The 72,089-nt window shown below is 41.1% G+C and overlaps 3 protein-coding genes and 1 pseudogene across 7 annotated transcripts; 3 read left to right on the top strand and 1 right to left on the bottom strand.

Annotated features, from left to right (window-relative positions):
• The first annotated feature begins 31,715 nt into the window (after positions 1 to 31,715).
• Positions 31,716 to 35,514, top strand: LOC133891653 (uncharacterized). 4 transcript variants are annotated; one of them, XM_062332386.1, is made up of 4 exons: positions 31,716 to 31,880; positions 32,028 to 32,162; positions 33,623 to 33,948; positions 34,443 to 35,514. In XM_062332386.1, exons 3-4 carry the CDS (start codon positions 33,643 to 33,645, stop codon positions 35,205 to 35,207), a joined length of 1,071 nt encoding a protein of 356 aa, XP_062188370.1. In that variant the 5' UTR covers positions 31,716 to 31,880; positions 32,028 to 32,162; positions 33,623 to 33,642; the 3' UTR covers positions 35,208 to 35,514. The 4 variants fall into 4 exon arrangements, with proteins under 4 accessions (XP_062188370.1, XP_062188371.1, XP_062188369.1 ...); XM_062332387.1 differs by having other exon boundaries at positions 33,620 to 33,948; XM_062332385.1 differs by lacking the exon at positions 32,028 to 32,162.
• Positions 35,515 to 39,363: 3,849 nt separating this feature from the next.
• On the top strand, positions 39,364 to 41,481 carry LOC133891350 (phosphopantetheine adenylyltransferase 1-like). The gene is made up of 6 exons (XM_062332065.1): positions 39,364 to 39,590; positions 39,694 to 39,765; positions 39,882 to 39,941; positions 40,440 to 40,534; positions 40,806 to 40,875; positions 40,973 to 41,481. The coding sequence occupies exons 1-6, from the start codon at positions 39,444 to 39,446 to the stop codon at positions 41,129 to 41,131; spliced, it is 603 nt and encodes a 200-aa protein (XP_062188049.1). The 5' UTR covers positions 39,364 to 39,443; the 3' UTR covers positions 41,132 to 41,481.
• A 139-nt stretch (positions 41,482 to 41,620) lies between these two features.
• LOC133891349 (2-methyl-6-phytyl-1,4-hydroquinone methyltransferase 1, chloroplastic-like) lies at positions 41,621 to 44,258 on the top strand (annotated as a pseudogene).
• Positions 44,259 to 53,362: 9,104 nt separating this feature from the next.
• On the bottom strand, positions 53,363 to 58,939 carry LOC133890678 (peptidyl-prolyl cis-trans isomerase CYP63-like). Of its 2 annotated transcripts, none has more exons than XM_062331169.1 (14): positions 58,752 to 58,939; positions 58,216 to 58,316; positions 58,038 to 58,092; positions 57,730 to 57,818; positions 57,490 to 57,514; positions 57,363 to 57,401; positions 57,132 to 57,249; positions 56,715 to 56,878; positions 56,298 to 56,631; positions 56,104 to 56,207; positions 55,271 to 55,442; positions 54,772 to 55,116; positions 54,620 to 54,700; positions 53,363 to 53,929 (listed from the first exon to the last, which is right to left on the bottom strand). In XM_062331169.1, exons 2-14 carry the CDS (start codon positions 58,291 to 58,293, stop codon positions 53,572 to 53,574), a joined length of 1,962 nt encoding a protein of 653 aa, XP_062187153.1. In that variant the 5' UTR covers positions 58,294 to 58,316; positions 58,752 to 58,939; the 3' UTR covers positions 53,363 to 53,571. The 2 variants fall into 2 exon arrangements, with proteins under 2 accessions (XP_062187153.1, XP_062187154.1); XM_062331170.1 differs by having other exon boundaries at positions 55,271 to 55,439; positions 58,752 to 58,934.
• Between the last annotated feature and the right edge of the window lie 13,150 nt (positions 58,940 to 72,089).

Raw genomic sequence — 72,089 nt, 5'->3', positions numbered from 1 at the left:
GGCCATGTCATTGTGAACTAGCTACAATGTCCATCAAATGCAAGCTAGATGAAGAGTCTCTATTGTGTAACTTGTGCTCTTTTTATTGAAAATGAGTTACCTTGGTTGGTTGGATATGATGATGGAAAGATAAAGAAAAATAAAAGAGAAATACTGTACTACTGCGTACTGTGTTACGAACTATATATGAGGATTCAATGTCATATCAAATAATTTCTGTCAGTAGATACAGTCAGCCATTACTGATTACAATGAGTATGTTGAACATGGGCATATGCAAAAGCAAAGCATTAATGATACTTTGCTAACTAGCTTATTCAGTTAATTATACATAATAACATTATATAGCCTTGCCAAATAACATTGATACCTTGATACATCATAAGACACCTTAGTGCTTATTCTTATTATTGATTAACTAGACCATCAATCAGTAGCTAGGCAGGTAGCAAGTCTTCTCCCCAAATTTCTTTCCCACATGTATAACAAGGGGAACCCATGGAAATGACGCAAACTTGTTAAAAATTTATTGATTCCAACAATTTTTTTTTGTACGAAGACATTTAACTCATTCGTTTACATCTGTCCAGGAAAATTTGGAAGCAACCATAACATAAACGTGAGGGTGCATTGCATTGAATATATACCAGTATACCATTCTGAACTGATATACCAATGGTGTAGCTGAAACTGGAAAATGCTTCTGGAACCCGCCAAACAGCCAAACATAGGTTCAAGTATTATTGATAATACCGTGTGTCTGGTCAGATTTCCATAATATTTAATTAACTAAAGAGATTTGTAGTCCAGTTTTCCTTGTAAAACAACATTTCAAAACTGTTACTTTTGGCAGCTGGCAGATTTGTAACTGCTATTTGTGACATTATCTTGCTGAATCAAAGAAAATTATGAGGCAGTTATATCGTTCCATCTTAGAGTATTTTTTGCGGATTGATTTGTGCATGCATGTATACGTGGCATGGAGAATGCTGTTTGAAGAATAGGACTATCTGCGCATATATAGCTGTATCCGTGTGGCTATTATGATGTAGATCTCTCTCTCTCTCTCTCTCTTTTGCGAGTATAATATGAACATGCTCGATAAACGTCTGGAAAGTTTCAAATATAGTTTCTACATATAACGACCGTGAATAGGCCTGAGTAGGGTATATATGTGACCTATAATAATTGTATTTTGAGATACATTTCAATACTGGGACGTCTGTGAGGAACGATGATGTCCTAAGAGAGCTGAATTAGGACACTTAGAAACCTAAAATAAAATAACTCTAAAAACTTTCACAAGAGGATTGCAACATACTCTAATAAGGTAAATTATAAGTATGTAAATGTGAAAACGTAAATAAGGTAGAGAGACAAACTTGACATAAGAGATTTTTATCCTGTAGTATCGATGGTATGAATATCACCTCTAATCCACGTTGGAGCTCTACAAAAGATATGCTCCCGGTTGCTTAGTCTCTTTCGTTCACAGCTCTTATGGTACCAAGTCACCAAGATAAGGTCTCAAGCACTATGAGCAAGGTCTCACCACTAGCCTTTCTTCCGGTCACTTGCCGCCGTGATCACTTCGGAGCTTGAGCCACCAAGGCAAGGGTCTCCGCGTCCTCGTATATGTGTCTTGCCGCCGCTCCACACAAAGTTGGAGCGTCAATAAGCTTGAGCCATCAAATTCCAAGATGCCGACGAGTCACCAAGACTACAAGGCGGTGATATACCACTCAGTACAAGCTAGGATCACTCCTTGATCATTTCTTCAAACTGCAGCACCTAGCTACAACTCACTCTAGGCCTATAAGCACTAAACACTCTCTAATCTTGTGCTTAATTGCATTGGATAATCACTTTAAGCACTTTGATGGCTAGGATGTCTTCTTAAGTGTGTATGAGCTTCCTCTAGACTCCAGCAGCATGCCACCCGTTAAATGACTGAGTGAAGGGGTATTTATAACCTCAAACCCGCCAACTAGCTATTTTCCCAACGACTCGGAAAAGCTGTTAACACCGAATGCTCATACGAGAATAGTAGTACTAACACCATATCATTCGGTAAGTATAAAATCAGAAACTAGCCGTTGGAACTCCACTCAAAGCCTCTGTGGACACCAGACATTTTGATGTGCCTTCAAATCCATCACTGTACATTCCGGTGAGTTATCTTGAGCTAGACATCGCCACTTCTTTTCTGTGAGAAATGCTCCGGTGCATTGATCTTCAAAGCACCGGACCTTTCGGTGGGTTGTTTTTCATTCTTCAACACTTACAATCGCCTCTGCAAGAAATGCTTCGGTACTATACTCCTGTGTGCACAAACCAAGCACTGAACCTTCTGGTGGGTTGATCTTCAGTCTTTGCACTTGCATCATTCTCTGCAAGAAATGCTCCGGTGCTATCCAGTGCAGATCACCGGACTATCCAGTGAGGTCTTCGACCTTCTCCCCTTTATTATAAATACTCCGGTGAGTTCAAAACACAGAGTACTGGACTATCTGGTGAGGCTATCAGCCTCTATGCACAATACTCTGGTGAGTGTAAACTATTCTCCTAGGACTTCTTCAATTCAATTAAACTTTATCTCGGCTGCGGTGGATTCTTGATGTATTGCATCCATGAGACCTACTAATATATATTATTGACAAATATGTTAGTCCCAATATCTATGTTGTCATTAATCATCAAAATCACAATCATAGCTTAATAGAGTCATTTTCGCTACAATATCCCCTTTTTGATGATTGATGACAACACAACCAAAACAAGTGATAAATAATAAATATACCAATCGTAAAGAGCACAAAGCCATAAATAATAAATATACCAATCGTAAAGAGCACAAAGCCTTACCATATTGCTTGAATACATGTTCTTACCATTTAGTCTTCCTTTGTTGTGGCTCCCCTTTTCTCTATTGCCACTATCTCTCTTGATCGACTTATACAAGTGTTTTTCCCTCTTTGTCAACCTAGGTGCCTCATGATGCTTCTTGTATTTTCTTATTCTCCCCTTTGTCAACTTCAGTATTTCTAGACATCTTGTATCTCGCTTCTTGCTTTGGTCATGAAACTTCTGCCCATTTGTTAACAATCTAAAAAAAAAGGGTTACAAACATATGTAGAACTTGAGGAAGAGCGTTAGAGCACATGGGATATAACTTCATAAATTATGATCCAATGAAATGATACCAATTGAAAAGATATACCAATTGTAAGGTTATAATTCATGATACCAATTGTAAGGATAAGAGACATTGATATCAAATAAAAAACAGAACAAACAAGGAGCATAATTCATGAAACTCATATGATATAATCTAAACCTTTCTTTATGTGTGTATACATGTAATAAGACTCACTTGTGAATACTACTTGTAGGAATGTATCAATATATGCACATTTACATCTAGACAATAAGTAGAGATAGCAAGTTTAAGTCATATCATGCATGGAGGTCGCTTAAATGTAGAAATACATTGAAAATGATATCAATTGAAACTTTTAAGCATTGTATACCTTCAGAGACGTGTTGATTTCTCTACAAGGCTACAAAAGATATGTCTAACAACACATGTTAGTCTCAAAATTATAACCCATAGGATATATTCTCCCTAAATATGTGTATACAAGTTTTGAATACTTGCGAGACATATGCACTTGTTATTGAATGTACGTGATGTCGCCTAGAGGGGGGAGGGGTGAATAGGCATTTTCTAAACATTAAAACTTTACAGTGGATTAAACAGTTCGGATATTCCGGGTCAAATCGGATACTCTGGGGTCCGGAGGTTCCGGGCTCAACCCAGATAGTCCGGGTAAAAATAGGAAATCGAAAGCTATGAAATCTTAAGCAATTCTAATTCATTCCAAGTGTTACCATAGGTTCCTAAGGTTGTATGTAAGCCTTTTGACAGTTCACCTACAGCTAGAAACACATAATCACGTAGATCGGAGCAAATCGCTAAAAATCAACTAAAATAACAATGAAAGCAAAGAAGGCACGAATTTATTTCCCGAAGTTCGGATCCAATGATCCTACGTCTATGTTGAGGTGCTCACAAAGAGTCAGGTCTCTCTCAACCCATATCCTTATCGAGTGACCATGGAGATCAAGCTTGGGGCTTACTCAACTTTCCTATTTCCTTGCGGAGGCGAGGATGACTTTCACAAACTTCCCGTGACACTCAACAAGCTTAAGTGCTCTTCGGGTGATGCCTAGCCATCTAGGGCTCAGAGGTCAAAGAGTAAAGAACACGAATTGACAGCTTGATGACGAACTCAAATGCTCAAAGATAGATTTATGCACACAAGCACTCGATCTCACTTTCCCAACCCAACTCTCAAATTCTTGCAAGACTTAATTCACTAGAGGAGTGGGAGGGCTCTAAAGAGGCATTGAATGCTTTTGTCTCGAGTTGGTTCAGTAGCAAATGGAGGAGGGGGTGAGGGGGTATTTAAACCCATCCCTAAAAAACTAGCCATTACAATACTTTTTGTATTGACCTGGAGTATCCGGGTCAACCCGGAGACTCCAAGTTGACACTAAAATGCTCACCCTAGGGCCCTGTTCGGGACCCAACCCAGAGGGTCCAGATAGACAATAAAACCCGGAGTATCCGGGTCAACCCTGAGACTCCGGGTGAAACACTTTGACTCAAGCTAAGCACTTCTGCTAGAGCAGCATTTGGAGACTCTGGCCACTCGGAGTATTCGGGCTAACCCGGATACTTTAGGTTGGACTCCAACACCAAACCGAGCACCCCCTGCCAGAGCTAAAGTTGGAGACTCCGGGTAACCCGGAGTATCCGAGTCAACCCAGAGACTTCGGGTTCAGACAAAGACTAAGAACTACCCAGTGTTCGTGGGGTGATTTGTGACTCCCATCTTTGGTCTAAAAGAGTCATTTGAGTACTGAGACATCTTCAAGTCAATCTAAATGCATCCCTCTTTATAGAACGGCGCACCTATACTCCAATTCAAAAATAAAATAAAATAAAATCTATTAAGTGACTACGTGCTGCTTCTCTTTTCTTTTTGAGGGACGCCAATGTCATTTAACTTTTTTAATGGGGCTAAAACCTATCCATAACCTCAATAAACTCATTAGTCCCTTAATCATTTGTCATCAATTATCCAAAACCCACATAGGGGCCTAGATGCACTTTTAATCTCCCCCTTTTTGGTGATTGATGACAACACGATTAAAGCTTACAAAAGATATTTGAAATAAAGATTTTGAATTCTAAGATATATGTGAGCTCCCTCTAAATATGTGCATTAGACAAATTTGAATTTGAGATCAAATACACATATTTAAAAGAATTTTTGTGAGAGCTCCCCCTATATCTTAGCATCCGTGGGGTGCAAAGAGTGTGAATGAATGTGATAATACGTGATGCGTATGTCATGGTATATCACATAATAAAAGAAATAGAGAAACAAACATTATACCAAACATCTCATAGCATCACACTAATATACTTAAGTTCTTACAAATTGAAGTTCAACGACAAGCACACCACATGGTTCATCACATATATTACAATAGACTTACATGTCCAACAAAAACGATAAAGAGTTTGAACAGATAAATGAGACAGGACATTGCCAAACCCAGAGACTCCGTGTCAACCCGGAGACTCCGGGTTGGCGCAGAACAGAACAGATAACTAACACAGGATTTCTCTTCCCCTTTGGCATCAAGCACCAAAAAGGAAAGAGAATGAAAGATAGAGATCTACTTGCTATCCTCTTCATAGTACTCACCTCCATCTCCATCTCTGTTGCCATCATCATCTTCCAGAGAGCTTTCTTCGACGCCACCCAAGTCTCCTTCCTCTTCTTGAGCATGAGAGGTTTCAGCACCCTTGCAGCAGTTTGGGCCTCATCATACCAAGCCCATAGGTTGTCAAAAGCTTTGAGCTCGCTTACTTCTTCTTCGGAGGCAATTGGAGAGCAAGGAGGCTCAATCCTTAAATTAGCATAAATAGCCTTTTGCCTCTCCTCAATCTTCCTTAACCTCAAATTGATCTTGTCTTTATATTCCTTTATCTTCACAGTATTATGAGTGCAAACATTGAAAATTGCTTTGAGAGCGTTCTTGATAAAGGATGATGAGCTATGAGAGGAAGATGCAAGCCTCGGTGCTACCCTTTGTGCTACACTAGGGGCTGACCTTGGAGGAGAAGGTGGCTAAGATGAAGATGATTTTGAGCCAACCAATCTCACTCTATATTGCTCATGCTTCACTTCTTTGAAGAAGTTCTTCTTTTTTACTTTCTCGATCATGTACATGATGTAGGGGGCATAGGCACAACTCCTGCTAGATGTGAGTGATGTAGTATGAATCTCTTCCCAAATATAATCCGCCACACTAAAGGTATCACTCTCATTGGACATTCTAGCAAGCAGATTTCTTGTTATCCCTTGAATAATAGTGGCATTGCCACTTTTAGGAGTGAGAGTAGCACGGAATAAGAAATTGAGGCATTTGTAGAATGGCCTCATGCCTTTGGTTGTGCCATTAGTCACTTCTCCTTGATTTTCATACATGAAATCCATTTCTTCAGACAAGAGTTGCTGCTCAACATGGATTTTGGTCTTACTAGTGTCACAGACATCAAATCCAAACAAGAAACCAAAGTTTCTATACTTAATCTGATATCTTTCTCCTTCTATCATCCAATGTATTGTTTGGTTCTCGTCATGATCATAGTAGAGTGTGGCATAAAATTGGGCTATGACCTCAACACTCCAATCATACTTCAAACTCATGATTATTTTGATCCTTTTGTCCTCACAAGCTGCTATGATCTCATTGAAGGTAGGATCATCCTTACTTGCCATGTAGTCCCTGTTAATCCATTGCATTAAGGTGACTGGCTTCTTCTTTTTGAGAATCACACTTTCATAGAAATCTGCCTGAAAGTCATTCCAAAAGTGATGATCCATCATACTCTTCTCATAATCAAAGAAATCTTCATGTCTTTCTTTCTTGACCCTACCAGCCCTTTTCATGTAATCCACCATCCTTCTGGGCATTTAAGATAAAGTGGTTGTCTTGTAGGGTCGATGAAGCTTTAAAGGTTGCACACTTGTCCTTTCTTCTTGCTGCTCATCACTTTGTTCATCATGATCTCTTTATCCTGATGCCATAGCCTTGCCTTTCCCTCTGCCTATCCCTATAGCACCCTTTCCTTCCCTAGGTGGCAAAGCACCACCACGAGGCACATTGGTGGTTTGGCCAGCCTCACCAATACGAATACCAGCTGATGAGGCCAGCACCTTTTGAACAGCCTTGCAGATGCGACCTTGTCCACCACCACTATCGCTGCCACTGCTATATCCACCAGACTCAGCCGGCTGCGGAGGAACATCACTTTGAGGTTGCGGATCAAACCTAGCCTTTGTTCTCCTTTGATAGGTTTGAGAATTAAACTTATCATGGTCCATCTTGATCTTCCCTGAGATAGACATGGATAACATGCTTGAGATACAAGAAAGATTGTGCAAGACTTTAATTGAGGAATAGAGAACAGATTGAAAAAAATGCTAGACAACCCGAAGTATCCGGGTCAGCCCGGAGACTCCGGGTTGCCTGACCCTAGGGCAAAAGCTTAGGGTTTGAGAGATTAAACTAAGCAAATTGCATGCCCTTAAGATATGTGATACTAGGAAGGATAAGGACTATCTTCACCAAAGGGATTCGACTCTAAAGCATGGCATTGAGAGATCGAGTGAATTGGTCTTGAGATGTACCTTTATGTCAAACGAAGCACCGGAATTCGATCCGGAGGGAGGGCCAGAGAATCCAACCAAGAGATGAGGTCACTGGATGAAAAACATGGAAATCCCACAGTGGAACCTTGAAATCGCCAGAGGGGAGGTTGCCACGGTGGGAGGAAGAGAGAGAGGAGGTGAAAGAGATAGAGTGAAAGGGTAACTCCTCGGGTTGGGGTTAAAGACTGAGTTACCTGCAGTATCTTGGTGGACCCGGAGTCTCCGAGCTGGGAAATAAAAGCAACCCGAGAGGGGTCACCTGGAGGGAAGGTCGGAACCTCCGGGTTGAGTGACAGAATTTGGAGTATTCGAGTGAACCCGGAGTATCTTGGTTCTATCAACTCGACAAAGATGGTTGTAATGCTGAGGACTTCTAGAATCTGAATACTCCAGTCTAGTCGAGACTATCCGAGTTCTGGAGCTGACAGAACAAGAATCTGGAGCTGAGATTCGATGCGGGTCTTTGAGAGATTGAATAGTTGGACATATAAGATATTTTTACCACTTGTGATCAGTCAACAAACAACAATACATAACAATGATCACAAGTAGCAAAATATTATCATAAGATCAAAGAATCAAATCTTTTTTTAAAATAGCACCAAAAAAAGAATTTTTGCAAACTTTTAGCTATCAAACCTACAACACTAAAATAATCAATTGTATGCAACATATCAAGCCATGTTGTGAGAATCTAGGATATTTAGCTCACTTATCAACTCACAAAACCTTTGCTCGTCTAGTGGCTTTGTGAGGATATCGGCTAGTTGTTTTTTGGTTCTCACATGACGAATATCGATATCCCCTTTGGTTGAGTGGTCTCTCAAGAAATGGTGTCGGATGTCTATATATTTGGTTTTTGAGTGTTGCACATGATTATTGGTTATTTTTATGATACTCTCATTGCCACACAAAAGTGGAATTTTGGTCATGTTGTAGCCATAGTCTCTCAAGATTTGCTTCATCCAAAGTAGTTGAGCACAACAAGCGTCCACAGTAGCATCCTCGGCTTCAGCGGTGGATAGGTTGTGGAATTTTGTTTCTTTAAGGACCAAGACACCAAGAATCTACCCAAGAATTGGCAAGCCTCGGAGGTACTCTTCCCAGGACTTACCTTGTTGGGAGACGTTCACCATTGCATAAACATCATGCACGTAGAGAAAAATGTATGTGACAACTTGCTTGGTACATTACTAAACATTTCTGGCAATCAAAAGATAGAATAAAGGCACAAAATGATTTGATACATATGGGAATCAATAAGGAACAAATGAGAAAAAAAATGGGTGTATGTATTTCCGTCTAGCTTGCTACACTCTAAATAAGGCAAAAAAAAAATCACTTGTGTGAGTGCTTGCATAGGGTGAAAGTTCCAGCTGGTTACTATGTCAATATTAAGAAACTAGTTTTAATAAAAGATTTAAAGTTAATTGATGAAATCATATGATTATTATGTGATGATGATGTAAATGCATCCTTTTGCAATTAGAAATATTTTGCTAGAAAAGCAGATCCACGAAAGCACCTTGGGGTTGTGCTTCTTCATTAACACGATTTTACAGCAGGTGATTGATCCTGAAGGACTAGATGCATTGCAGGATCAAGTGGTGAAGGCTCTATGTCAGCTTGAGATGTGTTTCCCTCCTTCATTTTTTGATGTCATGGTCTTGTTGTTCGCATTGTGTATTAGATCAATCAAGAAGCTTGACTCTGTTTTCTTACATCAAATGTACTCGTTTGAGAGGTTCATGGGTGTTCTCAAGTCATATGTATGGAGTCTTTCTAGACCGAAGGGAAGCATGATAGAAAGTTATTTATCCGAGGAGGTCACTGAGTGGTGCATTGACTTCTTGGAATGGTATAAAGCGATAGGTGTTCCTGTTCCCCGTCATGAGGGGAGACTCCAGGATATTGGGACAATTGGAAAGAAATAAATATTGAATCCTGATTTAAATGAATTGAAGCAGGCCAATTTGTTAGTGTTGTAATATATGACAGAAGTGGAACCCTATATCAGCGATCATAATGAGATGTTACAAGAGATAATCCAAAGCGATTGGAAGTTTGGATCATGAAAGAGCACAGTTCAATGCTTGGATAAAGGAATGATTCGAGAGATGCAATGATTTGTTAGAATCATCAGGTGATAAACATTGAATAGGTTGGCAAGAGGGCCAAATTCTATGATTGTAAAATGAAAAGGATATGACATAGACATAAGAACATCTATTATGGGTTCATTGAGGAGATTTGGAAGCTAAACTATGTTGATTCAACTCACTATTCTGGTTTTGTTGGGTCAAAGTACCCCATGCATGAAGGTGGACACGTCATCACTATAGTAGACCTTTCAAGATCCATATACAAAGATGATCCATTCATACTCACTACGGTAGTTGTTCAAGTGTTCTATGTCACTAACCCCACTGATAAGCAGCGCCACTTGTTCTCCATAGTAAAAGAAGGATTATCAAAGCTGAAGATGTTGTGGATGAGGAAGAGTACAATCACATTGACGAGTTGCCTCTTTTAGGAGACACCGACATTGCTAGACTGGATGAAGTGCCAAGGGATGAAGCTATATACATGCATAAAGATTATAAAGAAGGGCTAGTTTTTGAAGGTGATAATTTACTGGAATGATGTAACTCCAATGTATGAATCTTTTAATGTTATTCCAATTATCTAGATATATTTGGAATTTTATACATTTATTTTAATTTGTACTTTGTTTCCTTGTAGGTTCCCGAGTTATCCCATGCTTAAAATGATGAAAATAATTAGGAATGAATTGTACTTTTTTGTTTGTACTTTTGTTGGGTTAATCTGGAGTTAATTGCCAATAATTTATACTTTTGTTTGGTTTGTACATATGGAACTTTTGGACTATTGAGAATGAACATCCGCTGGTTGCAACTTGTACTTGTGTTTATCTACATGTTGAATGTGTTTATACATGTTGAATGGATAGATAGACTGCATATTCTAAATTTTTTGGTTGCTAAGAACTGATATGTTGTTTATTTTCATGTTGCGAAGAACTACTACCCCCACAACTTTAGTTTGGAGCTATCTCGTATTTCACATCAATAGGGGCTAACACTTAGCCATATTTTTCCCAAACGAAACACTTAGTTGCATTTGACCCAAACTAAATTCTAAATCCACCCTAGACTGTCGTCCTCCTCCTCTGCCCCAAGCACCACGCCGTGCTATCATCGCCCTCCTCCACTGCCCTAGGCACCGCTGCGTTGCAGTTGTCTTCCTCTTCTCCGAGTGCCACCATGTCGTGTTGTCATCCTCCTCCTACTGAGGCACCGCCATGTAGTTGTTGTCCTCCTCCACCGCCCCAGGCATCGCGCCGTCATCCTCCTCTGCTACCCTGGACACAACACCATCATCCTCCTTGGGCAGAGAAGTCATTGTTGTTTGCAGAACATGAGGTGATCTTTAAGATACAGACAAAATCAAAATATGCCATGCGGGTCATGGCATTGAAGGCGAGTGACGAAGCATGGAAGAAATTCAAGAAGGGTCGGTCACCCCAGAGATTGTACCCCTTCATTGAGAAAGTGGACTAGGATACATTTGTGGATAGGAGAATGACAAATTTTTTTTGTTGAGAAGATGAGCCATGCATGAACACAAGGATGTCTAGGAGTGTAACAAGAAACCCCACAAACTTGGTACCACAAGCTACACTGGTAAGTAAGAGCAATTGGCAAGGGAGGATGAGGAGGCAATCTAGGAGGGTCGGGAACTGCCATTCTCAGACATCAACGTTGAATGCGCCCATGCTTCGAGTGATGGCGTCTATGGGCAAGATAACCTTCAAGAACCCTTTGGACGAGAAAGTTAACAAGAAAATTGTATGATATCGATTTACATTAACATTGTTGTTTATCGATCACACCTTCTTAACAAGTTACTAAATCTTTGCATTGTCATTTGGTTGCCACATCTTCGCATGGGTCTATTCAAGTGAACAACAAAGACAAGATTCTAACCAAAGCCTTGGGAAACAAAGAGCACACTGGCCGCACGCATACCATTTCTGTTTTTGTAGCCTAGAGGCAAGGGTTCATGCAGGACGTGGCTTCATATTGAAGTAGGCAGAGAACTAAGGTAGCGCATGACAACCACTTGATTGAAGGGGTTCATGCTTAAATGCATGCTGAATCAAATGGCCTCCATCAACAAATAGCAACCTTTGAGGTAAAAGATCGATCGCCTCACCCAGTCCAATCAAACGGTCCCTGTTTTTGTGGGAGAAAGCCCCCTCACTATCAGAGTAGATGTGCATCCATAGAACATCCTAGTGCAATCGAAGACAGATATCATGTCGATAACATCTAGATATATACTACTTACATATGTGGATTCCTCATTGGATGAAAATATTGTATCAGGTTATATAGGTGGCCACGAAGTGCACACTACATCTTAAGGTTAACGATGAACTCTTCCTTGCAGCCAGGGGGTTAGCCTACCCATGCGTTGAAGGCGTCGTGCTACACTATGTCCTGATAGATCCAAGGTACACAAAGGGGTTGGTGGACTAGGTGGATCTATTCTTATCTATTGTGAAGCTTTCTTTTCTGACGAACTACAAGATTTCATGCACTAATAGAGGTACCACCACTACGCTCTCCAGTGACCCATTTAGCACCAGCGCTACCTAGACCCTTGCCTCCTGTAGTTGTTGAGAAGAAGCAGCACAAACTATCCTATAACACCCATTATTTGCCATTTAATAAAATCCACTAAAAATTTGGAACTTTTTAAAACTCTCAACAAATCAAATCGAATAAGAAATTGATTGAGCAAAATACTCCAATTAGGCATCAAATTTAAAATGTGGACTTGGTGGATACATTAGCAGGAATGACTTTGAGATCATGCTAGTGGAAATAAAATGTGCACATGTTTTAACCTGGGTACAATACATGGTGGAATAGCCGAGTTTGCTTTGTGGGGTCGGCTCTGTGAGCTGTTAACTAATGTGATCAAAGTGACATTGATCTCATGCTTTACTAGATCACAACACAAGACTCATACATGTGTGTTAGGGACCGACTACTTTGTAATGTTGTTGAATAAAAATCATAAATCGATCTATGTGATCGTGGTTAAAATTAGACATAGTGAGTTATAATAGTCTCGGTTAGCTGGTCAAACTTGGTTAGCCAAATTGGAAAACAAGCAGATGATTTTCTTTATCCAGCTGGAAGGTCAGGAATGTTTATGTAGGTTTCAACCCCTAACCTCGTAAGGCATTGTGAGCGGCACTATGGAAAAGATTGAGGTATAGGGGATAGACTATTATTTCCTCATCGCAACACATATATAGAGTTCTGATTAATGTCTGGAACTCCAACATCTCTTATGAGTTATGTCTTCTCTTTTTCTCATTTACTTCCCCTTCATATTCTGAACAAATTTACTCCATGGACTACGTGAAAAAACGGACGAAGGAGACACACATAAGCGACGGGTTATTATACAACATGTCACTTATGTCACCTTAGGTCAGGACCGGGTATTTACCCATCATAGATAACAGTTAATAGGTGACAGGTCATAATATTACTCGTCACATATAACATTAGTGATGGGTAATGAATAAACCGTCACTTATGACTTTCACTTTTGTCATAAGTGATGGGTCTCCCTGCATCAGTCATAAGTGATAGTCATATTACGACCCGTCACTTATGACTTGGCAAAGGTGACAGGTCTCCCTAGACCAGTCATAAGTGACAAGTCGTAATATGATCCGTCACTTATAACAAATAACAAGTGATAGATATTATTATTACCCGTCACTTATTACTTAGATCTGTTTTAAGACCTGGCTAGCCATTGTACGGACGAACAGTTACTCAACAGTTCTACCTGCACAGTGCTGGCGATTTTCACCGGATCCGCTAGAGATTTTCTAATATCTTGTTGATTTGAAGTTTGAATTGGTGCTAGGTCTTTCAAGGTTTGTATCTCCCCCTTTCCTCCTCCTTTCCTCCTCTAATCTCTATTAGGTAAATTTTTTGTGCTTTGAGTTGTAATCAGCCATTTTGCATCTTTATCCAAAATCTTAGTAAAAGTGAGTTGTATTTATGTTAGATTGGTACTAGGTTTGCCCAATGTACCACGAGATGCCACAAATCTAGTTTATTTGTAGGGAATTTTTAATCGCATGCTTAACCACGAAACTAAGGTAATTGTTAATGAAGAATGAATATTTTTACATTAATTGTAGATAACAGACAGAAGTTGGATGTACCCCGAGACCCGGACTTGTCCGCTGTACCTGAGCGGGGTGAAGCATTGCATGAGTGCTGCCTTGGTGGATATGAAAGATCATGGTAAAACGGTATTGTATTGTCCATGTCGCGACTGCAGGAATGAAAAGAAGTTCTCAAAACTAGACAATATCCATACACACTTGGTCGTGCATGGATTTAAAGAGAATTATACATGTTGGAACAAACATGGCGACGAAGGCCTTAACGAGGGAGAGATGGATCAGGTCCTCCATGCTAACAGTGTGGATCAAGAACTTATATCTGGTGAAATGGATCATGATCTCAGGGATGAAAACATATTAGGTTTGAATGATAATGATCTTGAGGATTTTGTGAAGAATGTGGACCAGATGGTGTGGAATGTCGAGCGGCACAGTGAGTATAACAATGGTGAGTTTGCTAAATTCCAAAAATTTATGCGGGATTCCAAGACGCCCTTTTATCCCAACTGTAAGGAGAAGTACACGCGGATATTTGGTAACCTAAAGCTTCTATAGCTGAAGGCAACCCATGCTTGGACTGGCAAGAGTTTCAAAGCACGGTTGGATTTGCTAAGGAACATGCTACCGGAGGGGAACTTGGTGCCCGAGGGTGTCTACAACATGAAGAAGATAATTTGTCCTTTAGGACTGTAAGTAGAAAAAAAATACATGCATGTAAGAAGGATTGTATCTTGTTTTGTGGAGAGTGTGCAGAGCTGGATCAATACCCCGTGTGTGGAACCCATCAATATAAGCGTAGAAATGATGGTGGTGATGGGGACGGAGGCAAAAAAAAAGTAAAGGTGGTCCTAGGAAGGTGGTGTGGTATTTTCTTGTAATTCCCAGTCTGAAACGTCTGTTTGCCAACATGAAGGAGACTCAATTGGTGTGTTGGAATAAGGAAGGTCATAAGAACGACGCAATGATACGACACCCAGCTGATTCTGCTCAATGGCGAATCATTGGTTCCACATTTAGTTGGTTCGCTGAAGAACTAAGAAATATTAGGTTTGCTATGAGCACAGATGGCATGAATCCATTCAGTAATATCAGTACCTCACATAGCACTTGGCCTGTTGTATTATCGATCTACAACCTTCCACCTTGGCTTTGTAACAAACGAAAATACATTATGTTGTCAATCTTGATATCAGGACCGAAACAACCTGGCAACGGTATCGATGTATACCTCAGGCCTTTAGTCGATGATCTTAAGAAACTCTAGTCGGAAGGCGTCGAGGTTTGAGATCAATACAAGCAAGAATACTTTACATTGCACACCATGTTGTTCGTCACCATCAATAATCTGCCAGCACTTCATAACTTGTCAAGTCAGAGCAAAAGAAAAGGTGAAGCTTTCCCCCATTGCTTAGATGCACATGCAGTTTGAGGTTGAACAACTCAAAGAATATAGTGTACATGAGGTATTGACGTTTCCTTCCCAGGAAGCACCCATACCGAAACATGGACAAGCAGTTCGAGGGAAAGGGAGAAAGTGTTACCTCCAAGGCATATCAGCGGGGAAGATGTTTACAATCAGGTTAAGAATATCAATGTTGTCCGTGGCAAGCGAAAACAATCCTCTAAGGATGATGAACAATTAGGAATGTGGAACAAAAAATCAATACTATTTGAACTAGAGTATTGGAAAAAATTAGATGTTCGTCACTCTATTGACAACATGCATGTAAAGAAGAATATCTGCGAGAGTCTGATTGGTACATTGCTCCAAATGAAGGGAAAAGAAAAGGATCATGAGAATGCACGAGCTGACCTTGAAGAAATGGGCTTAAGGCCGGAGCTCCATGCACAAGATACGAACAAAGGAAAACACCTACCCCCAGCAGCTATCACTCTATCTAGGAAGGAGAAAAAAGAATTATGCGAGTTTTTGCACAGTGTGAAAGTTCCCTTCAGTTACTCGTCCAACATTGCAAGACTTGTTTTGGTGAAAGAGCTAAAAATGAGTTTCGCCATGATGAAGTCCCATGATTGCCATATGATGATGATGTCACTGTAGCGGTAGCTATTAGGAACATCCTCCCAATAAAGGTTCACGAGGCTATCCTAAGCATGTGCTTTTTCTTCAATGCAATTGAACAAAAGGTGCTCGATCCAAACTTGCTGGAGGAGCTAGAAAGAAGACACTTTGAGACTTTATGTATTCTTGAGGTGTATTTTCCACCATCCTTTCTCGATATCATGGTACATCTCATTACTCACCTTGTGAAGGAGATACACTACCTTGGGCCTATGTTCCTACATCACATGTTTCCATACGAGAGATATATGGGAGTTCTCAAGTCGTACATAAGGAATTAAGCCTTTACTGAGGGATGCATCGTGTTGGGTTACGCGACAGAGGAGGCATTGTAGTGGTATGTTAATTACATTAACCCAAATAGCCCAATTGGCATGCCTAAGTCTCACCATGATGAGAGACTCACAGGTGTGGGAGTTTTGGGGAAGATGACAATAACTCCTGATCCGAAGGCTTATGAGCAAGCTCATTTTCTCGTGCTGCACAATTGAGTGAAATGTACCTATATGTCGATGAGCACAAACAGATGGTACTTGAAGAGAATCCGGGGCATACCGAAGCTTGGGTTGCGAGGCAACATATACGAAGGTTCACGACTTGGTTCTAAGATCAAATCAGACAATCGAGTACTCCAACAAGTGCTCTGATAAAAAATCTGGCATTGGGCCCTATATACACAGTTATGACATATCAAGGGTACGATATAAATAGATACATATTTTATATGATTGCCTAAGATGAGAAGAGCATATACCAGAACAGTAGAGTCCGTATAGATGCTTATGACAACGACATGTAGAGAGGCACATACTACGGTCAAATAGAGGAGATCTGAGAGCTGAACTACTTGGGATTCAATGTAGCCTTGTTTCAGTGTCGTTGGGTAAATGGGGCAAAGGGCATCACTAGTGAAAAGTGTGGATTCACTAGCGTTAATCTCAAACATGTTGGATACAAGTTTGAACCCTACATATTCGCTAAAGATGTTCGCCAAGTCTTTTATATGACTGACACAACACAGAAGAAACACCATGTGGTTCTCACTGAGAAAAGATGCATCGTCGAAGTTGCAAGCGTCGTTGATGAGGAGGAGATCAATCAATTCGATGAAATCCCCCCTTTTGCTACTACAATCGTGCCACGCCTTTCGCTAACCGAGGAAGCTTCATACCTGCGCTTCGACTATAAGGAAGGGATGCATGTAAAGAAAGCACAAAAATGACAAATTTGAATTTGAGTGTCAAATTTGAATTGTAGGTTTCAAGTTATTTGAATTTGTAATATTAATTTCAATTTTGGATTTTATATTTCAAGTTATTTGAATTTGTAATAAAACTAACAAATTTGAATTTTAGGTTTGAAATTATTTGAATTTCTAAAATGTGACGGGTAATATTATTAACCCGTCACTTTTATAAATAATAGGTGATGGGTAAGTAACATGACCCGTCACCTATGACTTATATGTACAGGCCGAGTCGAAGTAAAAGGTGACGGGTGATATTCTTAACCCATCACCTTTTACTTACAATAAGTGATGGGCGACATTTATCACCCATCACCTATGAATTGTATGTATATAACCCTAGCTAGTCCCTATGCGTGTTATCTCTCATTTTACCTAAGTCTTTTTGCCTACGCGTGCTAGGGTTCACTGTCGCTGTTGCCCTCCACTGAGCCAGTCGCTGTTGCCGCCGAGCCTGTTGCCATCGCCGCTGAGCCTGTCACCACCGTCGCCCCTAAGTCCTCTCTGCCCCCGTCGGAGCCCCACCACACTTGGAGTAGCACCGTCGCCCCCGGGCCCCCCATCTCCGTCGAGCTTGGTGTCCACCTCCCACCTCCGTTGAGCCTGATGTCTACCCACCCTCATCTCTGTCCAGTACGCCCCCGCTCCTCCCCCTCCATCTCCTCCCCCATCTCCTGCTTGTACTGGATCCATTATGTGGTTGATATCAAATCATGAAGTTTGTTGGAGATCTTGTTTGCTCAAAGTGCCCTTAAGCTTCCTAATGTAATGTTGGATCAGATTTGTTGAAGATCTTGTTGGAGATCTTGTTCTGATAAGATAAATTGATGGCAAGTCAGATTTGTTGGAGATCTTCAAAATCATGAAGTCTAAAATAGGAATGTGGCATATTGCCTGCTAATGATGGATTTGCGGCGTTCAAGCTCAAAGTGCTTATTTCTTGGTGTGAATTGTGATGCCTTACTCATTTCTTGTCACCTCATTACTGCATTTTGTCTTAGATGGAGCAGGGGCTTTTGAGTGCACTTTCTTATACTTGAAATTGCTTGATAGTATGGTTGCTTGTGGATAAATGCTTGATGATGTTTACTGATATTGGACATGTATGCTAAGTACCATAGTTTGAACCTGTATATTTCTCTATTATTTTACAATAGTTTTAGTCTGACTTCCTGGAATAGAGGGTACTGAAATCGTTGGAGTTATAGATGTTGATGGTCTATTCTTGAGTTGATCTATTGATCTACTAACTGTTAAATTTAGTCTCCATAGATTTTGTTTCATTCTGTTTTCTGAATCTGTTCAATAGCCCTGTCCAGGAAGCTTTGCTAAGTTCGAGAGAATTATTGTCAGGTTCAGTTTCTAGGTGTGATCTTAGATACATGTCGAGTCTTTGATGTGTAAATTGATCAGCTAGGGAGTAGAATCTCGTTATTATGGGGTCAGCTGTTTAGAACCCTCTGAGAGCAATCCTTCCTCGTACTGGATCCGTTGTGTGGTTGATGGCAAATCATGATGTTTATTGGAGGTTTCATCTGTGGATAGTCTCGATTATACATATACTTATTGTTTATAGTCTCCGTTCCCTTTTTGTGAGCTGATGATATGGCTATAGTGTTTATGCTCTTATGTTTATCAATGGCTTGGCTAGTAAATTGTTGGCCGACAGTTAATGAATTTGAGTGTCCTGTTGCTAGATGGTTGGCCCCTACATTGTTGTCTTGCTGTGGATGATGGTTAGTATCTCAGTTATTTGATATTGTGGCCATGTGCTGTCCTATTATGTTGCTCACAAGTATGGTCGGCCATTAATGCTACTTTCCCCTGATGAGTTGATGGTTTGGTGCATCATTAGTAGTCTTTTTTGCACTAATAGTACGGTTGTACATTCTTTAGCTCGATGATGATCAATTACATTAGTTGAGTACAATAGATGAGATCTTGAGTAGTTCTCTGATTATTGGATGTTCTGGGCAATAGTTGTTTTCGCACTTTGATTCCTGTTGGTCGATTCTTACATACCAATTTTTTAGGCTTTGTAGTCAACCAGTTTACTGCCTGGCTGGTCTATTGTGCTGCTAGCCTTGTGCTGATCTGTTGTGCTGCTAGTCTTGTGATATACAAGTGCTTGATTCTTTTTCTAGTGCTCAAGCACCTGCTCAGTAGCCGTGTCTAGGAAGCAGTAGCATTTTCATAGAATTTAGGCTCATGATCTTTATCTAGGTGTGATCTCATTTGCTTGTTCAATTTGTGATTTGATTAGAGATCAGCTTGGGAGCAAACTTTTATAGTTTTGGAGCCAGCTGATAGAATTTTCTGAGAGTAAACAAATGTTAACTTCACATCATGTTGTTCGGTTCTACAATTATCTATACATGATTACTGCTCTATCTGTTTTGTGAGGACAACTTATATTTCCATGATCATGTATATGATATATGTTCAAATTTTCTCTTGTTATGTTATTTGTGGATTTTTAATATTCATGCTCTTATTGTCGCACATTTTATAACAATCAATTGGTCAACATGAGATTTTCCTTCAATTTTTTTACTTATACAACATGAGGTTCAAGCACTATATGGAAAAATTAGAATTTGGACTTAAAGTTTGTTGATATATATATATATATATATATATATGAACTCTGATTCAGCTACCTATGATAATTAATCTCTGAATTACCATGGCATGGCCCAATCACGATGATTATTAGGATAGCAAGATTCCTATTCTTTCCTCTATTGAGAACAAAATATACTACACTTGATTTCCTTGGGGTAGAAGAGGACTGTCACCCCTGAGAAACCAAAAGCACAGAGGATGCTAGCATTAGAAGCCGTCCCGGTATAAGATGGGGTGGATAGGAGCCCAAGCCGACACCCGTCGTCCCTCTCCAGCAGCGATAGCCAGTATCACAACCCAAGCCCTGTTCCGTGTGAGCGGGAGAGCTGACGTCGGGTAAGTGACGAAGAATACAATCCAAAAAAAGAGGTATTGATATGAGTCAATGCAGTTTATACTTGTTGAATGGAGGAATATTTTTTGTTTGTGTCAACTCCCCTTGTTTTCTCTCTTGATGGCGGAAGCGCAGTCTCCAAGCCAAACAACTAGTAGTGGTACACAAGCCCGTAAGCCAAGGATACAACCACAGTGGCCAATGGACAAGGTTACCATCATGGGAATCGATGTTGATGGGCTCCCTATGGATGAAAAGGACCTAAATAGATTCCGGAGGGTCGCATGGCTTATTGCTCGGGAGAGATTGCCAAGAACGACTAAGTTCGATAACCACAGTGACAAAGTGAAGAGGGACTTGTTCGATAATATCGTCAAGGAGTATCTGGAATATCTTGAAAACATGAGCGAGCGTCAAATGATCACCGCGGCCAACGCAGTAATGAAAGCGATCGCGAAACTTCACCGAAACTTTAAGAGCAAGCTTGTGAATCAGAACTTGGCTAAAGGGGTGGCGGTCTTCGAGAGCTACAAGCACTTGAAAGAGGAAGATTGCCATGCTTTTATGCAAATGAAGAACTCTAAGCAGTTCAAAATAGAGAGTGAGAAGAAGAAGCAGCTTCGGGTTAAGAACAAGCGTAACCACAGGACCGGCGTAACTGGGTACGCTGGGAATAGGGTGAAATGGTAGGCAGAGGACGAAAAATAAGCTAGAGAAGGCCGCCAGAATTCTTCGTTCTAATTCCCAGGACGATCGCGGTCATATTTACGTGCAACGGGTGAGGTATCCAAAAGCAGGAAAATCACATTTAGAAACAGCGAAACCCAGACAGTCGTAGGAAAAGTCAAAGAAAAGGCAATCGCAGCCAGCCAAGGTTCTTTCGCTAAGGTCAGGGAACATGATGTTCTCACAACAGCGCTGGGAAACCCGGAGCACCCAGGTCGAGTGCAAGGTGTATCAAGTTCTCAGGGCTGGAAATACGGCTTTCCCGAAGACATCGAGATGTACAAGAAGAGGAAGAGATCTGCAGTGGATGCGGATGCAATTACATGGAACATCACCTAGAAAGTTTACACAAGCATCATGGGGCAGCTTGCATCATAGGGCAGCTTGCATCACAGGGAATACAAATTTTCATGCCACAGAAAGCTAGCTCTGGAGCTGCAGGGAAGAGTAGTTGCGCCTCCATACCACAGAAAGCTAGCCCCAAAGTTGCAGGGAAGAGTAGCTGTGCCTCCAAGGAGGTCGAGCAACAAGTAGCTACTGTCATGACTGAGTTAGATACGATTGACCTGCTAGAAGGGCCCATGCCCTACAGCCCTACAGCCTTGTAATTAGGTCTGGCGGGTATCACATTGAGGTTACAAGGGGCCAGGTGCTTCCAGGCGTTCATATCTTACATATGGTCTCGATACGTGCAGGCTATGCCATAGTTATGGTGGACATGGTACATAGTAATGCCACCGATCACATGTTGGAGCTCCCCCTCAATGATGAAGTCACAACTCTAGGTGTAGCTCTTTGTCAAAGGATCCAGTGGAAGAGGGGTGACATCGTGGTCTCTAATGCATCCCAGTCTGGACGAGCTCCAAGTGCACCGCTGTCACGCCCCTCACACTAAGAGAAGGAAGCTTCATTGCCTTCTCCTCCTTCAGAGAAGCCGGCTTCACTGCCTTCTCCTCCGCATCCAGCAGCCTCACTTCCAGATCCAATTTCGTCTCACCGAGAGAGCCCAAAGTAGAACAAAAAGAAGGTCAAGAAGAAAGGATCTAAGAAGAATGTGTCGGATATGTAGAAGGCCATTGTACCGGACAAGAAGGCCATGGATATTGGAGTAGCGTGGACTAGTGCCAACATGAAATTCAAATATGGTAAGCCCATGATGACGGTAGATGGTCTAGCAAAGGCGGGACAAGCATGTATCAACTTGCATAATTACTACATGCAGGTTTGTAGAGACAACAATGCAATATCCATAGTCGTACAGTACAAACGACGATACTTCTTAAGTAAAGACGACGGCTACTTCATTGTAGGTTTCAATGACTTATACAATCTCTTCAACCTTGATGGCCTGGACGTATCGTTATTACAGGTCTTCACATTGTAAGTCCCTTGAAATTGGATATTTATTAATTAATACCACTAAGTCTTGAATCTAACTGTGTTATTATCTGTAGACACTTGATGAAATAAACAAAGAAGAACAAGGACTGCATCACATTTCTGGACCCTGAGGCCATTACAATATCGGTCATCCAACTTCACCCTGACTTTGTTGTGGACCAAGTGGCCAGGGAATTGCAAAAATATTCCAAAATATACTACCTGTTGGGTGCGCACAAAACCGGTGGCTATTGGATCTTACTGGTTATTTGCCTTAAGTGAAACTTAGTGTGGTACCTTGACTCATCAAGACCAGTAGGACGAAAAGGCAACTTAGAGAGAATGATTACAACGTTGTAAAAGGACTCCTGCGTAAGTTCAGTCTGGTTTAGTATACATATTTAACTTTTATAACATTCAAATGTTCCCTAATCGATCCCTCTTATGCAGGGCTTTTGATAAGTACCTTTGAGCTCAACCTGACTACAATGAGAAAGATGGCCGTAGACTGACACACAAGATCGGGTTCGGGGTATGTGCTACCTAACAGATTAGCAAATGTTCTCTGTTGTTGTTTCTTTTCTTTTGATCTAACAATAAATTTTTTGTTTAGCAGTGCCACCAACAACCACTGGGCAACACCTGTGGATTCTATGTTGCATGGAACATGCTCCTCACCCTTCGCATTAAGGATCTCAAATCCCCTGATGTAAGTTCATTATGAGATGATTCGTAACTAATTTTAGTAATTAATTTAATTCTATGGTAACATGACATTAGTTACGTGTCAAATTATGTAAGGGATTTGATACTCTTTTTTTCGACAACTGTGCAATCCCGGAGATTTGACGACGGATCGTCGAGTTCATGATGTCTGAAGTCATCAGTCCACACAACGAGTTCCACTATAGAATTCTTAGTTTGTGATGTCTTATGTAATATGAGTTGATTGTAACTTTGTAACATTTGTGATTCTGTAATGAATAGATTGGAACTTTGTAACCTTTGTGATTTTGTGATGAAGTGAGTTCTTATATAAGTGTGTTTATCACTATGAATTTGGATGTGTTGTTGTTATTTGCAGGGAAGACGGCCGCCAAATCCTGGCTACGCTCCAGAATGTAGTTAGGAAGCAGGTCAAACCAGCAGGACACCATAAACATAAGTGACGAGTAACATATTTACCTGTCACTTATGTATTCCCCTAGCACATGTGTGCCAGACATAAGTGACGGGTAATGTAGTTACCCATCACTTATATTGGGACATAAGTAACGGGTGAAGAGTTTACTCGTCACTTATGTCTGTTACCAAAGCACATGAGTGACGCTCAAAGGTGACGGGTCGAGGTTATGACCCGTCACTGATGATTTTATTGATGACAGATTTTTACCTAATAATTAGTCATCAGTGACGCGTTCGGGATGACGTCATCCATAAATATGACCTGTCACCCATATTTATTTTTCATATAGTGATGTGGATGATGCGAAGAAACAATGGGGCCGTGAATCTTACAGGATAAAGCATACTGCCATGTCGATATTTAATGAACACGAGATGACTGAATAATTGTAGCTGGTTCGACATTATGATCACAAGATTTAAAAACACGTAACTGTATAACGTGGTAATAACATTGATAAGCCAACACCACGGTTCTTTCAGGAGACCAAATCACTTAATCACACTGTAATTACAATAACTGATACAACAGCTTGGAGAACTCAGGACATTGAAGTTGAGAAGGCCGCATCTACATTTTAAGGACCACACAGACAACATCCCTGTATTGTACTACGGATCCAATCAAGGAAGGCCCCTATATGATCGAATGCTCTAGGATATGCATCCGAGTGCGTAGACCAAGAGAACGAAATGGAAACACCTCCTGATGTTTGGTGCCATGTCACTAATCTGAAGCACCCCAAGCCTATCTCACTCAGTGTCACATACTGGCATCGACCGAATGCTTCCATAATCTCTGTGAGCACATATGGACATGAAATAATCTTTATCTTCCTGACGTCTCCCGAACCTAGCTATAATGTTGTGGTAACACCTAAGATGTGTAGCATGTTCTGTTTTCTTTCAAAGCGACATAGTCCGAACTCCTGAGAATAGAAGAAACAAGGAAAAAGGATTCGACACTGTTATATATGCAGATAAGATTTGGCTCGCCATAGACAAAAATGGCTTGCATGTCCTATTTATTTCGTTGATCTACTTCTCTGTCTCTCGAGACACTTTACACCCCAAGAGAAATGGATAGCACGTATCTTTTATTTTTGGGTTTCATCTACTTTCTCTCACTTGAAAAGGGTAATAAGTTATGCAAAAGAGTAGGTGTGGTTTCTGCTGATGTTTTGCTGAAAATGATTCTAGGACTAAATGTGTAACCTCTCACCTGATAGTTCCATGAGTTTGTTAGATATATGGGCCTAGACCATAATATTTATGAAGAATTTTAAAAAAAAATCTCAAAGGTCCAACTAAATGGAGGTGGGATGTATCTCAAAATCCTATCTTGCTAATGGAGGTGGAGGAAGACCAACTTAAAATGAGTTATCTCTTCCACCCACTTAGCATATATGAATGAGAGGACTAGGAGAACACACGCGTACGCTCACTCGCCTCACCTCCCCGGATCTGGCGGGGTGAAGGGCGCAGGCACACGGTATCTGCATGAATGGTCCGCTAAAATCCGGTTCAGTAGCTTGCGCAGGTGTAGCCTCCTTTTGCAGTTTATTCATTTGCTTCGTGGGCAAATGTATATATATGAAAATCATGTCGGTTAAAAATCCAATCGTGGCACATAACCGAGTCTGATCATAACATGTCTCAACCATGCAATTTTCTCTCTATATATACTTGACGGCCACCACCACAAAAGAACATACGCAACTAGGGTTTTGCTTATTTCTCTCTACTGCACCGTCATAGGTAGTCTACTCCATCCCGTTGCACTGACGTGCACCGATGAACGGGTGAGTAGGTCTCTGAAACTCATCACTCTTAGGATCCTGCACCGGGAGAGGGTGAATAAGGTTTTCGAGAAGCGCTCGACGCGACTGCTCATGGTCTTCTTCCTCTATGTCCTCTTTGTCGTCATCTACTGCATCACCATAACGGGGGCCTCTGCATCTTAAGTTGCCGATGGGTACATTTACTGTGATCCGTCATGTTCATCATGCATGTTTTTCTATTGCTTTCATCCTAGAATATATTAGAGAGATATATGTATAGGATAGACTCTTATAGTATGATAATGATAGTTGATCTGTTTGTGTTCATTTTATATTTAGGAATTTATAGATGGTTAGTAAATCGCAGATCTTATGAATATGTGAATAAAGTAGAGGATACTCTCTTCAGCTGAATTGTACGTCAGAAAATAGAGATTTATACAAGTTCAAACATCCCAAAGTATAATAGCCCTACATCTTGTGTTCTTGTATTGATATTCGAGACATATTACAAGAGGGGTCTTGGCTAGCCTAGATGTGCTCTAAACCTAGTCGAGGGATTTTTGCGTGTAGTATTAGTGAGATGTTGATGTATATCGTGAGTACAGAAGGCTTCGGGTGTTGTAGAGCGCTTGTGGCTTCTGTTGGCTTATGGCTTTTGTTGCTTGTTTTTTTCTCCTCCGCAGGGTCCCCTGGCTCTGTATATATATGAGGGTTGCCATGTAGCCTCTGAACTTCTTTTCGAGTAGGATTTTGTTATTCTTAGAGATAGACTTCCCTATTTACGAGATACTCGCTACTTGCTGGTAGTTTTCATACGTCTATGGATTCCTTTTTCAAGCACGAACGTATGCCCTAAGAATATAAAAACCCTAGGGGATTTGTATACATATAAGACAATTGTATATGGTAGTTTTATACTAATCATCATCAGAATTAAATTAAATCTGAAAGTGCACATTTTTCCAACAGACTTTAGCATTGAGTCAATGTGATTTTGTTGATTAATGATAATATAGTCAATGGAACCAATATTGTTTGATAGTATACAAGATTTAGTCTCATAGATGCTATGTGACGAGCTTGGGGTTCTAAACACCTTAAATGGATTAATATCAACATAAAAAAAGAGCTTCATGAAGATACAATGATCTATTATGTAGACAAGTGATCATGGTATTGAGAGCATAACTTATGTAGATATGTTTATTTTTTATCACATTATGATGAGGGGTTTAGGTTTGATAGCTTGACCTAGTGTCTTTAGGTTATTTACCTAGTAAGTAATGCACACTAGGTTTTGCTAGACCTAATAGACAAGAATGAAGACCCAAGACATTAAGAAAGAGAAGCCACAAAGATCAAGACTTGCGAAAGTTTGAATTGGACAAGTTCCCCCTTGAAAATCTAGTCAACTCATGACGCAGTTAGGCACCATATGATACGATGACTGTGGACAGCAAGTGCAAAAGGTTTTTTAGGCTTTGGAGATGAATTCATTGTATGATGCAATGGTATTATATGATACGGTGGCCCATGAGACAATGTCGTATGTTTGTTACATAGATGTTGTAGGTCAAGGAGATCAAAAGTTAAGTCATTGCATGATATGGTGACCATAGGACGGTGCATCATACTTCATTTAGAGAAGGTTTCAGGCTTCAGAAAACAAGGTCATCGCATCATGTGGTGGGTTCTCACGATATTCCAATGGTCGAATATCATACCGTTGGAAAGGGGGTTACTGCATGTTAAGGTGGCAAGGAATTTCGCAAATTCCTTCCCAACGTTTAGTTTTTTGGGTTGAATCTATAAATACTCCATCCACCAGTCATTTGAGATTTCTCACTCACACCATAAGGCATACACACATAGTGGAGAGGGTTTGTGTCACCTTGGAGTTGAAGTTAAAGATTAAGGTAATTACACACTTGATTAGTGCTAGTTTAGATCTATTGTGCATTTAGCTAGGTGATTAGCCTAGAGTTATATAAAATGAGTGATCCACACTTGTTACTCTTAGTGTTTGCCTACACCTAGATGGCTTAGTGACGATGAGTCTTGTGAGACCCTCCAACCGAGTTTGTGGAGCGATTGCGAGCGTTGTCAGCAAGAGAAATGGCCTATTTTGGAGCGGCGAAGCACTACCTTAATGAAGATAGCGGTGAGCATCTAGATATGCCTAGTGGAAGACCCACTGGTGTGTGAGGATCTCTAATGATAAAAATCGCATAGTTATCCGAATAGAGAGCTTGGACCTTGCGAGGGACTCCAACATGGACTAATGGTGAGAGATAACACATTGATACTACAGGAAATAGTCGTTGTGCTGAGTTTGCACTCTCTAACTCATTTACATTTCACACTTATTTAGTGCACCATTTTTAAATTTCACATTTGTCTTTTCTAGAATTGTCATGTATAGTTTGTAGGATGGAACCTTCCGGTGTCTACCTAGGATGGAACTTACATAGGAGAGAGGTATTTTGGATATCCAGATCATTTATCCCTAGTCTACCTAGGTCTTTGGGTTTACATAAGACTTTCCATTTTGCTAGACATGACTTCTTTTCTAACTATCAATTTGCTAGTAGAATCTTGAGCGAAAATAATCAAGTCTTTTTAGTACCCCACGTGGGATTAGGAAGAATGATACCATATAAGCATGTAAGTTGCTAAGAACTAAGTTTAGAAGAACCAGTCTGCCACCCACTATTAGGTACTTGGCATTCCAACTGCTCGATCTTTTTTTGATTCATTCTTTTACTCCTTCCCAATCTGAATTTCTGAGTTTTCAATAGTGAATTGGGATTTCTAGATAGCATAGGGGCAACTCACCCTTTTCACATCCAAAAATATCGTCATATTGATCAACCTTGTCTTGAGCCATCCCAAAGTAGAACAATTCAATTTTATGAAAATTAATTTTTAGACCTGAAAGCTATTAAAATGCATAGAGCAAAAGCTTCATGTTCTTAGTCTTTTCCAAGTCATCATCCATGAATAAGATCATGTCTTTGGTATATTGGAGGATCGATAACCCAATGTCTACCAAATGGGGTAGAACCCATTCGACTTGGCCACCATTTTTAGCCCTCTCAATCGATACTGCTAACATATCGACGATAATATTAAACAGAATCAGAGAGAGGGGGTCCCCTTGATGTAGACCTTTTTTTGTTTGCAAGAACTGACCTGTATCATCATTGGCTTCATTGCTACACTTCCCCTGGAAATGAAACTTCCAACACATGCGCATTATTTCGGCTAGAATCCTTTCATCCAAAGGGACTTTAACAGGAACGACCATTTGACTTTATCGTAGGTCTTCTCAAAGTATATTTTAAGTATTACTCCACTCTTTTTTTTTATGGAGTTTGTGTATCGTCTCATGTAGAATGACCACCCCTTCTAGGATATTTCTTCCATGCATAAAAGTCGTTTGTGTAGGACGGGAGGTTCCCCAAGTGTATTTTATGGAACATTTTCATCAGGTCTTTATTGATGATATCCCAGAAGGTCTGGTAGAGCTTGGCCAGGAATCCATCAGGACCTAGTGCTTTATTACATTCCATTTGAAATATAGTGTTTCGTATTCCCTTTTCAATGAATGGGGCTGCAAGGATGTTATTTTTGGCTTCTATCACCTGAGTGATGTCGTCTATTTGTGACTCTATTGTGGAGAAATGACTATTCATAGGTGGTCCAAATAATTCCTTATAATATTTAGTTATGTATGTTTTTAACAGAGATTGTCCCTCAATTTTTCATTCATCTTGTTCTAGATAGAAGATGTGTTGTTTCCTATATTTGCCATTTGCAATCATGTGGAAAAAACGTGTATTGTTGTTTCCTTGGAGGATATTATTGACATTGGCACCCTGGTACCATTTAGTATCCTCTTCTCTCTTCTCGAAGTAGTTTAATCAATTTTTCGTTACTTGATAAAAAATTATATTCCTTACCCCCCCCCCCCACCCCCACTCCTAGCAATGCATTACTCCCATGAGCAGTTGCAATTGCTTCTTTAAAGGTGACTCCTGATATCAAGGAGGGTAGCAGTGCTCCTAGAGCAGGATTTCTCACCCAACTGCCTCACATTGCCCCTTGCTGACCCTTGAAACGCCACTCAGCTCTATCACCCCATCACCAATTCCATCCATCTCCAATCTCCTAGCTAAGGGTGAATACAGATCAGATTCAGATGGATTGCTCTTATCATATTCGTATCCATTTTTTTGTTCGATTCAGAGTGGATATTGCACGGATACGGATTGTTTTAGAGTTGGACCAAAAATGGACTAAAATAGTTGGATATTACACGCACATACGGTCGCACAAGCAACAGGTAGCATACTAGCAATCATGACTGTTAGTGTTAGGATTGTGTGGGTATCGTCTCCATTCCGAAGCCATCCATCATCTTCACTAGGATAAACTTATATGAGTATGTAGATTCACATGCATAGCTAAAAACTCACTCAGAGTACTACCACTAGTCACCACCACTGTTCAAGAAGCGATGAAGGGCTAAATGAGTCCAAGCAGATATAAGTAAGTACATATAAAGAAAGATATGCAGATCATAAGGAAAAGAAACTAAGAGCTATTTTTATTCTTTCCACGCGAGCAAGAGTCATGCATACTAGCATATAGAAATACTACAACATTTCATCAAATGAGCATAATATAGTAGGTAGTAGCTAGTAACATAATTCATATTACATTGCATAGACAAATAGAATCCATACTCCATTCCATATTCCATACACATAACAAACTAGTCAATGGGCCTAGTATATGGTATTGGTCTGAGCTGGAGGCAATGAGCCCAGTAAAATACGGATAATCTGAAGGTCTCGGTTAATCCAATCTAAAAATGGGATAGACCATATCGTCGGATTTTTCCAATACTATATCCATATAAAACTATATGTATCCACATTCACACCTACACAGATAACTAAAAAGACTTACTTTACTCACATCTGTATCCACACGGATCGGATTGTAAACTATCCGCTCCTCTTTCACCCCTACTCCGAGCAGCCATGCCACCTCGTTGCACCACCTCGCCATAGGAGCCCATCCTAATTCTTCAACCAGTTGTCAAGTGCAGTCCAACCTGACTCAAATGAACCCAAGAGAATATATTTTCAATTATGAGCATGAATATCAAAGCAATTTTGTATGTGAGGATTTTGAGTGATGCTTCTTTCAAATTTTAGGGTCTGTTTGTTTCAATTGTAGATTCTAAAAAGCAGCTTTTAGATTCTGGATTGTGGAAAGCTAGGGTCTAAAAGTTGAGGGCTGTTTGACAACTTAGATTCTATATGGGTTGGATTACTGTTTGTGCATATCAAAATTTTGAAATGCCCTTAAAAACTGGATTGCCATGTCACCTCCGGGCCTACCAGTCGGTGACCTGGAGTAGAGGAGAGCCTGGTTGTGATGGAAGGACCTCACCGGCAGCGATTTTGGTGGCGGGATCTTCAGGCCCGACACGGTAGGCTACAGCTCTAGCGCCTCTATGCCTGAGCTGAGACCGCAAAGAGCTCCGCCGTGACCCCAAGAAGATAGAGCATGGCCTCCTTGGCTTTGGCTCATCGGGACGGGGAAAGGGAGAGCAGAGAGGGGAAACGGCGCTGTAGAGCAAGAAGGCTAGCTGCGCGCACGACGACAGTGCGTACGATAGCAGTGTGCATGGTTGTAGCGCGCGGGATGGGGAGAGAGACACAACAAGCATGCCTTCCTCCTCGAGCAAAGGGGAGGGACGACAGGCGTGGAGGCATGTCAGCACGGATGCGTCTCCAGCGGGAGAGAGCGACGAGTCGAGGAGAGCGACGAAAAAAAACAGTTCGCTGTTGAGATTGTAATGGCATGGGTAGGTAAATACATCAAAATCCATGCTCACGTTAGTTTGCCTAAATTTCACAATCTGTAAAAGCTGCTCTCCATCGAATTATAGGATTATGGCAATCTAGGAAGCAAATTGTAGGATTCTAACCCCAAAAGTTACTAGTTTGTTTCTACTTCAGATTATAAAAGCTGTATTCCACAATTCACAGTGAAAACAAACAGACCTTACTCGAAATAAGTACAGGGAATTCACTACAGTGTTTGATTAATTTTATCTCCAAAACTTAGAGGTAAAAGAACAAAAAATAAAGAAATATAAAAAGAAAATATCTAAATACAGCAATTTAGCATAAGCATGGGAAGCCAGAGCATTACCATGAGACCAATCTGTTGTAGAAATTAGATTTTCCAGATATGTTTTCTTTATACAAGCCATGTCAGGTTTAAAACTAAATAGCAAAAAGACAAAATTCCCATGACTAAAATGCAAGAAACACGAAAGCAAGAACTGGAAGAAACAACCAATCTACAGAGCAAGCCAGCACACCGTTTTCTTATACGGTTCGCCCCGAAATTAGGCTCCTCTACTGCTTCCTAGCCGCCGGATTAATCTTTCCCTCCACTGAGGTTGGTCACCCTCGATGCTCTAAATTTCTGAAATCTCTTTCATATAAGATTTTTTATTTCTATTTTAGGTGTTTCGACGTGGTAAAAAAATTATTTGGTTCTTTATTTCCTTGAGTTTCTTGGATGTTGACCTATAATCCTTTCCAGATTGGTTTGAAGAACAGCCCAATTGGGGGGGTTCATTAGAAGTAACTCGATTTTATTATACGTGTTCTTGGATCGGCAAGGCGATTAGGCGAGTTGGTTGGTTGGTTTTCTGCAGGCGAGAAGTGCTTAGAGCAGGTTTCTCCGATTTATTTCACGCCAAAGTTTATATTTTGTTGTAAATGTGCATTAAAAATCCTGTCTATGTGTTCTCTGAGTCCCGAATCCAATTTGTGCTGCTGGTGCTTTCTGTCATTTTTCTTGTTAGACATCAGATTTGGTTCTCCAAATCGAGGTCCGAAGAGAGTTCTTGAGGTGATTTGTTAGTGCTCTCGGATCTGCAAGGCCCAATGTTTGGTTTGTTGCAGGTCATAACAGTTCGTAGTTAATTATTTTGGAATTTCTTTCCAAGTTGAAGTTTGATTGGATTGGGATTAAATCAAGTCTTCTAGTTGATTCTCACACATTTTTGGATCAAAGATTCAAACAAGCCAACTCTTTTGTATCTATTTTAGAAAAAAATTCGTTTGTATCTTTGTTTATTTCTTCTCTCATTTAAGTTCCTATTCCATCTGACAGATTACTGGTGGTTTGACTTTTCCTAGGACGAAGGTTTCCATCTTGTAGGGATTCTTCTATGTAGAACTTTCTTATTTGGGATGTTGTTCCTAGTTCTTAGCCTCTTAGCAAAAAAATCAGAGCAAGAGGCTGTTTCGCTAAGTTGGTTTTAGTTATCTTGTTTAGGTAATTTCAGTTAACATCCAGTAACAGATATGGGATTGAATCTTTTCCCCCCAATACTGCTTCATATAGGAACTGATTTCCTTACGATTTCATAAAAATTTGTAGTTGACCCAGCTATTTTAAGGCTTCTCGATTTTAGTTGTTTTTCTCACACATGAATGTTTCGTTGCTGCTCACAACCTGAAAACAATAAGCTCTTACTGTGAATTTTATGCCTGGGCTTGTGGGGCTTAGATGAGGAACTTCAAACTTGGTTGTTTAAGAAGGTTCAAGTCCAGATAGTCAGCTAAGTAGTTTCAAGAAGGCATCTCAGAATGAGGGGACAAAATCTTGCTTCTAATGGCACTATGCTATGAATGCTCTTGAATCATGTTTACCAAACATTTCATGGTTCATGTTGGCAGCCTTGAATGTTGGACACAATGAACTAGGAGCTGTTTCATTTATTGGACTTTATCAATTTATTTGCCCATCCAGATTCTTGGACTGTGCCTTCTGTTCTTTTACTGTGTTCCTTGTTCAATCGGTGTGCATATCTTTGTGTCTCACTGACTTGCTTCATTGTTATTGTATCAACAAACACCGGTAGCCCCTTTGTTCTAATCTGATTAGGCATAGCACTATACCACTAGGATACTTGTTTCAGTTTGATGATTGTATGGTCTCTTAGACTTTCTGCTCTCAACACATTTATCAACGACGAACTTTATCTTCCACTTGTACGCTTTACCTACAATACGATAATTTAGGCCCTTACCAAACGAGGTCTTTGTTTTCTTATCTATTCATGTTTTCATATTCTTCCCTGTGTGCTAGTGCTTCTTTTGACTTTTCCTAATGGTCTGCCTTAGCAGGGTCAGGCTTATAGTGAGATATGATGAAGCTAAATAGTAGAAGACTGCAGTTCTATAGGGACTATCAGCCTACAGCTAAGAAGATGCAGAAAGAAGATGTTAGGCCTCATCGACCAGTTGATCTCAGAAAAAGTAGATGGGTTCTTGGTGACATAGCGGAGGTTTTGGATCGTAACTCATGGAGGCTTGGGAAGATTGCAGAGGTACTGAAGAATGACTATGTCGTCATCAAGCTAATGGGTTGCATCCAACTGAGGGAATTCCACATATCTTGCTTGAGGGTTCCACATGCTTATCATAGCAAACAGTTGACTGTAAAAGACAGGGTGAGATGCTGTTTAGAATTTATATTTTGTAGTTAACATCTGCAAGGTATATGCTTCTAGTTCTAGTTTTCCCTAAATGAAATGGTACCGTTGCATGTGTTTGAACTTCAAACCAAAAAAATTACTTCATGACATACATATGTTTCATTTCCAAATTAGGAGTTTGGATCTTGGACTAAGTTGAGATAAATACTGCAGCCTTTTTACTTTATAAGGTTTGGTTCCTGCGATTCTGAAAGCACTAACACTTGTTGAAACTTGAAATTTGAAGATTTCCAATCCTCCAATTATGTTAGGCTGAACATTTCTTTCTATAGTAATTTTGCACTACAAGAGGTCACCGATGATGAATCAGTGTTATCTGTCAACCATGAGCACTTGCTTGACTTCAGTATATGGCATAAGAAATCTCTGTATTATACTTTCATTACCACTGTAAGTTTCTTTTGCCTTTCTTTAAGAAAGTATTTCATCGACATCATTCCCTTTTACAGGTCTCAGAGCTGATTAAGCCAAGCCGACTTGCTAATCGCTCCATTCATCACTCGAAATTTGTGATGGAACAGGATCATCAAGCCCGTGAAGAGGATGGTCACAATACTAAAAGGCACAGGGCAGCCAATCTTTTTCCTTCAACTAGTGCTAGAATTGTGAAGAGAAAACTAGAAGGAAGTAGTATGGCACCTAATGATTTAGTTAGAAGAACAAACAAGAAAAGGAAAGTAGCTACATATGAAGCTCATCAGCCAACCAAGAAAGTCTTGCCTCTGAAGGTATCTGCTAGGAATGACATCGATGGCGATCACTTGTATAGATCTTTTAGTGACAGACACAATGGTCTTGCCAAGAATAAGTTTACTAAGACAAAATCAGATCATGAAGTTCTTCATTCGTCTCAAATACCTTTGCATGTCAGAGAAGAGAATGAGTGCTCGGTGGCTAGTTGTAGCGCGGATTGCTTGGAGTACTCTATCAATGATGACCAGCAATCAGTTGGACTAGGCAGTTGCTTTCCTGATGATGCTATGTCTGCATGTCTGACTAGATCTTGGCGGGAGAATAACAATGTGCATGGCTCTGATTTAGATATGAATGTGCATGATCTGGAGCTACAAGCATACCAGTTGACAGTTAGAGCTTTCTATGTCTCGGGACCTCTGACATGGGAGCAAGAGTCGCTCCTGACAAACCTGCGCCTGTCGCTTAACATCTCAAATGAGGAGCACTTGCTTCAGTTGAGGCGACTCTTATCTTCTTGATTTCTTTGATCTTCTCCAATGCCAGTTTAGTTGAGGACGTGAGTCTGTGCATCTGCTGGAACTGCAAAACTAATGCGCTCTTCGCTTATCTGTATACATCTTGTAGAGATCTCTACAGCTAGTAGCGCCTTTTTCTACCTCAATGGTGTTGTATATATGAAAGTGTTCGAAGAAATTTACCTATAGTTGCTGTACTTCACATTTTCACCAAACCTGGGAATTTCTGTTTAATAGTTTTACTTTTCAGGAACATATGAGTTATCTAGAATTTGTTCTAATTGAATTTTGAGTTAGCTACTTTAATGTTCGAGATTTGAGTATCTGTTAGAATAGGTGATTTTACTGAGTCTATCTTCTCTTTGGTATCATTCTGTATATTGCTGGTTGTAAACTTGTAATTTCCCCATCGATTGGTTCTGTATCAGATGTATCCTGAGGGTGATCTTGTCAGGTTATTATCTGATTCAAAAGTCAGAACCAAGCTGAAAAATGCAACTTTCTTTTTCTTCTGAGTATAAAATGTGAAGTTCTTGAAAGATAATATTTTTTTTTAGTATTGATACTGCTGTATATAATTTCCTTGCCATGTGTTACGCTTTATCCTCTTATATGCTGTGATTACACAGATTTCTGGACAGTGGATGAACACCACTTTATGTGAAAGAGATAGGTGCAAGAGACAGTGTACTGAAGCCTAAGAACAAGATGCTTGGGTCCTTCTCTCTCCCCTCATGAAAGGCATGTCTGGATTTTGTATGTACTATCAAGTGAGGGTTCATGTCATTGTCACCATTCATGAATTATGATAAGATTGAGTACACCAGCAAATACTTTGTGGGCAAATGTGTCCATGTCCTTCTGAAGTTCAAATTTTGTATATATGCCCCTATGGACCATAAGTTTATATTTATTCTTGAAAAAACTTTCAACTTAAATTCAACCAAAAAATTCAATTTAAATCTAATTCAATTTAATTTTCATTTTAGCCTGTTTCGTGATATTGGTAGGCTCACTAATAGGCTTGGCAATGGGTCGGGTCCCCACGGGTTTTACACCCGGTAGGGGGCGGAGGCGGGTGCAATTTTTATCTCACGAGGGTCGGGGGTCGGGGGCTCGATTGATGGTCAGGGTGGGGAGGGTTTCACCCATCCATCGGTCGCAGCTGCCACCTGCCAGACCAGGTGCCAAATGCCCTTCGGCCTCCGCTCCTTGGCTCCCGCGATCTCACATACCTCGACGCCACTTGCTGGTGAAAGGACAATGATGTCGCCTAGAGTGGGGGTGAATAGGCGTTTTTACAAAAATTCGTCCCATTTTTACCGTTGATCTAAATTTGCAGCGGAATATAAACTAACGGGTTTTTCACAAGTGAAAAACCTAAATATGCTAGGCTCAATTAGTGCATAATCACCCTAAATAAGTGTGAAAATTACAATCCTAAGGTGACAAAAATTACTCTAATCTAGCGAGAGATGCAATAAAACTTAAATTGAAAAAGGCTAAAAACACTGTTCATATACCACAAGCACAGAAGCTCACCGGCGACACCTAGTCGGCTAGGAGGCTTCACCTCCAAGAGTAACAAACGCTTCGAGAACTTCTTGTCGAGAACTCAAATGCTCAAGATTGGATTTTAGCTCACATGCACTCAATCTTCCAATCTCACAACCCAATTCTCTTTTCTTCTCAAATCACACACTAGATTGGAGTGGGAAGGAGTTCTTTTGGCTCTAAAGGATGTTCTTTTCGTGCCCCTTGCAGCAGCCTCAAAGGATGGGGTGAGTGGGGTATAAATAGCCCACTTCAAATAACTAGATGTTACTGTTTTGACACACCTACCCCGGAGTATCCGGTGAACACCGGAGTCTTCGGCCTAAAATCCAAAACGGCGTCAGAACGGTCAGAACTGTGTCAGAACTAGCCGTTAGGCTCTTTTCTGGACTTTACCGGAGTATCCGGCCTACACCGGAGTCTCCGGTCGTCACTTAACACAGAAAACAGCCCCGGAGACTTCCCGGAGTCTCCGACCACTCCAAGTACCGGAGTATCCGGACTTCACCGGAGTCTCCGTCCACTCCAGCTACCGGAGTATCTGAACTTCACCGTAGTCTCCGAGAACAGCACAACTGACCTCCGAAAAATGGCGATAACTTTTGATCCTGGAGTCCGATTTCAACGATTTTGGACTCTATGAAAAGCTTAATCAGAGGGCTACACATCCCAACTGAATTCATGACCTAAAACACATATGATAAAATTAGGAACACTCCGAAACCCAATTCAGACACTTTCACACTTTCCACACCGGGATTTCTAAAAAGAACTCTCACATGGGTTTGGTTAGAAACTCTTAAGCACTGAGACACGACAATTAGCTCGCGTTGCATCCCTCTTAATAGTGCGGCATACCTATACTCAAATTCAAAGATAAAACTCGTTTGAACCACTTTGAGCATTTGAAAACTTTCAAGTACCACTTCTTTCTTTCAAACCTTGAGGGTTGCCAACTTTCATATATTCTTCACTTCATCTCTTCTTGATTCTTCATATGATTGATGTGAATGATCCATAGCTTCCCATGACCTCGCACAGTCCATCGGCGTAAAGCCTTCACTCGCTCTTCACTACCACCTTGGTTCTTCGACGCCGGTCCATCGCCTTGCCCTTCACCACGGATGGTCCATCGCAGCGAGTCTTGCTTGCCCTTCACCGTCTTACCATAGAAAATCACTTTGTATTCGACATCTTCAAGGAATTTATTTTATCAAATATGGAGTCCACTCTTGTTTTTCACTCTTGGTATATATGATTTCAATTCAACTTATGCCTTCTTATGGATCCTAACCCCAACTCACTCTCAAACACAAAGCACATGGGTTAGTCCATAAAACCTAAATGACAATATTTATACCTTAAGTTACTTGATCTCCACAAGTAACTTATTAGCCTTCATACATATTGTCAATCTTCATATAGTACCTAACCTCACTCATTCTTAAACACATAGTACACGGGTTAGTCCATAAAACTCTATTAACAAGTCATACCTTCAGTTACTTGATCTCCACAAGTAACTTAGCTTTCAAGCTTATTGCTAATCTTATTGAGCTTCTTCTTCTTCTTATGAGTATCACTAAAATCTTAATGACTTTTGATACAATTATTTGAACTCATGGCATTTCTCAAAGAATCTATGCTTCATCATTTATGTATCTCCTATTGAATAACCTAATAGCAATTCTCAATATGATTATTAGTCTATAGGCATTGTCATCACTTACCCGAGCATCACCTAGAGCTCATTCATCTCGATGCATTTTTAATTTCCCCATTTACCTAGAGCTCATACATATCTCTCATCCATGCATCACTTATGGAATAACCTACTAACAAACTCAACACTATTGTTAGTCCATAGGTATTGTCATTAATTACCAAAACCACACATAAGGGCTAGATGCACTTTCAGCTGGCCATCGCCCACCCACTCCTACCTCGGCTCCCGACCGTCTCAACATCGCACCGCCGCTCACCCCAGCCCATCGTAACCGCACCCTGGCTTCTGGTCATCTCAGTGCCACATCGTCGCCCGCCTCAGGCCACCGCTTGCCTATGCCTAGCTCTCGCAGTCCCTGGTCCCACCGCCTTGGCACTCACGGGTACCAATCAGGTTTTAGGTCCCCGTCGAGTTCAGAGCCACATCGTCGCCCGCCTCAGGCCACCGCTTGCCTATGCCTAGCTCTCGCAGTCCCTGGTCCCATCGCCTTGGCACTCACGGGTACCAATCAGGTTTTAGGTCCCCGTCGAGTTCAGAGCCGAGGGTAATTTTTCACCCATTAGGTGGTTTGGATTAGATTTGGGTTTATCAAGTGCATTCATGTTGCACTCGACCTTGATTCGTCATGTTGATAGGTCTACTCACCAATAACTAGAAAATTCAATTTAACTTTCAAAAAGAAATTTAGAATTAATTTCCACGCAAGAATTATACTAGTGATCTGTAAAGTTCCGTTTTTGGATAATAAAATTCTACTTTGATACTTGCTGCCGGGCAAAGTTTTGAGAGAATAGCGCCAAACTAGAGGTCAAGAAAGATACAACAATCACCGTCCATGCAAGCTGCATGTTAATCAATCTGGGCCCTCCATCTACGGACAGACCAGCAGAAGAAGTCGTACAGTGTTCTTCTTCCCCGAAAGAAAAAAAAAGACAAACAGAAAAAGAAAACGGAGAAAAATGATCGCTGCCCCCGACGACGGCGCCATCCCGGCCGGAGCGCCGCCGCCGCCGGCTCCAGAGGAGGCGAAAACTCCGGCGTACAGGTCGGTGGTACTCGGCGGCACCTTCGACCGCCTCCACGACGGCCACCGCCGCCTTCTCAAGGTGCTTCGAAATAAAGAAAAGAACAATTTTGTTGCCTTGCTTACCATTGCGAAGAACTGCGCTTAAATCTTGTTTCTTCGGGCCTGGGATTCGTGGGTGGTAGGCCTCGGCGGATTTGGCGAGCGATCGGATCGTGGTCGGCGTCTGCACGGGGCCCATGCTCGTCAAGAAGGAGGCAAAAATCTCGCCTGTCCCCGACCCCCCCGCCCCCAAAAAAAAGCTTTACATTTTTTCATCAATTCTTGGGGATTCTGATGATTCATGGTTGTTTTCTTTATGCTGTGTGTGTAGTATGCCGAGCTGATTGAGGCCGTCGAGAAGCGCATCAAGGCCGTGGAGAATTACATCAAGGTTGTGCTTATCCTGTCTCCTTGTTTTGTCTGATTTCTGCTGGTAAATAATTAGATGGATTGGGGGATGACTAGCAGGAGAAATTGGTTTGGTTTATTTCTGTTTGGTATGGAGTTTTGTGAAATTTCAGAACCAACTTGTTATGAATGTGACCGTGCGATTGTGTATGAATGTATGGCTGCAAAGAATCTTCTTGTATTCAAGTCTGAATATCTGTTCCTAGTTGTCTGTTTTTCTTTTTTTAATCTTCGGCATGATTAACTTTGCAAGGAGTTTCTGGAAAGGAAATTAGCCTCAGCTCAAATTCTGGAGACACATGCTTCTGAATGTGTAGGGGTTATCAGTTCCATATCTCCAATTCTGCATGTTCCTACAATAATATGGCTCTGCGTGGAGCACTAGGGGGAACTACAAAAAGTAAAGATGCCTGTGCATCTGTGTTTTGTCTAATGTTTGATATTTGACAAAAGCTCATGATTGCTTTGTCATTATATGCAGTCTATTAAACCAGAACTGATAGTACAAGTGGAGCCTATTGATGATCCTTATGGTCCATCCATTACTGATGATAAGTTGGATGCCATTATTGTCAGGTATCAACAATTGCATCTTCTCTTTTCAGGCATTTATCTACCCATAACTATTCCATTTTCTCTTTCATGCATGTGACCTTACCAAAAGGTAAAAAAATCATCACTTCAACTTCCCTATAATAAAAGTATCTGAATTCTTAAGTATCTCAATATATTGAACTTAAAATTATGTGGTCTCCTAATCATGTAAAGAGACAAAGAGTTCATGTTTACTTTTAAGTTTCTCTTTCTGGTGTGGTTCATTTGATGTAGCAATGCTGCTTATGTTCAGCAAGGAGACATTAAATGGTGGACTTGCTGTAAATGGAAAAAGAGAAGAGAAAGGGCTGCCACTGTTGAAGGTTGTTCACGCTCACTTCTATATTTCGTTTAATTGATATTAGTCTGCTACTGGATGGACTATATAACTGATCCAAATGTGAATGAGCTTAATTTCAGGTTGAGGTTGTTGATCTCCTTTCTGGAGGTGTGGAGGGGGAGAAATTGAGTTCGTCTGCTTTAAGGAAGCTTGAGGCCGAGCAAGCCAAACAACGCAAAATAAAAATTGCTAACCATGAAGCTTCTTATGGAGGAAAAAGAATACTTGAATCTGGTTAGCTGAATGCACAAATCCTGGGTGATCTACCCCAAGCTCGTTCAACAAAAAGTGATCAGAGCGGGCAGTTTGGTTATCTCTCTGGAGGAATAATCTTCTAACATCGGCCCATGGCCCTGTAACAGTGTTATTCTAACCTTATTAACTCAATTTGGGCAACATGGATTCTTCTCCACTAATCAAATTTACAGATTTTGTATTGGCATTGCCATCTGAATGTAAAAAGGAAGTCCCCTTGGGGTTGTCTAGAATAGTGGCAAAACTACAAATGAATATGGTGCACCTTTTGTCATGTACTCATGTGATGTGTACTTCATAAGAACTCATGCAATATAACTAATCATTATGCTCTTGGGCCTCTTGGCACATATTGGGTATGCACATTAATTGACCAGAGACTCTGGGTTCTCCATGGATATAGAACAAGAAAACTAAAGATAGTGTATAATTGCACATAAATTTTGATAGCTGATTTTAGATTATGAAATGTTAAATCATGTCCTACAACCCTGTTGTTTCAATTAATTGGTGAATTCAGCCTAGTATATAAAATCTAGACAGAAGTGACCCCTTCTACAGGGTAATTAACATCAGTGGAGTTAGCATTATGTTCTTAGCAATAATTGAATTTTCGTACAACTGAAAATCTCGCTAATCCAAATGATGTTAGTGTTTAGTTTAGTAAGAATTTGTACAATGAAACAAAATTCAGATGAACCCAAGAAAAGAAAAGGATAAACTATATTTGTTTATGTAGCATAAATCCAATGAACTAGGTGTATTATTTGGTTGGGATCTGTAAAACAAATGCAGGATACCAAGTGGCAAATTTCCCTTAGAGCACTGTCCTGAATTGTCATCCATAGGTTCACAGGCCCGAGCTCCCATGTCCCTCTATCAATGGAGATTGGAGAAACTCATGGAGATAAACAACACACAAAACCATCAGAGCCCTGAAGGGCTAGTACCATCAAAGCCTTTTGCACAAGCACGCAAGACACCTCTCACACAGTACACACACAAGCTTGCTCACATGGCTGCTGCTAGTTCTCATTCTGTGGCCTGGAATTGTGCTGGGCTTGGGAGCTGTGGTAAGGCCAAGAGTTGGCCTCCTTTCACCTCACATGAGCACTGGTATGTGACCTCTATTTATTTCCTTGCAGATGTATCAAGAAATCTCACAAAGATCTGTGTAGGAGTTCTTCACATTTCCCATTTGTTAGTTCTTTCGTTATGTCGAATTATCATTACAGCATTATCTTGTCCTAGAAACTAACCTATCTATGATTTGATCCAAGTTTGCATTCAGAGATCAAGAAATGGCTTCTTCCTCCACATTCAGAGCTCCAAGTGGGTTAGTATTCTTGGGTCCTTCCAAGGTTGGTCTGAATCCTTTGAGAAATAGTACTGGTGTGAGATCAGGTGCAAAGTATATGGCGCCGAAGTGTGCAGTTTCTTCTTCCAGGCCAGTATCACAGCCTAGGTTCATACAGCACAAGAAGGAGGCCTTCTGGTTCTACAGGTTCCTTTCCGTAGTGTATGACCATGTCATAAACCCGGGGCATTGGACCGAGGACATGAGGGATGATGCACTGGAGCCTGCTGAACTCTATGGCCATGGGCTCAAGGTCGTCGATGTCAGTGGTGGAACCGGTTTTGCCACATTGGGGATTGTCAAGCATATGGACAGTCAGAATGTCACCCTGCTGGACCAGTCACCGCACCAGCTTGAGAAGGCTTGTCAGAAGGAGGCACTGAAGGGGGTGAACATTCTTGAAGGTGATGCTGAGGACCTCCCCTTCCCAACCGACACATTTGATCGTTACGTCTCTGCTGGGAGGTGATGCTCTGATCACTTGTTTGGATATCCTTACTTCTTTATGTATGCATATTACAGTTTTGCCCATTGTATTTCCCATTAATAACCTTCTGTTTGTGAGAGGAAACTTGGTTTGCCTTGTCTAGTGAAATTCTTAGCAATACGGATGCACTGTTCAGGTTGGCTATGAGTAGACTGTGAGATTTCTCAGTAAACAAAACAATTTGCAGTGAATTTTCCATAAGAGCTGTGATTCTCCATGATTGATATGCTTATCCACTGGTGAAGTTCAGACCTGCTGTTGAAATTGTCACACATTTGCGTTGGTATTTATATTTGTCCTTGTGAAGTACATATAACTTTGTTCGTTCCTATCCCAAAATATCTATAGTTTGAAAGCAATGCACATATAATGACCTGAGTTCTACTTTCTTTTCCTAATTTGAGAGTCATATATACCCGTCAATTGTTTATTACTACTGATATGGTGTTATTCTCCAGCATCGAGTATTGGCCCGACCCGCAGCGAGGAATCAAGGAAACTTACTGTGTCCTGAAACCCGGTGGAGTAGCCTGTTTGATTGGCCCGGTTTACCCAACCTTTTGGTTGTCCCGCTTCTTCACAGACATGTGGATGCTTTTTCCCAAGGAAGAAGAGTACATAGAATGGTTCTAGAGAGCCGGGTTCGATGATATCAAGCTCAAGAGGATCAGGCCCAAGTGGTACTGCAGCGTTCGACGGCATGGCCTGATCATGGGGTGCTCTGTGACAGGCGTCAAGAGAGCGTCTGGTGATTCCCCTTGCAGGTACGTTTTGCTCATTTACAGTTCAGAGCTCAGACTGTGGCTTTCCATCTCAGAGCACAAATGGTTCAGGTGCTTCAGTTACCTGTGTTTTCCACCTTGTGTGTTGTTCCTGCAGCTCGGTTCGAAGGCTGAGGATGTGGAGAAGCCGTTGAACCCTTTCGACGAAGCGTCGCTTCGTCGTAGGGACGATTTGTGCTTCCTACTATGTGCTGGTGCCTATCTACATGTGGATCAAAGATCAGATTGTGCCCAAAGGGTTGCCGCTTTAAACGAGGAAGTCCAAGATGCATGTCAACAAGATGGTAGCGAGAGCTATGCCTGAGTTGTCAGTGAAATGGTAGTGAAGATCCAAATTTGGGGCACCTAGACTATGTAGCATTTTTGTTATCGACTTAGGCTCCAGTTCGAACATTGTAAATTTTGCAAGAATTTCTTGCATACAGTTCAATTCCTGCTGCGAATGGGGATAAGTTACCACGTTTCAAACGGGAACTGAACTTCAGATCACTGGGAATGAACACAAGATTCTGACCCAACTCAACTGGAACACAACCGATTAAGATGAAAAGATCATATAACTATCTGACAAGACCACGAGCACATCAGAGCTCACGGCAACTGGCATCCATAAATCACATGATCCACATATCAGAATCAGATTGCACCTTACACAGACGAAAGTGTGGCAAGAGAACATGATAAATTCACATGCCACTACAGCTAGGATCCATCGCATTTCAGCGTATTTCAGCGTCATCGACAGTTTACAAGATTTGAGCGCCATCGACGGTTTACAAGATTTGAGCAAAGGGAAAGGTTCTGCGCGCATCATCTACAAGTTCCTACTAACCGGACAACAACCACCGGAATTCAGTCAGATTACAGCTAGTAGTTGTCATGCTGCAATTCCCAGTGCAAATTGCAACACCGCCAACCAAACACCCACCAACTCACAATTGCCGTCTGATAATTCATTCAGTTACTAGCCACCACATGCACACAATCCTTGAGCAGGTTGTCGCCTTGTGACCTGTCAGTCCACATTTGCTGCAAGTTGTTACAGTAGCTTCCTTGAGTTTAGCGAACAAGCACACCCCCTACATTAGATGCAGAACCCCCTCGCTTCGCACATATGCCTCTATTGTGGCCCTTCTGCCTGCATATGCTGCAGAATCTTGCGTTTATGCTCAGGTGCCTCTGTTTCCAAGCTCCGTTTCCGGGTTGCCGAGGTAGCATCATCTGTGGTTACAGCAGACATGTCTTGAACATCAGAACCTTGCCCGGCAGAACGGCTGGACTGCTCGGACAACCCAAAACCGTCCATATCTTTATGGGGTTCCAAAAGTTCCTGCTTTAGTTGATCCAGACGTGGCATCGCTATTTCAAAAGCCTCAGCACTCAAGGAATCAAGTTTTAAAGCTCCAAGGCAGCAAGGAACAGCTCAGAACATCTAGACATTTGTGATGTTTCTGCTGCCCTATCCATGTCATATTCGATCAGATGAGCTGGCAAAATATCCCTCGCATTCATCGTCCAACGCTTCATGATATTTGCAGCTGGTATCTTCTGCAGTCCCAAGTGTATCATCACCTGCATCGACATAAATGTCACTTTGGTTACATCTGAATCCTGGCACCATGGCATTCAAGAAAGAATTTCATATCGCAATCTGAAACAACAATCTTACCTTCACAGCATGGCAGCAAGGCATCCCCAGGTGCTCTCCCAATCCGCACTCACAAACAACTGCACCATCTTCAGCCCTAACGGTAACCTCAAACTCCACTTGTGACCATGTCTCCCGGCCGTCACTCCTAATGTGCCGTGCCAAATATGCCTTCCCTTTCTCCTTCTCATCCACCACATAAGAACCAGCATGGAAAATTATTTCATCAAACTTTTCAAACATAACCTTTGTATAGATCTTTGCAGCATGCTCCTCGATTGGAACTCCTTTGCTCATGACCATGGGTGTCTGCACGACAGAGAAAAACAAATCAGAATGGGACTCACCAAGGAAGAAGAAAAAAAACTGGCAACCAGCATGTACATGCTGCAGAACATATTGTTGAGAAATTCTTGAATTTTAATGTTACTTTGGGCTCATTTTTCCTTTGGACCGGCCGGCCCACTTGCTTCATTGTGGGCCGAGCCCATGTACTGATGTATACTAGAGGCATCGGTCTGCTAGGGTTGAGGATTGAGCTGGAAAACTTGCGTGCGGATGAAGGAGAGGCAGAGCTGACGGTTGGTGGTTCGGTGGCGGCACAACTACCTCTGATTCCTTTGGGATGGAGGGCGCCATCTTCGTAGCTATTTGAGGTCGGCTTCCTCTCCCTTGTCGATGTAGAGAAAATATACATCCCCATCTGTTTCAAACTCCTCTCTCTCTCTCTCTCTCTCTCTGATTTGGTTCGTCGCATTGATTTGAGCCGAGTGGCGATCGGCTTTGGCCTTCTGTGCATCAGTGCCTAGTGAACTGAGTAGAGGAGCTTCTGATTTGGGGGCTAATTAGAGCTGTGTTCGTCAAGACTCGCCCGTACCCGTACTTGCAGTGGCAGTACGGTTGAGGCATTGTATCTTTGTCTTCCTTCTCGCCGGCGATAAATGGCGGGCGATTGGATTTCTGGGACAGCGGCTAGTGAGACGTGTCTTGCCTTGTTTACTTTTGCTTTTAAGCAACTCTCACTATGAGTATGTCATTTTACTCTTTTTCTTCTCTCTGTGGTTCTGGACAGTATGGAGTAACATGCTCGATGATGATGTATTGGTCTGAAACTGGGCTAGATTGTTGAGTACAATACACATAATTTGAAGTATTTCTTTAGTTATCTTGCTAGGTAGTGGCTGATGCGTGTGACATGAAAGTCTTTGATCTGATTCTTCATTTCGAGCTTTGAGAATTTGTTGCATTCGCTAAGCACTGCCTGGTAGGCTAAATTCCTGGATTAGGGCTGTAGAGTTGTGGTCTCTGCAGATTATGATAGCTTATGCTCAATTTGTTTGTAGGTTTGTAGCTCAATTTACACAGACCTTGTTTCTTTCTATCAGTCTGTTTGTTCTGTAGCCTTTTCCAGGAATACATGTTGAATTTCAGAGAATAAGTGTCACGTTCTATGTCTAGGTGTGATCTCAAGATCTTTGCTCAGTTTTTTATGTGTTCAGTGATAAGTTAGGGAGCAGAACTTAATATTCTGAGGCCAACTATAACAAAACATCTGAGATCAATCTCAATTTTACATTTTCTTGCTATCAAGTACTACTGTTATCCATATATGGTGGTTGTTGTTTTTGTTTCGGCACTGATATCACAGTATTTCAATATATCAATGTGCTATTCGGTATTATCTGTTATATACATGATGAATGGCCTTGCTGCTGATGTATTTATGGTTCATTCTTGCAAGTTCATGTATATACTATATGTTCTGTTGAGCTCTTATTGTGTTTTTTATGAAATATGGATATATATACTCTTATTATCGCACATACTACATCAATATTACCTGCCTACTATTCTGCTCAAAGCTTCTCGACTCAAAGCTTTCCTTTGAGTCGAGATCAGATTGGAGCTTGTTGTAGTGTCGCACAAACATGTTGATAAGTTATTTAGTGGTACATAACCCTTAAACATGTGGTTCGCGGTCTCACTTCTTTGCATTCTAGTCTGTTTGCCACATAATTTTCCTTTGAAGTAGGGGCATTGCCCATTTATATCGAGAATCGTAAATCTGCGAAAGGAATGCATTGCCATGCAAGTTGTATTTATCTAGAAGATGCTGCCAAGCAGACTCAAACTCTCTCACAGTCAACATGCTATTATTGATCCTATGGAAGTCATAATTAAATCCACTCTTCTTCAAACAAATTGGCCCAAGGAATTCATTCTCCTTGCTCAGCACATGCAACTTACACCATCTGTGAGTCGTTTCTGGTAGCACCTCCTGGATTGCCACTTCCAACGCATGGCATTGGTCTGCATTTAGCACAACCTACACAGTTGGTATCAGCTGAAAAATTGTGATAGGAACAAACTCGGAACTGAAAACGCAATCAAGTTTAATACAAGAAAATGTACCTGTCAGAATAGTACTTGGAGCTTTACCTCCCCCCCCCCCCCCCAATTAATGTAACAAACTCACGGAACACCCATTTGAAACTTTCCACCATCTCATACCGCATCAGCACTCCTCCAAGTATGACACTTTGATAGTGATTACTAACACCAACAAACAAACCAAAAGGCATGTCAAACAGATTAGAGCAGCTCTAGTGTATGGGAAAAACGAACCGTGGCTCGGGGAAAGCGAACCAAACACATTGGAGCAGTCGAACTGTGGGTGTCAGAAAGCAAAATCGGACTCCAAATATGGTTCGACTCTTGCCGAATAAAAAAATATTTCCTGCACATGGCCTGTAGGACCGGGCGGACGGAAGAAATGGGCGGAGTCTTCAGCGTAGCTACACAAAGGAGGAAAGAGAGAGAAGGAAATATTTTTTACTTGCCTGTAGGACCCGCTCACACGGGAGGAAACGAACCGTGTAGAAGCGAACCGAACGTTACCCCTTCGATTCGACGATACACTGGAGCTACTCTTAGTCCTATATGTCATATCAAATGTTATCGCATCACCAACATGTGCATATTGCATCCTGCTATGGCCATTAGTCCATAACAATGTCTTAAACTGGCTCTCGCTATCATCCAACTCAACATGATACATGAAACTTGGATCATCCCTCCTCAACGAGCCAAAGCCATCAAACAACTCAAGAGTCTTGCGTACAACATCATCAAAATGTTCCTCTGGTATCCTCTTGCCCAAAGACTTCAAAGCCCCCTTATTGAACAGGGCACTGTCCATGGCCCCGAAGAAGCTAGCAATGATGCAGGGCATCTTACTGAGATTGACGTTGTTGTCCCTAAGATGACGTACCAGATTCTTAGCGTAGGGCTCGAGATGCTTGTGAGAAGGCCAACTTGACTTTTCACTACAAGTCCCAGAGAGAGGATGGTTGCGACCACCTCGAAAGTCCCGGATGCACGGTACGGCTAGCCGGGCCGTGCCTGGGTTGACACCTCGGCACGATGGACCGGCACAGCACGGCCTGGTTTAGACAGGCCGACACGAACACAACCCACCCCGTCCCGCACGGTCGCCCACCTCTGCGCCGCCTCACCGCCCCGCCCGGCCCGGCCGCTCGCCGGCCCTGCCCCGCCGCCCGGTCATGCCGCCCTTGCCCCACCGCTCAACGGCCCAGCACGGTCTGTCGTGCCGCAACCATGCCTGGACAGGCCCGACACAGTACTGTGCTTCACGAGCCATGCCGTAGGTCGAGGACACGGCACGGCTTGTTACAGTATCCTGGCCTATCGGGCCGTGCCGAGCTGGACCTGTGCCGGGCCGGTACAACTGTCCCATTTAGCCATCTCTGCAACCATTGTCATCAGACCTGTGTAACCGGATCATAGCCTTGCAATCAATTCGCACAGATTACAGAGTTAGCCTTCTCCGGTTTGCCCTAAAATACAGCCATACAAAATTATGCCACTTTGCATTTTTTTTTTCCGAATTGAAGACCGATGGACACATACGAAGAACATCTACTCACCTCGCAGCAGCAGACTATCTCTTGCATTATAATATTTTTAGCGGCATTATTAGTTCTGTTACCCCATCGCATTCCAAACCCCAGCTCCCAGGAATGCAGGTTGTAAAAGGTGTATGCTTCAGCACGGGAGTCAAAAGATGTGCCTACTGCTGGATAAATAACAATGTTGGACTTCTTCTCTGCATAGTTTTTCATAAATAACAATGTTGGACTTCTTCTCTGCATAGTTTTTCAACGACTGCTCATAAGCACTAACACGGCCTGGCTTTGGCTCTCTTTCATCTGGGATAGAACCCCAGCGAGACCTATCAAATAAATACAGAGATTGTAAGCAAAGATCCGTGGCTGTTAACACTTGAATATACGTGGAGCAAAAACCCTAACAATAAACCCTAAACCAATAGCAACACAAGAACATAGCGAATACCTAACAAATTACTTCCTCCGTTCAAAAATGTAAGGCATATTTTGTTTTGAAAAGGTCAAACTTCGTAAATTTTGACCAACAATTAGCCAAATTATATACATGTTAAGGTAAAAAAAGTTATATAAATGTTTAGTATACAAAATTTGCTTCAATATATTTTTATTTTAAAGTATTTTTAATATGATGTTGATTTTATAGCAATTGACAACATATTATAAGAGAAATTAATAATCAAAGTTTACTTTTGATGATTTTTAAAAATAAAATTCGTCTTACATTCTTGAACGGAGTAAGTAATAATTAACTGTCTTATGCCCCCAAATTTTTCCGAATCTTCCCTCTCTACCTAATTGCATGCTGCCGATACTAAATTCCGAGCAAAATTTGTTCCTCCCAATCCTACCCAAACATAGGGCAGCAGAAACAAAAGTTAAAGACAACAAAAGATGGGTGAAGACATATGCCCTTAGGCTTCACTCCGAACGCGCGACCTCCAAGAGTAAGATGCACGACTCATTCCCACCACTCACATCGACGGGCGTGAACTAGCCAAAAACCAACTTTTCCTCACCTGTAAAACTTATAGAGCAGTTGAGTGCGAAGGTACTCGCAAGACTTAATCCATAATGGACACTTATAAATAGCCTGACTCTAAGAATTATGCATTAGGATGTTAGCAAGAATACGGCTACATGGTTAAGTAAATCCATATGTGAAAGTAAATTGACATAAACATGTGTGAGCATCTATACTTACTAAAGTAACAAACATGCCCATAAACATCAATTGAACATAATATAAAAGAAACCATAGTAAGAACATCTATAACGAACCATCTCAACATCTCAACCATACCAAACCACATTCGTAGCTCTATGACTGCTGCAAATAGACAAAAGCATGCTCATGACCGAGAGTGCGGTATTTCGAAATATTTTTACACCCTACAGAGGTACTCCTTTACCTACACGACTTGAGGACCATATGGATTGCATAACCACACATGTCCATACATGGGGGTACTCATGTCAACCTTTTCCAATAAGCCCCAACCATTTGATCATACGCTGATAGGTGCGGGAGTCATCCAGAACTACCCCCAGAGCAAACTAGAAACTCCAACCGGCCTCATACTCAACACCAACGACTCGCACACCAAAAAACCACAGCTACAAAGGTAATCGGCTTATTGTTCTCATATACGACATGTAATAAGTACATAAAGTGCAAAAGCCAACCGCAACAGCGATCGGTGCTTAAACGATGCAAACATTCTATGATGTCTGTGTCTCTCTTCCAACCTAGTTAGTGGAACTCCATATCCGGGCAGGACAAACACCCCTAACACCGCCCACATCTCGCCTCATCCACCCCACTCATCCAGCCGACACCATCAACCCATCATTATGATCATTGTACAAGTAATTAAAGCATATGCTCACGAACGATAAAACATTTCACCGCTCGGCTTCTACTGTGGAACTAACCACTTGCTAAGCATCACGAATAATATTTTAAGTTAGACAACATCATATTAAACCTAGGCTACAAGGATATGGATCAACAATTATTCGAGATAGGAGAATTAGTGCATCAACATAGGTTCTACCCATCATAAACCCGATATCGACTCAAACTCATGCATAACATACATAAAGCATAATTCATTACATCATATCATACGAGATCCAAAGTATTGGAAGAAATATGCTTAGATGATTGCCTTGCTGCTCATGTGTTTGTCGTATGCTACCCGTGCAACACTCGCAAAACTCCAGCAGACTGGCGTCACTTTCAACCACGGTCATGGCACGCTCCGGTTCTTCATTCACTAAAGAAGAACCGGTGCAATGATGAGCATGAATGAAATGCACAATGTATGCTACACTATGCACAACAATAAGCTAAAGGTGTAAGACATACGGAGGAATAACAAAACTTGAGATCTAAACAACACCGAAAAAGTAACAAGAGGTTGGAGACTCCGGGTTGAACTCGGGGTATCCGGGTTCCGGAACCTCCAGGTGAGAGCTCTCGGTTAGCCATTTTTGAAATAATCCAGAACCTTCGGGTGAGTCCAGATACTCCGAATTAGGCCGAACACTCCAGGCGAGACTCTGAGTGGGGCTCATGGCTATTTACCTAGACCCTCTGGGTCGAGTTCGGATACTCCGGATTGGGCAGGACACTCTGGGTTAATCCGGACTATCCGGGTTCTGGCTGAGTTGGGTTCTAAAGTGTTTTCCCCAGCCGATTCAACTCGCGTGCTAAATCTATTCTAACCAAAATATGAATATACACTATACAAAGGGTTCTAGACTCGAATTGCACCTAAATTGCTATAGTTCTCGAAGATAATTCAATGGGATTTCTCTAGGTTTACCCAAAGTATCTGGATCAATCCAGATTATCTAGGTTGTCCAGAGAGGCTGCTTCAAGGGAAAAATCTCGACCGATTTGATTTGTGAGCTTCTCCAAACTAAAGGAAAGCATGTTTGAGAGAGCTTATAGAGTTTAGAACTCACTCACCAACCTAGCAACACGATTCCTAACTCAAAACTCACTCAAATCCTCATTTTAGCTCCAAAGTTCAAGAACTCAAGAACTTTGCAACCAAAGCTTCAAACTCGGGATTCATCCAACCAAAACGTGCATCTATGCATATGAGCCTAGGAGACTCACCTAAGATGCTTTGCCGAGCTTGGGGACCGTCGGTTGAAGGAGGAAAAGCTCGATAAGAGGAAGAACGCAGGTGTTTCTTGTGATCGTGTGAGTATTACATGCATACCTCGATTTCTTATCTTGAGGTGGGATTTTGAGGGAGAAGGGGAGAAGGAGCTTGAGAGGGAGGCAGAGAGGGAGCTCCTTGCTTGGCCGGTTGAGGAGAGAGGGAGCACGGGAGTGGAGTGAGGGAGCTGAGGGAGTGGTTGGGCTGCTACCCATAGAGAGGGAGAGATGGGTGGTGGGCCCACATGTGGGGCCCATGTGTTAGAGAAAAGGGTCTATTTTAACTGCGAATTCTATTTTTTTCTCTCTTAAAATTCTTTCTCTCACCCTATTGACTTTAACGAATTGCAATAGCATTCTAAAATAAATTACATCAAAACTAATCATGACGCTAAAGATGCATAATTAGACTTAATTATGTGATTATGAATTTAGGACGTGACACATGTGGTCGCCGATGCTTTTGTTCCGCTGCCGTCATTTAGTTGCTATAGTTTAGCTAATAGAATTGATTAGATGAAGTCTTTTTGTAAGAGTTAAACTGTTGTAAGTTAAAGTATTGCTTTTGTTACTTCACCTGTGATGTCTTTATATGTGTTAAATTTTCTAGTACACATAAACTGCATTTGATTTTATCCGTTAAAACTAGGTGTGACACTAAATTACTTAGGCATGACCAAACAGACCTAACTAAGAAGCTTGCTTTTCAAAAATTTGGACATCAAAGCTAAGGACGGCTAAATTTGGCCAAAGCTACTAAACGGTAATCTTAGAGGCTATTTGGATTAAGGTAATCTTAGAGGCTATTTGGATTAAGTACACGCTCACCCCGCCAATTGATAGCGAATCAAAATATTATGTCTAATTATCTGACATCGAAAACATTTTTGACATAAAAAGCAATTCGAGTTCAACAGCCATTACAAAAGCGTACAACGACATGACTCAGCGTCTCATGATACCGGCACAATACTACAGAACAGAGTAGAGAATACTAGACCACCATGAAACATGAGTTCTCAACGCTGGAAAGTTGGAATCATCGCATCTCAGTAGGAAACCAGGCCTTTGTTACCATCAGGACTGCTGGATCTTGAGCTGCTGCTGCGCCTGCGGTTGTATTTCGAGCTCCCCCTCTTGGCTGGGGCTGCATCGGGAGACCGGGATCTCGAGGGCTCACGGCTCTTCGACCTGGACCTCGACCTTCCTCTATTGGCACTGGGGCTGCCAATACGGAGGTCGGGGCCACCTCCATCACGGCCTGATCGAGACCTGTTGCTTGCATCCCGGATTGGTTGTTCTGCGGGGCTGCGACTGCGTCTTGGGCTGGGGCGGCGATACCCTCCTCGGTCGCGGCGTCTCACCGGACTGCGTGACCTGCTCCTGCTTCGGTCTCTCCTTTGGTACCTAAATTCACCCATGATGGTTCAAAACTGACTCATTGCTAAAGTAACATGGCTTTGCACAAAGGAAAACGGTTTTATTTTTAATCATGGTAATGGCAAAGCTGCTTCATCTATAAGCAGTTTAGGGTTAGGTGGTGCTTGTCCATGTGCTCAACATAATATCTGAAGATAAAAATTGAGAGTCATACAAGGCAACTGTTCAGTATCCACAATACAACAAACTTGGGGATTTAATCAGACCAATTAAACCCTGGAAGTGATGAACTAACAGAACAAACTATTTTAGTTTTACGACCAGTCACAAACTTCCATGACAGTTTTGATCAGATGTCGAGGAAGAGGAACAATTGAACTTGAAGAAATGCCAGATTCATCTAGATTGGATAATATTTAATGCCATATTCTCTAGATGCTATTCTTTTTACCCATGAAGAGTAAGATCACAAGCTATTAATTTGTATAATTTAAGCATTACAACCAATTAGCACTGGCTGGCTGACTATTTGCAATAAGTAGACTGGTGTTCCTAGAAATCAACTTATATTATTATGACATGCAACTCTAAGGCATTAAACAAGCATAAATAAGGAGATATAACAATGGATGGGGACAAATAGGTCGTTACTCTCAAGTCTGATAAGATTAGTAAAGCCCTGAAAGAATCTCCCTTCAATGCATACGAAATACCAACCTGTATGGGCTACTGGCTCTTGGGGAGCCACGATATCTCCTTACTGGTGAGCGTCCACCATACGGACCATTTCTTCCATACCTGAACATGACAGGAAATCCGGTATAAATGTCAAATCTGACAAAGTTTGGTAAATAGTCTAATTTCAATACCTATTAAAATTATTCCATCTATCATTATTTCCTCCATCGTAGCGGGGTCGAACAGGGGGGCGCTCTGGAGATGGTGTCCTGTATCGACGTGCATATGCATACAGTTGTGTAAAACCACGTCCTTTCCTGATGCGTTGAGGCTGTCCATTGTCTGCAGAGCCCACCGCTGAATCTTTACCATTGGTGGCCACAGGTTCATTGCTTGGTGGGTTCCTTCCTGTACCAGTTCTAGACATGCCAGCCTCTGCAGTATCAGCACCACTGTTGCCACCTGCCTTTCCTGGCTTTGTTAAATTTACATCAGCTTGGGTGGGGTCGGTCAAGGAGCTTGCACCTGGATCACTCCTGCAATTAGAAACAAGCACACATGTATTAGCCACTCAAACTATAACTAGTCATCTCAAAGTTCAACAGGATAAATGTTGCTCTCTAGCATGGTGGTAATAGGATTCTAACAGAAAATAGTGCATTTGATGAACCAAAACCAAAATCGGTATACCTATCTTCTAAATTTTGAATTCCAGATCTGTCATCAGCCCCATTTTCATCTTTGCTTGAGGGTTTACTTCCATCATGTGATCGGTTGTCAGTACCAATCGTTTGTTTGCCTTTCTCTACATCAAAAGTTCTACCTTGCTCCGAATTTGTCGTTTTGGTATTCTCTTTATCTGCTACAAACAAAGACGGTTACTACTCAAAATTATAGACAAAAAAGTGAGGCAAGTCATCTCAGTATATTAAAAACTTAAAATGCTATCACAAAACGCAACATATGAAATATCAAGCTGATCGAAAATTATAGTATATGTCATAGTATGTTAGAAATAGTTCCTTTCAGTTCAGAGAGGACAGTAACTGATTATTAGAAACAGTTGTTTTCTGTTAGAAAAGATAATTTGTTATCGATGTGAAAGTGCTCTAGTTCTTACTCTACGTCTGATATTCGAAAGCAAAATATAAAGTTCCTTTAATGAAATATGTAATCACCACCAATAAATAATGAAGAAATGAAGATCCATAATAAACATGAATAAGTATGGCAACAGTCAAAAGTTTTCTTTATTTTCTCCTATGGATGCTAAAAAACTGATTATTCAAAGTATGTTCAATGTAATCAACCAAATAGTTGTAGAAAATATTAGATATGGTAATGTTTTTTTAGATGATTAGACATGTTAACCTGACAAGTAGAAATTGGCAAGCACAGGAGAACTCAATAGGTTTTAACAGAACAGGAATATACGTTCTTAGACTGATGTCCACTAGAGTATGTTGATACTAAATATAGAACATGCACAAAATACTAAATCTAGCGGGAACTAGATCTGCTACCTTTCCGCAAGGAACGCTTGGTACGACGGCCCGCACTTTCACTATCAGAACTGCTGTTATCTGTCTTCGAGCTTTCTGAATCATCACTTGAAGTTCCATAGCTCCTAAAAGTTAAAACACCAAAAAGAAGGAATTTCAGCTAAAAGTCATCTCATGCTAGCAAAGTAGCTAGATTATACAGGTTAACATTGTACCGTCTAGATCTCCTTTTGGATCCTCTACTCTTTCTCTTGCTCTTCGTATTTTTACCCTTCCTCTTTGTGGGCTTACGTTTATCCTTCTTAGACCCTTTTCTTCTCTTATGCCTACGATCACTGGATGAGCTAGTATTCATTGATGATGACGAGTATGATTCTGACTCAGAGCCACTATCTGAGGAATAGGATCGTGAGTCTGAAGTATCTGAGCTATATGATTCAGAAGAATAATGTTTTCTCTTTTTTATTCGTTTATCATCACTAGATGCTTTTTTGGTTTTGACCCTCCCTGCAGCACCGGAGTTATCATCTGCTCTTCTTAGCTTCTTTTCTGCAAAAACAGGTACCTAGGAGGATAAGCAGAGAGAACATACAAACTCTTTGCAGATCTACATTATATTAATCACTTCATACCTTTCTCTCCCTGTAGCTGATCGTGAGTTTTTGTGCTGGAGACTTCACCACAGTCTACTATTTTCACTTGACGAGAAGGCTCTCCACTATCAACAGAACCTACTGCTTCCAGCTTCTTGAGCAAAGCTATTCCACTGACCGCCTTCCCAAAGACCACGTGTTTGCTACACAAATTACAATTTGAGCTTATTTAATGTTGCTAGACCGTGGCGGAATTGGCCAAGGAATATAAGACAAAGACATACTAGGAAGTTAGGAACCAATGACATTAATTACTGTTGAGGCAAATATAATACACGATTCAGGTTGGGGGCATCACTTATTTTGAATCATTACTTGTCACAAATTGGTTTTTTGTTGTGGCATAGGGGACTCAAAATCGAATAGTATCAACTGACTGAAGAGAAGAAACAATACCCATCAAGATGAGGTAAGGGCTTGAATGTTATAAAAAATTGGGATCCGTTACTATCTGGTCCAGAATTTGCCATGGATAGGACACCAGTCTGATCATGCATTAGCCTGAAGTTTTCATCTGTAGAACACACAGCAGCATTCAATACAACTTCAGCAAAAGCTTAATAGCAGTCATTAATAGCTAACAAACAAATTCTACAACTGACAAAAAGTTCAGTGTAGCCATTTTACCTGGAAATTTTCCACCATATATGCTCTCTCCACCACGTCCTGGAAATAGCATGCAACATTGAGCTTATAAAGTACACTACAGCAAGAAGTCAGTTGAAAGAAGAAGCCTGGGCTAATGAAGCAATACCATCTCCTGTTGAAAAATCACCACCCTGTTTAGTGCAAACAAAACAGATGTTAAAATGCAATAGAGTAAAGATATCTGTCTATCAGAATTAGAATTCTGGGATCAGTCTGCATAAATAGAAGAAGCTCAATCACATCTATACTGCATAGAGCTCTGATTTCAAATGCCACAAAAGAGTTGAACATAACATCACTAGCTAAAAAGTATGCAGCAATCAGATCAGTTGCAATCTTTTGGTACCTGAGCAACAAACCCTTTAACGATGCGATGGATTTTTGTGCCCTTGAAATAAAGTGGTTTCTGTGTAGACGCGCCAAGGCCTCTTTCACCTACATGTTGGCCAGAAGTTAGGACTTCAACTATAAAAAGGTAATACAGCTTGCAACTCCATTCTAACAAATTGCTTAAACTACATGATTTTCTCTTTAACACCATTGACATCACAGACTATCCCTTGCTAAGGTTGAGAGCTTGCATATTGCAAACATATGTTGTAGCAACAACTCCTACATCACACACTCTATCTCACAACAAGGAATCAGAATTACCAGTACAAAGAGCTCGGAAGTTCTCTGCAGTCTTCGGGACTACATTAGCAAAGAGCTGCAAACCAAAGGCGAACGCTAATCAGGTGCATGTCACTAATGTCCTTGAGGGAAGAAACAACCATTATTCATCAAATACTAAAGAATGTAAGACCAAGCATGCTGCCGCAAGCTTTACAACCTCGAACGTGATCCTCTCAGCGCTTTGTCCGCCGATCGATATGTCCAAGAAAACATGGGGATTCTTGACCTTGGGCATAGCTGCCACCCCTTCTGAGTCACCTGCAGGTGTGAGACAAGAGCATCTTTAGCAACATTACAAACGCAAGGCATTGACTAACCAGTATACTTGAGCATCTCAAATCAAGCCGTCGTTCACCCGCGGGCTAATAAAACCAAGAAGAATTTGTAAATAAACTGGCTGCTATTTGTAGTGCTCCTACTAGTTTAGGGTAACAGGCTCCACTGTGCGCGATCTTGAACCGGAGAAGAACAGAACAGAACAGAACTGAACCGAACCAAATCGAATCGAACCACAGATGGATTAGGTGGGTACTCCGCAGGAATAGCAAACAAATCCACCCAGGGCTAACCGGAAGGACAGGAGACTGGAGAGAGAGAGAGAGAGAGAGAGAGAGAGAGAGAGAGAGAGAGAGAGAGAGAGATTTGGTTTTGGATTTGGTCTCGAACGACCCAAGCAAGGTGGGGAAAACTTACCGGCGAGTCCGGATGGATCTCCACCCGGCGCCGTTGCAGGAGGCGGCGGGAGGAGGAGGACGCCGGCAGCTTCGAGCGGAAAGCGAGGTGGAGGCGGGGGTGCGTCGTGTTTCGGCGGCGCGTGCAGGTGAAGAGGTGGCCAGGGTTCCGTGATGATGGCGGCGGTGTGCACTGCGCAGGTGACTCGAGTTGGCCGGGCCGGTCATGCGCCGCCGAGGCCCATACGGCTCCGGCCTGCAGGCCGAGATGTCTTCGCAAATCGGCCTGAATATGTCTTCTCTCCTACCCAGATTCTTGAATCCAACCCATAAGATGGCGTTTGGCAACCGGAAAAAGAGGGGTGGGATAGGAAAAATGAAATAAATGGAGAGTTATAATAGAAACTAAAAGAGCGATGAATGGCTAGGATTGAATTTATGTCCTCGTTTCTCTATCCCTATCTCAAACCAGCCTCATCCAAACGGCACCTAAGTTCTCTGGAATCGCAACTATGTTTTGGATTTTCCAATAATGCTGTTAGTAGTTGAGTATGGCCATCATGTGCGAGCTTGAGTCGAAATGATCTTGATGCTACCTCAATATATGTCTATATATATAAATTTATATAATCGATATGAGCATATTATTAATAAGGTTTTTCTTCATCCTCGTGCCAGTACATCATCCTGATCAACATAACTTCGCCTCTGATGGTCATATGAACCATCTAAGAAAGAAAAGATAGAGAGATTAAGGACCAATACATATGAATATCCTTAAAATGTTGCAGCTCGCTATGGCCTAATTGCGTTTGTTTGAAATGCAGGTTTTTACGTAGGAAACCCGTGTGAAGTCATTGTAGACGTGTTTCTTTACAATGAATTTTTTTTCATGTTCTCGTTTGGTGCCTCGTAGAATAAATATAGTTTTGAGGTAAAATTCCTTGTTGCAAACGGGGGCCTTGCTGGTCGCAGCCAGTTTTAGCTCCTTCTCCTAGCCTCATTGCTACATAGGTGACCACTCAATCGCTAATATGATTGGCTCAGCTCAGGTTATTACATGAGTTACCCAACTTACCATTGCTAAACATTGCATACATCACACTAGCCATCTATCGTCTAAATCTCTCACTTCTTCGTTCTGCTATCAAGACTTTGCAACTTGCGTAGGCCAGTAACATTGCCTCAAAATAAGTTATAGATGAATTTTAAATCTTATCATAAATAGTTATAGGTTTTATCTCTATAAAAATGTATATGATATTGATCTTATTACAGATAGTTTTAGAACTGTCTATAATACACTTATATGTAGATAGAGTTTCTAGATAACCGTCTGTGCATAGTAAGAGTCATAGATAATATTTGTTTAAACCCGTATGTGAGTATTAAGAGTCACATACGACTTTGGTTAAATCTGTCTGTGACTACTAAGCATCACAGACGAGTTTTTTATAAACTCGTCTATGCTAATTGTCACAAATAGATTTTTATAAACAACTGTCTGTATCTCCCTTTCCCCCTTAAAACAAATTTGTTTCCTGGCTACGTATTGTTCAGAACATTGACATAGATACACACTTGGGGCAATCGACTCCGTCTTTTAAAAAGATGAGATGATAGATATCATCTGAGCATGCTATGTTTCAGCACAATGTCAACCTAAGAATCATCTTCAATTAGCATCTCGCAGCTATCCAGATCTGGCTGCACCTTGGTGATCTCATGCATTAGCCAGAACCAGATTGCATCACTGCCAAACAGCCAGCCATGGTTCAAGAAGAAATGGGCATTCAAATATGTCTTGCAGTTGACAAAAATATTTTCATTCTGACGAACAACAATGAAGAAATTTTTATCTAGTAGAACCGAATGAAGAGCATGATTGACGACGTACACAAGGTCCACGGAGGGGCCTTCACAGCAGCGAAGAAGGCAAACTTCAGCGAGCCGAAATCGATACCAAGCATTCGCGTCACCGAAGTCACCATAGGGACAAACTATCCTGCCACCTCTTGATTGCTATGAATTACACCATTACAGATCTATGACGGTAACAAGGTTCTACCATTAGTTGCACAGATCAAAGCAATGAAAATATTGGTGTAGTGAAAGAAATCACATGATACTCACCTCGATGCAGTGAACTGGATTTGGCCTCGATGAGATCTAGCTTCTCCGACGTGAATGGTGAGTGAGGACGCAGAACACTCATTACTTCTCAATGCAGTAGAATACTTGGATATGACGAGTGACGAAAAAGAATACTCCTCGTCGCTTTATATTGAGGAGAGAGGTTATGTGAGTGAAGCCAAAAGAGCATTAGGAGACAAGCAATTTGTGTGTGTTGGAAGCCAAAAGAGCTAGGGGAGAAGACCGATCAAATTTAAAAACGTTTGCGGGTCTTTAAATACAGATGGGTATTTATAAAATTCGTTTGTGTCTACTGATTAAACACAGATGAATCTGACAAGAAATCATCTATATCTGAATCATAGTAACAGATGGATTTATAAAAACCGTCTATAAGTTTATTCACACTTTGACGCATGTCTACAGATATGTTTGTCTTAACAACCTTCTGAGAATATTTTGTCTGTGACGGGTCCTAAGAAACCATATGTAATATATCGTCTGCTTTCAATGATTCTATGCTACTGTATTCTTCTACTATTATTACTTTTGCTAACATTTTTACTCTTACATATATATATATAAAAACTAGTCTGTACCACCGAGAGTATATACTCCCTAATATGATATACCACATAAATGAACTGGATATACTCCAATATCAATTACATGAAAAAATTGAAAAGATGTACATCAATTTTAATATTTTTTTATAATACTTTCATATTTGTACATAAAATATAATATACTAAAAAATATGTACAAACCACTAAAAAAATATGCATACCACTTAGATGATCTTATATACTCACATGCTCCATTTACATACCATTTATCACATGAGATATTCTCTATATTATAAAATACGTATGTGAGAGTACATACTCCCGAGAGTACCAAATATACTTCATATATATATAGGAAGCATACTCCCGAAAGTACACATTCCCGGAAGTACCAAATATGCTTCATATATATATATAGAGGAAGCATACTCCCAAAAATACATAATCCGGAAGTACCAAATATGCTTCATACAAAGCTCCTATGACTTAACCATCTCGCTAGAGGCCTCGCTGTTTGCAAAGAAATCAAGCTTCTGGCTTCATTAAGTTCACAAGTATGAAAAGACCTGAGAGGAAAGAGCTACGTAGAGAGCTCTGGATTCCTTAGCAACTAGGATAGCCACAGAGCTTCTTTTTTGAAAAGGCTAAATCCCTTTCTGAAAGCCTAAACCTTCCTTCGTGGATATATATATAGATCATCTATTTTTGGCTCTCAGGGGTTTCATTTATTAGCTTCTACAGACTGCACAGCTTGGAGAATGTTTTTTTTTTTTTTAAAAAGTGCATTAGTTGACCAACTACATCCTTCATCAGATTGACTTTTTGTTGTCCTAGATGTAAAACAGGCCAACTGGATTGGCCCGAGACCTATCACTATAGACACGGCACACAATGAAGGATCGTGACTAAGCCGGGTATGCAGAATCCTATGCCGGCATGGGACGGCCCAGCTATCTTTGGCTGTCGCCCCACCCCATCACCGACGTGCCACCACCACCACGCCCTGCCCTGGCCACCCTTGCGCCGTCGTCCAGCCACGTCGATGCTGCACCCCCATGCCCTGCACGGCACGACGTGCCGTAGACGTGCCCGGACCAACCCAGTATGACACTATACTTCACGAACCGTACCATGGGTCGAGCCTCTGGCACACGAGCTGGCACGACATAGCCAAGTTAATTAGCCAGGCCAACCAGACCTGCCTAAACGGCCGAGCCGTGCCATGTTGGGTGGCCATTTTACCAGGCCTATCTAGATGCAATAAATTTCAACGCGCCAATTTGTATAACCAAAGTTTAATTTGGACTTGCACACCATGTACGAGAAGATCTCAACATGCATATTTACTGTACACATTCTCTTTCCCATGTACTTCAATAGCTATAAAATAAACAAACAACTGGGTCGTAGCCCCAATTGCCCCGGCCTAAAATCCGCCTTGGTTTTGGTTATTAGAGTATCTTCAACCGGTCACTTAAATCTCGCTCCCTATATCATTATATAGGGGACCTCTCCAACAGATTTATTTTTTATTTCTCTATAAACTCCAACCGACTCTCTAAATTTCACTCACCTATATTTTATTAATATCCTATAACTAAAAAATATTACAAACAGCTATATTTTCAATGGCTATATTTCCAACAAATATAAATGCAAGGTCATTCGTTTGGTTGTTTCTCCTCTACCACAACAAAATGAGTCATCGATCTCTCTTGAATTCACTGTCATCGTTGTCCTCAAATGACGACGACGAACTCATTCTAGCAGCAGTACACCTAGCACATAATCAATATGAGCTGATAAATGCTCCATGACATGGCGGTTCTGTACCTGGACATCAGGTAATTCATCGCAATAGAGAAACCGGGCATTGTAGGCTATACCAAGACTACTTTTTAGAGGTTCTTACCTATGGCCCAACTATCTTTTCGCTCAGGTTTGCAGTTAGTCCATATGCTTTTGTTCTCTTTTTTTTTTTATTTATGCTCTTGTCTATGGCCTCATTCTTCTTTTTCGTCTCAAGTTTGCAGTTAGTCCATATGCTCAGCTGTAGAAGACCATGATGACTATTTTGAGCAGAAGAGAGATAGAGCTAGACGTCTTGGATTATCTCCTTTGCAGAAGATTACCGTCTCATTTTGAATGCTAACTTATAGAGTACCAATAGATGCTACGAATGATTACATTTGGATTGGAGAAAGTACTACTATAGAGTCTTAAAAGGTTTGTCAAAGCTATTGTTGAAATCTTTGGAGATGAGTACATGAGATCTCTAAATAACAATGATACAGCTACATTACTTGCAATTGGAGAGGCAATATATTTTCCTAGAATAATGAAGAGCATAGATTGCACGCATTGGAAGTGAAAAAAATTACCTTACAACATGGCAAGGTATATATATCGGCCATGTCCATGAGCCAACAATCAATTCTGACGATGACTACTGGATAATTACCATATTTGAGCACCCCAGAGTTTCCCGTAATTCTTGTAACATATCTCTATCTACGGGAAAGAGATCCCTGGATAAAAGGAAACTACCCGTAGGAACCCGGGGTATCCCTTAAATAGGAAAGTTTGTCTCTAAGAATGGAAAGGAGGACTCCAAAGAACGTACGCCCCTATATATACGGAACCTGGGGCCCCTGCATAGGAGGGCTGGACAAGCCATCGAGAACCAACAAGCGAGATAAGTCACACAATCTAGAAGACACCACAAATTGAGCAAGGAAGTCGCCGACTAAGATAGATCCATCTAGTCTAGCCACGCACCCCTTATAACAAGCTCATATCAATACAAGACAAATATGGCGTAGGGTTATTATCCTCAGGGAGGCCCAAACCTATCTAAAAACCCCTTTATATGTTCCTTTGATTCATTTGCTCAAGGCATCCCTTATCTATTCTACAAATTTGTAAGATTGGCGATGCACCAATAATTGACACATTCTATAAGCCATTGCTTCACAAGATCTTTGGATTTAGCATACATTCTTTAGTTTACCAGGGTCTCACAATGATATTAATGTTTTCACTGTTCCCCTCTCTTTTCAAAGCTAGTCAAAGGGCAAGCTCAAGAGGTGAATTCTACTATCAATGGTTACAATTATACAATAAGGTATTACCTTGCAAATGGCATATATCCTCCATGTGTCACATTTGTGAAGACCATACCATCTACACAAGGCAATAAGAAGAAACATTTCGCTCAAGCTCAAGAATCATTTAGAAAAAGATGTGGAACGAGCCTTTAGAGTTCTACAAGCTCGTTTGCCATTGTTCGTGGACTAGCTCGTTTTTTGATCAAGACACACTTCAACAAATCATGACAACATGTGTCATGATGCATAACATGATAATTGAAGATGAGTGGGAGGACCTGATGACTTCAATAACAATCAAGTAGGAGAAAATGTGGCAGTTTCCCATGAGCATACGCTTGAACTGTTTGAGTTTATTCAAACTCATCATGAGATTAGAAACAAGCAAACTCACTCCCAGCTTCAAGATGATCTTGTCGAGCATCTATGGCAATATTATGGAGGGGTGTAGTGTTTTAATAATGTATGGTAATGCATGCAATTTTAATAATGTATGGTAATATATGTAGTTCATACAAAAAAATAACAATGATGTACCTCATAATAGTTCATACAACAAAATAACAATGATGGTCCACATAATAGTTCATACAACAAAATAAATATCAATGAAGCAGCTCAACCGAAGCCTGTGCTAAGTTGTCGAGTGATGGTCACATTTTGCAAGCTCTAATAGTCACTACTACAAAAACGTCATCACTGCCGATTCAAAAATGTCATCATTGCCGCTTTTTGAACTGCAGTGAATAAGCTATAGTGATAGTCCAACATTATCATTGTCGGTTTGTAACACGAACCGATAGTAATACAATTTATCACTGTCGGTTCTTGATCTCATTCCGGTCGATTTGTATGGTTATCACTGCCAGTTCTATCTATGAGCTACCAGTGATACTCAATCCAGCACAAAAAATAAATAAAAAATTAAACATTCATGTATTAATTTAAAGGATATTAGCATTACTAATGATCATCTTAATATTATATATACTAATTATAGCAAATGCTGTCGTCATGCAGACGATATAAAATCCAAACACACGCGAAAACCCTAACGCGTGCATCGTCTAACCTAGCTAGCTAACTAGCTACCTAGTAGTCGTGCTTGAGCTAGAAATCGACCCACGAACGGAAGTCTGTGGCCTCATCATCGTCATCATCGCTGCCGATGTCACCATCGTCGTTGTCCTCATCATCATCATCACCATCGTCATCATCGTTGTTGCCGTTGTCATCGCTGCTGTCATCGGCATCGATGTCGGTGTCGGTGTCGTCTTCCTCCTTGTCCTCCTCCGACAACGAGCTCGTTCAGGCCTTCTTGGCCCTTGGTGGCCTGTCAATGAACTCATCCCACACCTCATCATCTGATGAAGGGGGTCCCGATGGTGAAATGCCAGAATTGGATGAGGTGGGCAACGCCTCATTCGGCATGGCCTCCTCCTCCCCGGATGAGGACACGGGTGTGGGAGGCGTCCTCGGAGGCGACGGTGGAGGTGGCAACGGATCCATGTGGATCGCCCACAGGAGGTGGAGGTGGCCGACTGTGGACGAGAGAGAGAGAGAGAGAGAGAGAGAGAGAGAGTGAGTGAGTAGAGTGTGAAAGAGTGAGGAAGGATCGCTCACATTTAAAATCGCGCACATGAAGCCTGGAGGTCACGCACGTGAAGACATACGAATTTTGAGGATCACTGTTAGTTTGAAAACCCAATCGGCAATTATCTACATTATCACTGCCGGTTATTATTTGCATGTCTTTTGATGAGATAATATCACTGCCGGTTAGTAATACAAACCAGCAGTGATGTGTCATTACCAGTTCTTTAGATACAACCAATAGTGATAATTTGAATATCACTGATAGTTAAGTAATACAAACCGGCAGTGATCACTACCATTACCAATTCTTGCTAGCTCGGATTTTTATGTGCGGGTGAAGCTTACGAACTTGCATATCACTGCCGTTATTTTTTAACCGGTAGTGAAGAGGGGGCGCAAATGACTCTTTCTGCGGTAGTGAGTATTGTCATTATGGTTCACTCATAACAATAATGTCCATACTCGTAATTTTCTCATCCTCGAACCTTCTCCTAAATTCTAGCTCCCTTTCCTTTAGTTCAATCATTTTCCTATCATTTGCATTCCTCTCTACTTCTAGCGCATATCTTTGATCACTGCTCTTTTTTACTGAACTCTTTCATGGTCTTCACCTCTTTTTCTTTGACCACAAGTTTTCTAATGCTTCCATATAAAGATTACCAAATGGAGAGTTAAAACTTTTACCTCGTTGTTGTCGTTCTTTCTTTGCTTTCCTACCAAATGGCCTTTCCAAGGGCTCAATTTCTAGAGTAGGATCCTCCGTTCCATCATCATAACGATTTGAGTTGGTTTTAGGAGTAGATGTACCCGTACTTGAATCAGAGGTGGCCTTATGCTTTTTTCTGAGATAACCTATCAGTCCACTTTTGATGGAGGTGTAAGGTGTTCCAACAATGAAAATAAACTCTTTCTTCTCTTGTCCATTGTATAGTTCCAATGCTTGAACAATCTGTACAAGTGAATATGTTTTATTTAAATTACACGTAACATATGAAGTTTCAACCAAATTGAACTAGAGAGGTGTATACCTTATCTTTTTCAGTCATCCCGCTTTACCACCTATTTTGAATTTGGTCATAACATCTACAGAACTTGTTAACTTACTCTTGAAGGGTAGACTAGCGATACATGAGAGAATTAGATCCACAATCTGACTCGAAGTCCTCTTGCTCGTGAAAGAAAGCATGAATTATCTTCCAGTAAGTAGAACGAGATTGTCCGTTCCCTTGTGTTGCATCTATACTTATATTTAGCCATGATGACAAACATATTATTTTCCTTCTCGCTAATTTTTTTTTTGATCTCTTGGAGGTTAGTTTCACGAATGGAGTAGCTTCTACAATTGACGGTTGTTGCTCCTCAGATAAGCTAATGAACTCACTATCAACCTAATATTTGTCATTGTTTCCCTTGCTCAACGAATTCAAATAACTATCCATCCGCACCCTACAATTAGAGTTCAATTTACACATTTAACTGTTGCTACAAACAATTGCAAATCATCATAATATTACAGCGTTACACTGAAGAACAAAAATTTACAGCAAATAGCTCAGTTAATCTTTCTTTCCAGCAGATAATCCCTCAAAAACAAATACTAAAAATGGGCATTGTCTGTCACACATATAGTAAGACATAGCAAATAGCTCAGTTAATTTTTTGGCTCGGGAATTTCACCACGAATCCGTTTAAGTTCAATGTAGTAGCAAGGAAAGCTCTTTGTAAACACATCCCCTCCCTTGCCGCTGCAAGCTTCTCCTCCCCTTGCTGTTGTAGCAGCCGTCTGCTCCTCTTCTCATCCGTTTCTCCAAAATCCCAACAAATTTGGCCAAAAAAAATCTCATTTTTTCCGCCATCTGTTCGTCTGCAAGTGGTGGTGTGCTTAGAGCAAGAGCAAGCAATCAGGGCGACCAAGAACTAGCAGCAGGCTCTTCGATGGCACGGACAGGGTGTCCTTGATGCTGAGGTGCGGCAGCGGCTTGGCAACGCAGACGTGCACCGGCGCGAGCGGTGCACCCATGATGCTGAGAAGTGGCCCGTGTCTGCCCCGGCCGCCGACAGCGCGCATGATCTAGAGCTGGCCGCGCACCCACAGGCCTCACCCCTCCCTCCGCGCGCATCATACTCACGGGTGCCGCCGTCGACGCTCTTTCACTATAACAAATCTAGTTTTTTATGACGATAACCCTTTTAACGAAAAGCAAAAATATCATGTATAGTGAATCATTTGTGACGAATTGAGCGATTTTGTTATGAAGTAAAGTAGGGCCGCTTGGGCAGCTACTTTTTGTGATAGCCAATTGTTTTTTGTCATAAAAAGTCTAAGAATCTATGACGATTATGTGCTTTTGTCATAAAAGAATTAACAATTTGTGACGATAGTAATATATCTCGTCATAAAATGTTTTGGGCGGACACTCCATGTTGTGGTGGGCATTCAAAATTTGGACTAAAAATTTCCAATCCACCCTTTAACACTCACTGCAATGGAGCCACTAGGGATGAAAACGGGACGAGATAATACCATCACATCCGGCAACCGTATCCCATATTTTCCTGCTCATTTTCGAATTCATGGGTCTTACACGGTAACAGGATGAGAACGGGATGACCAATCCGGGATACGGGATCGAAAACGGTTCAAACGAGGTGCTGGCGATTGGAAGAGCGACACCGGCGGGCGAGCGAGCAATGGCACTCACTGCAGCCTTGGTGTTGATCTAGACGTCTGGTGGAGCGAGCGACCACGGTGAGTGAGCTCTCTTCCTTAATTTTGGTTTTGTTAGGGCATTCCTTTTTTGTAATCTATCTTTTGAGTGCTTGTATTGCTGAAAATATGTGTTGTGAAAACTCGAATACACCTAACCATTTCAGTTGAGAAAAGTCAAAAACTTTGGAATCATTTAACCCTCGTCTCCTTGAGATTTCTGAGAAATTAATCCCCAAAGTCCAAAGACGCGTTAAATAGAGGCTCTAGATTTTCAGAGGCTAGGCTTCTAGATAATATCGCAGTTGTTTCTTTCCACCGTTTTCTTGAAATCGTCTTGCATTCTGAAATTTGCGCTTGAGATTTGCTCCTTAGTTCCAAGTTCTGGCCACAGATGCGGCGATCGACAGAGAGGCTAACTCCATGGTTAGATCGATCAACCACAAGGCAGGAGGCAAATATTAGTTCCAATAGCCTATATTTACTTATTTAGCTTGTCTATGCTTCAGCTATTGTGTCTTCAACATATATGGTTAGTAAGATTAGATTTGTGCAGGCCCATCTAAATGATATTTGATGAGTGCATGCATGATGAATCTAGTCATTTTTGTTTCTGAATGTTTTCTGGAAGTCCTTTTTGACGATATATACTCATCGTGTTATATATTGTGGATGGTCCCAAATTCTGGGAAATAGAATCATGCAATTGCAGAATCCCTAGGATTGTACTTTAGTTTGTCCCTACATTCATTTTTTTCCCTATGCTTACTATAATACCCAATTCCCTTATGTTCAGGGAAGTATCTGTATTCATTGTGTGTTATCTGTTACTTGGTTTTACATTTCTACAGGTTTGCATTCCTAGCACCGATTTTCTTGAGTTTTAACTGCAATTTACTTCTCGATGGCTTGAATCAGGTGAGGATGCGGCCCACTGGACAGACTCCTGTCTCGTCCTTGGCTCACTTGCTCACTGCCACTTGCCAATGCCAAGTCCAACACCTCTGCTGAAGGTGCACCTCTAATCCAAGAATCGAAGTAGCAGTAGCAACTAATATTGTCATTTCATATGTCTTACATTTGTGTCCAATTGAGAGAATGGTCATGTGATCGTATCGTACTGTCGTGTGAAAATTGTACGTGTTCCCGATTCATCAAATTCGGAAATTGGTAATGCTTTGTTCCAATTATCTCACTGCTATTTCAGTTTCTTTCAAGCAAAGCAAGTTAGTGCTTTTATTAGTCAGTTTTCTCTTGGCCAAATTGTAGGATTATCGTTTGAATTGGGGTTTTGCAATCCATCTGAATTAGGAGCGAAATTTAAGTTTCAGATTTGGTCAATATATATAGCAGCACCCTGACCCTGCTCACCATGTGTTCGTTAAAATACTTACAGGGACAACTTATTCCCCATGCTTTTTTCCTTGTTGTTATTATGGAAATTTTTTGCCATTAGATCAAAATGATCTACTTGAAACGACTTTCTTTTTCATTTAACAGCTAGCACATCTTGACATTGATTTCTGAAATTTTTATATCTGAACACATGTAGCACAGTTGTTAAGACCAAGGATGTGAGAGGAGCTGGCTTGGATTGAGATGAAAGGAAGAATTGTTAGCCGGAAGTAAGCATTGCCATTTACACTATAAAGCAACTATAACATTTAATTTCCAGTTTTTAGTTTGCACATGAACTAAAAGTCAGTTTTATAGAGATAGTGTTACACTTTAGTTCCTTCCTGTAGTACTAATGTACTATAATAACTTGAAGAATAGCAAGCAAGTTTATTTTTTTTTAAGTTCTAACTCTTTTATGGTTAGCTCTGCTACATCTGAGTTCAATCAAATTTATTTACACAAAGAATATTGCCCTTTTTTAGATCTTATGTGTAAATTTCAATTCAATAACTCCTGGTTGAGTGTTTGAGCCTCTGAAATTCTACATTTATATTTCTCCCAACATCTAAGGAAGATAGTCGAATAATTCACCTATCCTTTCTTTATGCAACTGGGATTATATGTTATGTAGCACCACAATCCTTCTTGATGTATATGTTGAACCAGTTATTATCATCTTTATCTTTTGCCAACTATTAGTAACTTTGGATAGTTATGCACATTGAATTTCTCGGTTGTGCTTTTCAGGATATGAAGACCATGAGTATGATCAAAGAGAGGATAATTATTTGGCCTCTTTGTTGGCATTCCTTTTTATGAATCTGTATAGATGTAGCACAGTTCAGTTTGGTTACTGATTGTGTGTGGAGTAATGTATGAATACTTGTGAATGCTGGTATAGATGTAACTGGAAATTGCTTATCGTTATAAATGGAATAATATATTGTTATGTGTTTGTACCTTTTATGACAAACATACTTCATATCAATTATATTGCCTCACAAATTCTATTCATGTAATTGGTACATCACTCAACTATGACAAAAAGTGCAAATGCATGACAATTTTTTTTTTGCCACAAATGGGTTACTGCATGATGATTAAAATTTCGTCATAGAATCCATGCTGCCCGGTCGGACAGCCTGCCCCTAGCTTTTTGACTTTTTATGAAAATTTAGTCATAAAATACATTATATGACATACTATTTATGATGATGGGTGTGACGATGGATTTATATCACAAAATACCATCCATGACAAAAAAAAAAGTCATCATTTTGTGATGAATATTGACCATCATATAATGCCAAATCTATTATAGTGTTTGGATCTAAGCCCTCCATGAGCAGCGCGAGTACCTCCCCTCCCCCACGCCTTCCCCTCTCGTGGTTCATCTCCTCCCTCCCCTACCCTCGTTCGCCTCGATCTCCTCTCTCCCCCGCCCTTGCTCACTCCGGATATGACAAACCGGAGCCCGCTCCCTCCCCCCTCCAACGGGTGCAGCACGTGGACGACGTGATGGGTGGGGGAGAAGACGTATCTTGCTTCGATGGCGTGCACAACACTTCCGCGGGAGGCTCAGGACAGTGGCAGTTGTGATGCCGAGCTCGTTTGCAGTCTCTCAATTTGGCGAGTGATATGAAGGGTATGGTGAGCCGATGAAAATGACAAGGGGTAGGGAGTCATGTGGAGGCTGCTTTTAGATGCAAATTGCTACATGTAGCGATGCCAAGCTAGGTAACAACTTGGCTGGTGATGCTCTTAGGATGCAAACTGAGCTTGATCCTGCGTTGGCGAAACACAGAACATCACCAAATCAAATCGAACCACGGATGTATCGGATTTGTAATCCA

Source organism: Phragmites australis, chromosome 14 (genome assembly GCF_958298935.1).
Source record: "Phragmites australis chromosome 14, lpPhrAust1.1, whole genome shotgun sequence".
Taxonomy (NCBI): domain Eukaryota; kingdom Viridiplantae; phylum Streptophyta; class Magnoliopsida; order Poales; family Poaceae; genus Phragmites; species Phragmites australis.
This window is presented reverse-complemented; position numbering and strand designations above follow the sequence as displayed.

What these genes read in the sequence shown, in the direction of transcription:
- LOC133891653 (XM_062332385.1), top strand. Translation starts at nt 33,643, where the DNA reads ATGATGAAGCTAAATAGTAGAAGACTGCAGTTCTATAGGGACTATCAG. An exon ending in AGTTGACTGTAAAAGACAGG is followed by an intron (nt 33,949 to 34,442) that starts GTGAGATGCTGT and finishes TCCCTTTTACAG; the next exon opens with GTCTCAGAGCTGATTAAGCC.
- LOC133891350 (XM_062332065.1), top strand. Translation starts at nt 39,444, where the DNA reads ATGATCGCTGCCCCCGACGACGGCGCCATCCCGGCCGGAGCGCCGCCG. An exon ending in CCGTGGAGAATTACATCAAG is followed by an intron (nt 39,942 to 40,439) that starts GTTGTGCTTATC and finishes CATTATATGCAG; the next exon opens with TCTATTAAACCAGAACTGAT. An exon ending in TTGGATGCCATTATTGTCAG is followed by an intron (nt 40,535 to 40,805) that starts GTATCAACAATT and finishes GCTTATGTTCAG; the next exon opens with CAAGGAGACATTAAATGGTG.
- LOC133890678 (XM_062331169.1), bottom strand. Translation starts at nt 58,293, where the DNA reads ATGCCCAAGGTCAAGAATCCCCATGTTTTCTTGGACATATCGATCGGC. An exon ending in TTAAAGGGTTTGTTGCTCAG is followed by an intron (nt 57,515 to 57,729) that starts GTACCAAAAGAT and finishes TGCACTAAACAG; the next exon opens with GGTGGTGATTTTTCAACAGG. An exon ending in ATATGGTGGAAAATTTCCAG is followed by an intron (nt 57,250 to 57,362) that starts GTAAAATGGCTA and finishes TGTGTTCTACAG; the next exon opens with ATGAAAACTTCAGGCTAATG.